Here is a 72,089-nt window from a genome sequence, read left to right as displayed (position 1 = left end):
TGAATTGCAGCAATAGGATCAATGCCTCCTTTATAATTTGGTGGTGCATGTTTTCGGAAGGCATTAAGCATTCTTTCTCTTTGCTCTCTATTAGTGGCTGGCTGTGCCACACCACCCCTGTGACTAGATTCTTCATTCACATCATTATTTCCTTCACCCTCCACAACAATGGGATTTTGAGGAGGAGGAATAGGCTGTTGTGGTTGTGGCTCAGGCTGTGGCTGTGGTTGTGGCTGTTGCAAAGGCTGTGGCTGTGGACCTTGCCCACCCGCCCTCACCTCAACCAAGAGTAATCTCATCATTTCAATATTCGCCATTCTGCTTGCTGCCATCATTTCTTGATTGGCCAACCTATTAGCCTCTAACAGATCTTGATTTGCTTTCATCATCACTTCTAGCTCTCGCTGCCTAGCTGCAGCCATATTTTGTTGCATCTCAGTAAAGGCCATTATCATTGGATCTGGCTGTGAAGTATTTCCCCGCTGGTTTAGTCGGGGTCTTGCCAAATCTGCTAATATTGGATCGGTCGGGTCAATAGGAGGATCAGAAGTCCTTCTTGGGCGAACCATAATTCTGCATATTTCACACAAAGGAATAAGTTAGCTACGCTCACACTCGGTGATCAGACATACATATCATAGTATTCCAAGAAGAACTCAAGAATATGACAACCCGAACAGTTCATGCAATATTTCACAGGCTCTTCTAGAGAAACTGCTCTGATACCATAAATGTAACATCCCTGTCTCGAGCCGGTTCAATTAACATACATATGATAAAACAGAAAACAGCGGAAGACTTAACTTCTGAAAATACGAGCTAACTTTTTCTTTTTCTTTTTAAATTCTCATTCGTCGTAAACGAAAATCGGGCAGAGTTTCCTCTATAAATCGGACAACTGGGGATTTTCCAATCCCACACAGAAGCATTTCCTGATAAACAGTTTATACAAATATAATCAAATGCCCATCCATGGGCGCATGCATAACTTGGCTCAGTGCCACTACATCTAACCGCATGCAATCCAACACGTAAACATATCTGAATACTACCTCATCACATAACGTGCCTGAATACCCAAATGTACATGCATCAAAGCGACAGACGGGTACAAAACATATACAGGCCATATACAAAATAAAGGATCAATATCATGATCCATCAAATGCGGAAATACTAAAATACATCAAACACTCCAAAAAGGTAGTAGCCTACAGCCACTCAAAATCCGATCTGTCAACTGCCTCAGCCACGTGTCGTGTCCCTGCCTAGTGAGGACTCACCGGGAATCTGGGCACCTGAAAATGTGTCCCCAAAGAGGGGTGAGATTACAAATCTCAATAAGCTCTAGGTTTATAGAGAATTCTCCATACCCCTGGCTCACTCCTGCATGAAAGTCAGATACAAAGTATACGAATACAACATATAACAGATATCATAACAGAACAGAGCATATATCCATATCATATCAGAGATGTGCGCCGTCATTCCCAAGGGAGGACCCCAAGCGGAAATCAACGCACGTGTTCCCGAGGGAGGACCCCAAAGCGGAACCAGACATATCAGAGGCGTACACCATCAGTCCCGAGGGAGGACCCCAAAGCGGACGTCCGGGTACTATACAATCAATGGCCAGAGATTGTTACAGAAATCATATTACAGAAGTCATATCAGAGCAAAACATATCATGTTATCAAATAACTCTATATGAATGCATCTATACAAAGCATCTAAATCACAGTCATACAGTCCAACCATAGTTCACTAACCATGGTGGAGCACTCAAGCAGGAAAAGACTCCTTAAACCTAGAGCTTACCTCTTGAAGCTTTACCAATACGCTTACTTGTGGACCAAGTTACTTTTATCGCTTCAAGAGATTTCCGATCCTTCTCAATCCCTAGGCACACCTAGAGAATAATTTACAATGCATCAATAAGATGATACTATGCCATGATTATTTCATAAGCATACATTTTATCGCTTATTTTCCTTTCTTTATACTTTTGCCAATGTTATGCCAATACACAAGTCTAGACCACCTTATACTCGTTAGCATTCTTTAATTTTAATCAAGTATTCACTTGAGAATTTTCAATATCATTCATGCCATTTTACTTCAAACGCCGCGGACATACCCTTAGGAAATCAAAGTATTTTTCAACCATTTTTCAAGTCATTTCACTTCTTAACTCATCAATTTTATACAATGAATTACAACACATTTTATTTACAATAAAATGTAACAAAATATACTCCTATACCACCCTCTAGGTCGAACACTACAAGGACATAGACAAAGGTTCTTTTTCTTCACTTACACGTAACTTACACATACAAATACATGTTTTCATAAGGTTCCAACTTAATTTTTGGAGCATAAAGTCCCTCCAAAGCCCCACAAGGCCTAAACCTAAGGGCGTATTTCATATAATTTTTCCCACTTTGGCATTCTCACTAATTTATCAAATTTCCACTTAATTCCTACACCTTAAACCTTCCTAATACTTAAGATAAAATTTTTGCACAACAACCTACTCTTCACCTATGATGGCCGAACATGTAGAGGAAATCATAGGATTTTTTTCTAATTTTTTTACATACATACAAATGCTTATTTTCATTTTATACATCAAAATATCAATTATTCCTCATCAATACATATTTTAACACATCATGTTTTCCCACCCAAGGCATATACACAATTTTATAACTTAAATAATCAAAACAACATCATGGAAATAGAGGTTTGTTACCTCAAATCAACTACCCAAAGCCTAGAAGACCTACACCAAGAGAATCTCCATCAAAAACTTCATTTTGCCCTCTTGATGAATAGTACACGAATTTGGGGAAGGAAATATCTCCTCACACAACCAATGATAGCTCAAATAAATGGGTGGGATGGACTCATTGGGTGGTTTCCCATCGATTTCAAGTAGTGGGACTTGTGATTTGGTTAACTTTTGAGTGAGAATCAAAGAAATGAAGAACCAAACCCCACCCCCCCCTTTTCACCAAGTGCAGCTCGGCTTCTTTGAGGAAGAGAGGAGAGAGAGCTGATTTTGAATAGTGCTCATTTGAGTCACTTAAGCTTTTAAGCACATGTGGCCCTTTTACCCGGTTGTTTTTCTATCGCGTATTTTTACTTAATTGACCCGGAACTTAACTTAAAGCTACAGATATATTTTTATTTTTCTAAAGTCATTTAAATTAATTTTTATTTCCTAAGTAACAATATTCATAATTCACAGTATGATTTTTGCACCGTTTTTAACGAAATGCACTGTGAACCACTAAGTGTACTTTATTTAATTCTGAAACTTAACACTTATAAACTTATCATTTTCTTGGGCCTATATTGACTTGCTTGGCATATATTGGACTTTCTTATTCTTACTTCATCAATTATTTGTTTCTGGACTCTACCGGTTGCTTAAACAGCAGTACAAAATACCCGGTAGAAACACTATTCACGAGATTTCCACGGAAAGTGCCAGACTATACAATTTTTCATTCTGAACTCATTTTTGTCGTCAGAATTATCAAATTATGTCTCTAAAATTATTTTGCTCTTTTAAGCTCTACCGGTTAATTCACAAAACTGTAAATTATCCGACAGAACGCACTGTTCATAACATAGTCATGATTACAGTCAAAATACTCGGAATCACTCACTGAATCTAATTATGGCATTTAAATCCTTAAATTAAATCTCTAATTAAGATTTACCATTTAGGGTCATTATATTCACCCCACCTTTTAAGGATTTTGCCCACAAAATCAAATACAAAATATTACACATACCTGACGTCAAACTCAGGATACCGCTGGAGAATTTCATTCTCCCGCTCCCAAGTGGCGTCCTCATGATTCAATCCTTCCCATTGTACCTTGATCATGGGAATAGTCCTGTTTCTCAACACCTTTTCATCACGTGCTAGAACCTTAAACGGTCCCACAACAAACTTCAAGTCTTTTCTTACTTCGATATTGTCCGGCTGTACAATGTGGGATTCATCCGGCACGTATTTTCGAAGTTGACTGATGTGAAAAACACTATGCAAATTTGACAGATGTGGAGGTAAGGCAAGCTGATAAGCCACAGGTCCGACCCTTTTCATAATCTGGTAGGGCCCAATGAACCTAGGACTCAACTTCCTCACTCCTAGAGCACGCCCAACACCCGTAGTCGGAGACAAACGGATAAATACATGATCCCCTTCTGAAAATTCAAGGGGTCGATGCTTTGCATCATAATAACTCTTTTGGATCAATATCCTACTTTTTTTCTTATTTGATGGATCAATATGATATGATTAACTTATCCTATTGTCTCATTTTATCTTATCCTATACATGATTTCTCATCCTATGGGGAGAGCTGGTTTAGGATTCAACAGGATAGGATATCAATCTTAGATACCTAATATATCCTCACGCTACCCAATATATTTGTATTTATTGTATTATATTTTGCTTTTTCTTTCTTCTTTCTCTTTCTACATAATCTTATCAGATTGCTAATCAGGGACTCATCGAAACACAGGACATGATATAGGCTTATCAGCCTCATATCATATCCTACTCTTATCAATCTCATAACATATCATACCCTTATCTTATTCTGTCCACCAAACGAACCCTCGTTCATTTTTGTCACAACTTTTTAAATGAATATATTTTACAATAACCGCCCAAGCGTATTTGTAAGTGTCCTAGTGGATGCTGCTGAATTGTTGATGATGTTAGACTCTTGCTTTCAAGTTCTTTCAACAAAAACAAGGCAAAAAGAACAGATAAGAAAAAGCGGTCACTACTCATTAGGAAACAATTGTTGGGTCAAAATTATCTTGTGCTCTTTTTCACGGGTTCGGAACCACTTTTTCCTACATTAGGCCTCTATAATAGGAGTTACATTCTCTCTCTGGTGTATTTTTCCGGATGGTGTAAAATATTTTATGTTTCTTCAAATCTTGGTATTAAGAATTTTGCAACGTGATACAATCTCAGTTTTTTGGTAGAAAACGAAAAGCTTAAAAGGGGAAAGTTATTTCATTTCAAATTCAATATATATCAGTATCCAAAAAAAAAAAAATTCAATATATATCACAAATTTCAATAGGACTTACAATAATACTAGATAACTTATTAATAAAGGATAACTAACAAGAATCATAACCTTAATGGATGATTTACCAATAAAGGACCGTTAGCAGGAATCATTTATAACGATAGTGATCATTATAACTTGTATTGCATAGTTGTGGATTCCCTGCGCAATGGGCAATTCGGAATTAATTTATCGTTCTCTGGTTAAAGGATTGTTGTAAAGTGGATACCAATTTGGGTATATTCACTGATTTTCAGGATATGGCTGGCAGTGGCATTCAGAATGCTAAATAGAATATCTATGAGCTGTGGGCTAGTGATGTATCATAACAGAGAATTTTCTCACTAGCTTTTTTAGTGGTTAAACTCATCTTAGGCCCCACTAGACATTGAAAAATGTTTGTGGCCTAATTAATTGCAGTTCAATCATGCAACAACTTCAAAGATTATTTCATTTAGAAATGGTTTGTTAAGGAGTTTCATTTTTTATTAGATCACTTATCTCTTTGCTAGTTTGTCTATTCAAATGTTTTTAATTCTAATTAAAAAGAATGATTAGTGCGAAAGTAAAATGCGATTTCAAACATATCTTACTTTCAATATTAAGTTCAAATCTTAAGGTGGCTATTTTGAAGTTACCTAAACACTCCTGGCTTAGAATTGATGAGCAACTTGCATAAAAAAAATGCTTATAAGTTTCATTTGAACCAAAAGAGAAAGATAATTTTACAAAAATGAACAATTCCTTTTTTAGGTGCATGGAAAATGAGCATTTCAGACGTTTGACAAAGATTGTTGTTTTGATTTTTCTTTTCATTAATTACAAATATAAACACATGCAATCACGTTGGTCCATTGATTGTTGCATGTTTTAAGACGACTATGTAGAATTTGAGTTTTTTTAGAATATATTTACATTTATTTGTGTAAAAAATATTATTGGCAAAATAAAAAGTGACTGGTCATTAATCAAATTCGGATAATAGCAGCCAAAAAAATAAATAAAATCTGATAACTATAGGAGGAACATGGCAATTTAGAATATATTCTAATGAATGTGTTACAGATATATAAAATTATTAATGTAGCCTCATCCACTGGTTTAAAGTATTGGATTAAATTAGTTCTTTATTTGATATTAGAAAGTGTATTCGATTCTCATCTCTCCCTATTTTTTCTTATAAAATTTCTTAACACAGGTAGATGGACATGTGCATTGTCCACTCTTTAAGCTTAATCTGCTCTCGTGTGAAGGTGTTAGAAATATATAAAATCATTAATGTAGTCTCACCCACCGGTCTAAGTTTTTGGATTGAATTTGGATTGAATTGGATCTAAATTCGCAATTACAACTATGATTTAAGTTAATTTGGATATGGGAATCTCTACTCAAATTCCATTACTAAAGAAGCAATGTCTACGAACGATTAACCTCTATTTCCTACTAATGAACATGCCAATTGAAATCAATAGAGCATACCTTTTTCCTCTAATATACATCTCTTGCAACTAGAAACCTTAAAAACCTTCCAATCTACAATTTTCAGAGACTGAACTTGGTCTCTCCCTAGAGGAAGAAGAATGTAAAAACTCAATGCAATCTTCTACAGCTTTAGCACGATGTGAATCAGTAGGGTCTGATAATGAACGTGACCTGACCAAAGAGGATGAAGAAACCTTCCTGGATGATCTCCTTCTCTTGGAAACAACTCTTAGAGCACTTGCAACCTTTGCTCCCAGTTTCTGTAGAAATCTCACAGGTGAAAATCTAGGACCTTTGGGCAATTTGAAAGTGCAATTTCCAATTATCCTCTTCCTGTTTCCTAATACTCTTCCACCACCACCACTGCTGCCTTGCTTGAGAAACATGGTTGGTTTATCATCAAAATCAGGACTAAAACATACCCTTTTAGTTTTTCTTGACATTTGAGCAACAAATTAATACTTCCTATTGCAAAAAAGCTAACAATTTCAATTTTTTTGTATCTTAAGAGAGCGAGACAGAGAAAAACAGAGGAGAGACAGTGAGGGAGTATAAGAGGGGACAATAGGATACTAATGATACGTTGCCAAAGGTTTATATATATCTATATAAAAGATAATTTAATGAAACAATGTAGCAAGTAAAAATGCAAACAAGGTATAGTAGGGTCAAAGTTAAAGCCCAAAGAGAGTGATGTTTCAAGAACATTTAAAGGCATAGATAGGGATGTTTCGAACTCACAGCTTAAACTTGACCTTGAGAACAAGATCTCTTCTACTTGAGGTTCAGTATTTGAAAATAATTTTATATGTCATACGTGCATGAGACATGCACACATGACTTATGGGCCTATTTTGGAATCAACATTTGTTATGGGAGGCCTACCATTATTAAGCTAATTGTGGGCATTGTTGTTTGGGTAAACTATGAACTTACGAACAAGAGAAAAAAATTTAGTGAGAATTTTCACAGAGATCAAGAAGAGAAAAAGGGGGTTTTGGTCAAAAGACAAAGTAGTGGAGAAATGAAGAACTAAAGGGGGAGACAAGAATGAAACTGTTAAGGAGGTTTTAAAAAAAAAGGTGGAAACAGTTATGGAGAAGAGGGAACAAATGGACACTCTTCTAATCTGCGTTGCTTTTGATGTTATTTTGTGGGGCCTACTTACCCGTTTTGCTTCCTCTTTGGTTATGTTTTTGAAATCTGAAATTAAAAAACATGGCCCCAATATGTTGTGCAATGAGAGAAAGTGAGAGGGAGAGGGAATCTTGTTGGACTATGGGGTTGGCGTGAATAATAGGGAATTGGTTATTCATCTTTTTCTTGCTCCTTTTTCTATTCGACTTGGTTTTGAAGGAAGGTTCACGGGAAAAAAAATGTGCCTCCATTATAGCCTCTGTAGTTTTATTTCCTAGGTCATACTTTTTTACCTATTTTTTATATTGTTAATTCGTTTATCGCTTACACAATTAATCTGATTCCAACCCGATAAAATTATTTGACGTACGTCAAAGTTTTCTTTATTAAATTTTAATATAATTGTGTTTCTAGGACTCGGTTACTCTTTGACGTCTTTGATGCACTTGTTTTCTGTCAGATCATTTAATTGCATGTCATATGAATGAAGAGAAACTCATAATGTAACAAAATGAAGTACAAATTTGTAGAACTAAAATTTTATCTATGCCAAAAAATGATGATGTTTTGAATATGTACAACTTTGGTGGAAGAATAACAAGTTCAGAGTCTATTTTTCTCACCAAATTTTAGAGATTGTTTTAATAAATTTAAGATTAAACATTCTTGCTTTTCAGATAGTATTTTCATTCCGAGTTTGCATTTGATCCTTATCTATTTCTATTGACCAATTACCAATCTTGTTTTGCTATATTTTAGTTTAGGGTTTGCATCTATCATGTCACATGACACACAAAAATTTCTTACACGCACAACATTTTGTGGGGTTCGCACTTTTTAAAGCAAAAAATAAATAAAATAAATAAAGATACGCAAAATAAATCTCTATAACATTACACAATTATTTTTCTTATAACATAACTCTTATAAAAAAAATTTAGTTTTAACACAAGAAAAGATAGATTGGGCTCTTTCATTAGAAAATTTATTGCTTTGGACTTGTTTTTAAGCAGCTCGCTTTGTGCTTATTGTTACATCACATGCATTGTGCAATTTTATATTATTGCTATTAACGTTTACTCAAGTTGTACACTTAAGGAATGAAGCACTTGCTTTTTATCTGTCCAAATAATAAATTATTTAACCAAATAATTGATCATTTGTTGAGACATTGAGCTCTAAAAAAAGAAAATAAAGAGAAAAGGAAAGAAAGAGAAGGAAGATTATTAAGAATCGAAGATTGAGAGTAGATTTAACGAATTTAAAACTATAAAAGGAAAAGTTGTGAAGGTTGAGATTATCCATCTAGCTTGCGAGCAATCATATTATTTTTTTTATATTGCAAAACTTCTTGGAGGAAATAAACTTTGGGTGTGTTTAATTGTGTTGTGGTTTTTTTGTCCCTAAAATTATTTTGTAGAATAGTTAATGAAACATTTATTTTTTATTTTTTTTTAAAGTTAAAAATCAAAACATAAAATAAAAAAAACTCAAACATATTATTTAAATTTGATTTTGAAAACAAAAAAAAATTACAATTTTTAAAACTTTTTTTTATAAAATAAACCTTATTAAACAAGATTTTTATAATTTTGTTCTGGAAATCAAAAAAAAAAATTGAAATAGATTTCAAACAGACCCGTTTTCATCTGGAATTGTAACGCATTTGTAATTCTTTACATATTATTTGTGCCAACTGCCAAGTTTTGCTTGATTAAACAAAATTTATATACATTAATGTGTTCAATATTTTTCTGCAATATTTCTGCATACACATGCAAATGAGCGGATCCAATAAGAAAAAAAGCAACAAAAAAAAATAGAATTTATCCATTTATATATATGTGTAAGAGATAAAATTATCTTCTACTTAAAAAAATTAATCTCATTAATTTATTGGTAGATAAGGACAATTAGTGTAGAGTCCCATTTTTTGAGGAAGATTTTCTATTTTGATTTAAGAAATTATTATTATCACGAATCCCTTTCATGGAAAGTTTAAGGAGTATTGTTACATGTGTTATTCTATGTTGTTTTTTATTTATATTTTATAAGAAGAATGACGGTGCAATGTGTCATACGACACCTCATTTTTAACGTTTTCGTAAGAAATCTTTATTAATAATAGTAAGGAAAAGTGTGTATCATTTTAAAGGATGTAAAGTTGTGTTATTTTAAGTGAGAGAAAATGATAGATAAAGGAGGAGAGATAGTGAACAGAAAAAAATAAAAATATGGATCCCACTTTTGTGAGAATGAAAGGATATAAATTATATAATTTAAAATGACAAACATTTTCCCCATAATAATATAACTCTTTTGATTTTTATTCAACTTGGCCTTACTAAAACTAGTTTCATAATTAATTATTGTTTGTTTTGATGGAAAATAATACTTACCGCTTAAATAATAAAAGTCAGTTTTAAGATTTTTTAATCCTAAGATCTAATAATTTCACAACGTTTTTATCATATCATTGAATTCCTTTTGTAATAAAATTTTGACAGAATGGGGATTTGGGTCCATTAATTTTATTTTTCTTTAAATTCAGCCTTTGAACTCTTTTTTTATTTGTCAATTTGATTTCAGAAATGGCTTTAATATTTATGCAGTAAATAAAGATAAGTTATGTATATTTATTTCTAAAATGATTGACAAATTAAAAAATTATAATGATAAAATTATTATAACCTTGAAATAAATTATAATTACAAAAGCATCTTGATTTCTGTCGCAAAATGACGTCATTTTGAGTTCAATGTAGATAAAATTGAGATTTTACAAAAAAAAAAAAAATTGGCTTTAATGTTTTTATAGTAAATGTAGATAAATTATCTACATTCGCTCTCAAAAAGACGTCATTATAGGTTGAAAAATTAAAAAATTATAATGAGAAAGATTATTATAACCCTAAAATAAATTATAATTACAAAAATATCTAGATTTTCGCTCTAAAATAATGTCATTTTGGACTAAATGTAGATAGTTTATCTATATTAACAGCAAAAAAAAGTTAATTTTTTTTTTTGGTAGTTAGATTTTACAATTATATCTATTCAGATCATTACATGGTGTATTAGGCCCATCTACTAAACCGGCCCAAAATTCATCTCATTATCATGTTTTATTGATTTGCATATGCAAACTCGGCATGTATATCATACGCTTGTTATCTGGAGATATGGGTTTGATTTTAGAGAATCACAATTGTTGGAGATGACGGAGAAGTTTAAACCTAAACTTAAATTAATCGGGTTTAGTAAGGTTTGGCACACAAGTTGATATCTATCCAAAAAATAAAAATAAAAAAGTAAGACTTCCCCAACACTTGACCTAATATTTAAAAAGAGTAACATGACTAAATTTAAAGAAATCAAATTAAATTAAAGTACCTAAATACCTTTTTCACTTAAAATTTTTATTACTTATTTCATGGTTCATAACAAAGCAACCCTTATTTTTCCTTTCGGGTCAGAAAATTTGTCACTTTGATAGGCAAATCAATCCATTTTATATATTCGCTGACAAAGAAATGGGCTTTAATGGGCTTCTTTTGTTTCTTTTCTTTTTTCGATGTATCAGTTTCATATTTTTACATATTGATAACGATGAATCAAATTCGTGGCTTTCTTCTCTAGTTCTTTCAACTTGATGTATGTGAATGTCTTCTAAAAGTCCACATATTTTTTAGGGTCATTTTCAAATGATATTAGGAAGAGTGAGATATTTGTCTTCAAATGGATATGCTCATATAAAGTTACGATATATGCTTACTTTTTAATATTGTAGAAAATTCAAGTTTGCATAACTGCAACTTGCTGATGTCCACCAATATTAATTTGCTCTGTTACGTAGGTAGCCAATCAAACACAAAGCTCAAGTGGTTTTGTTTACGAAAGACGAGTTGAATAAAAACATATTGACTTCATTGCATGCGTAGGTTTTGTCCTATCTTATTTTGTAAGGCCAGGGATGCGAAAGTACCTGACAACCAGAACTTCATTTTGTGATGTTCCCAACATATTTTAACGATTTAACTTGTACCCTTCTACAAGATTTATGCTATGACAAATGTTTAAGGCCAGGCATATTTTTATATTATATATATATATATATATATATATATATATATATATATATATATATATATGAGTTTTACATAATAATCAGTTTCTACAAAATAATAAAATAATAATATAAAAAAATTATATACATCTAATGAATATTATGAAGACATCATATCTTAATCAAACAAGTTTATTTATTTATTATTAAAAGAATTATTATGTCGTGTGAAGAATGAGAAAATAGACTATATGATATTGACACAGAACGGTCTAATAAAAATTTGATTCCAGGGTATATTAAAATAAACTGCACTTCTTATTTTTTTTATAGCTATTTTATTATTGTTGGATCAGAATTAAATTAATTATTAATAATAATAAAATGACATCAACTAATTTTAACCTAAAAATAATAAAATAATTATAACCTATCTTATAAAAAAAATATTTGATTTAACATTTTCATCTATTATACACATTAGAGTGTTGATATTTACATATAATTTGATCCCATGAACTTAAATATCTTCACCTGTCACCATCCGAATTAATTTGTCTATTCCCTCTCCAATTTTCTTATTTCGAAAAACTAAAAAATATGTAAACATTACTAATCAAATCATCTCATAAACAATTAAATTTTTATTTAAATGTATATAAGTATTTTTAAAAATTGGTGCATTTATTTCTTTCATTAATGACTACCTTGGATTTTGTGAGCCATACAAAGATATTATATATATGTATAAGTATTCCCACAAGTGCACAACCATTAGTTTATTTATATAAAACTAATCATTCATCTACCCTATGTATAAGAATTAACAAGTATAGACATTATAGAGCTTTGGGTTTGATAAGTATTGAATTGCTGTTCATGTGGGCCACATATTCCAATTAAACTATTAATGATTTATATGGTAACCGGGTTGTGGATGGAATATCCAATGGAATATTTTCCTCAGATATTTTTCTCTCCATGATCTCTTACTTCTATTCCATTAGTTAATCAACTTTGTAGAATCTTTTATGGGCCAACTTTTTGTGTTTTATCTAGATATAGAAATATTACAATTATATTTCAATAAATAATATTCTTGTTCTTTCTAACAAGGAGACAACGAAAGATAAGATTTAAATGAAAATAAGTAAAAGAAGGTGGGTCAAGTTGATGCTAAATTATCACATACAAGTGTGCTCTTACTAACATCATCGTTCAGTCTCACCAATTATTGTAGGTGGGATAAGTTACATTACATAGCCCCATTGACACGTGCCTTATAAAATATAACTGGAAACTGTTGAACCAAATGTACAATTTGAATTGTTGAAAACAGTGACAGGTCCTCTAAAGCAAAATAAAGGAAGAAACAAAAAAATAAGATAAAGAAGCAATAGCCCCACCATATGGCCTCAAAGGAGCAATTGTCATGTGCCAAAAGTAAATACTGCTATTACTGAAGAAGGATGACAAATGGGTGTGTGAGAAAGGTTTTTTTTGTGTGGCTCATAGTGTTCTTGGAGTGGTGGGGACAGGTATGAATGTGACCATTCCTAGTGAAACCAGTTTGTAGTCTACTGGTAAAATGCTGAACAACCCAAATGAAGGACGAGTAGTAATTAATTTGATGTACTCACTTACCAACTTTCTTCTACAGAACTTATTATTGTCTCAACATGAATACAGAAATAAAATAGATTAAAAATGTATTTTTTTTTCTCCAAAGGAAAGATTATTAGAATTATATATATAATTGATCACATTACAAAATTAGTTGTCATCAGTTTGAGATTTTTTGTTTAAGTGCTTTTTTTAAAATTAAAATTATATAATTTATATATATTTTTCGAATGATAGAATAATATGATTATTTTTGTGGTTACAACCAATTGTGTTTTTTTTATTTTAATGGAGACAAGCTAAGTAATTCTCTATATGGGATATATTGTATAAACTCATTTTATTTAAGTGATCATTCTTAGACTTAAATACTCGTAATATTGATTAATTTGAATAATATATTGTAGCTCTTAACACATATATAGGCGTATGATGGGGAGCCACTAGGTCAATATAAATAGTTAGATTCCCTTTGTATTCATAAAACATTGCACAAACAGAAGGTGCAGAGAAAAGCCCTGGCCTTTCAAGTTTTGCAGTATTTATTTATTTTTATTTAATTTTTTGGTAAATCGTTTTGCAGTATTTTTAGATCAAGTGAGGCAATTACTTAAAGTTCAGAATTATATCTTTAATTCTTGCCCAAAAAAAAAGAATTATATCTTTAACAAATAATTTTAAAACTAATGTTCTAATTTCATGTAATCGGATTTGTTTTAATATTACTTATATAAAAAGATATAGTGGTGTTGTAATATCTTCCCTAGATGTGAAAAGTAAACCTTGTTAGGTGTTGAAATATTCACCTTATTAGCTTATTGAATCAATTAATTTTCATATATTTTGCATGTAATAAGATAAAATTATTGTTGAACCGATGAAGGCCCGCTTGTTCCCGATTTATTGGTTGACCATGATTAATATGTGGTGGAATCAATGATAACTAAATATATATTTCTTAATATGATAAATATATTAAGTCATAAATTACATTAAATCACAAAACATCAAGTTAGGTTAAATTTCAAATTAGTATAAAAGAATCATATTATATGAAGTAGGAGTGCTAAACGAGTCAGGGGTCTTACAGGGGCCTTTGGTTCGGCTCGTGAAGGCCTGAGTTTACATGTCTAAAATTGATTGTTGGACCCAGGCTTGAACTTGTATAAAAGCTCGTTTAATAAAAAGGCCTCAGGCTCCAATTCAAAAGCTCGGTCTTAGAGCCTCTCAGGCTTGCCTAATATATTATTTTTTATTTTTTATACTACTTGTGATAGCCCTCTCTCTTCTCAATTCATTTCATTTCATTTTATTAATTAAACATACTTTTTGAATGATTTTATTTTATATTATGCTATTTGGATATACATTAAATTTATGAATATTTATGGAATTACTAGTGCTGTTGATTGTATATTTTGTTTGGATAAATTTTTGTTATCTTATTTTTTAAAACAAGTAAAATCAGGCTTTTGTTTTTTGTAAATGAACAAGGCCACAAACTGATATTATATTCGTAACAAGTAACAGGCTAAGGCCAGTCTGACACATTTGAACACAGGCTCGGCCCGTTAAGACCAAAGCTCGGCTCGGCTCGGCTCGTTAACACCCCTAATATGAAGGTAGGTTATACTTATTAATAGTAATCCATATATGGGTATACAAAAAAAAAAAAAAGTAATCCATATATGGACCTTTATTCATCTAAAAAAATATTTTTGTTCACATAAAAGTTATTAAAAATAATTAAAAAAAGGGTTGATACTAGTTTTTCACCTTCGATTTTCAACGATTTTAGATCGACTCGACTGGTTCTCCATTAGTTGATTAATCATTTGATTTTTTGGATATCCAAATCGGCAACCTGATTGGTTCTTCTGTTATTTTATCGAACATAATTTGCTATGTCTCTTGATTGTGTATATGTGATCACACACAAAATATGAGGTTTGAAAACATATATGCATACTATCTTTCAAAAATAATTTTTCAAGGTTTGAGTTCGAGACTTTTGATTTAGGGTATTAAATTCGTAATTAATTAATGATTGTTGGAATACTAATTTATATATTACAAAAACTAGTAATCCCAAAAAAAAAAAAATTACAAAAACTATTAGCAAAGATAAAATTATTCCTTTATAATTATTAGGGACGGGTTTAATCCCAGAATAATTAAAACACTTAGACAATATTATGTTTTAGTTATCACCATTGGGGTTAGTCATATAGATTTTAATCATTATTAGTGGTAGATTTGTATGACTGAATCACATTACTGGTGGTAATAAAAAAAGTTTAAAGAAAAAAAAAATTACTTATTAATATGAAGTAAAAAAGATTGCTCTTGTTATCAAAAAAAAAAAAAAAAAAATTGCTCTTTTAATTACCCATTGTTTTTTCCATTTTACCCTCAGTTTAATGCTAGGAGAGAGTGGGTCCCTAACCTGCCCCGTGATCAGTGACCTATTCACTTTTGTTTTTTTGTTTTTTTTTATACCTACAAAGAAATGAGAAAAATGATAAGAAATCAAGATATCTTATAAAGGGTACATACTCCGAAAAATAGTACAAAATTCAGATGGAATTTGATTATTACATAGGATAAAGTGCTGGAAACCACTTATTTATGAATCATTCAAAATGATAATTTATTCTTAAAAAATTGGCAAAATAATTATTATTATTTTAGTATTTTCAACATTTTTGTTTAAATTTAGTCTTTTTAGAGACAAATTCTATAATTTTGTTCCTTAGAATTTGAATTATTTTTTTTCATTCCTCAATGTATTTTAGCTTAACAATGTTAATTATACAATTTGATTTGTCATGTTAAAATATGACATAAGATATCAACCTCAACTAGTCAAAATGATGTATTCGTAATGCATTTTAAAATGGTATACACTGGAATATTTATGCACACAGAAACGACAGACGATGTGTCAATTTTGGAGTTTTAGACTAAAATAATAGTGAAGAAATGTTTATCAAAATAAATTATAAGAAAATAATTTTAAAATATGAGAACGTATCACATTTGAAGACGACAATAGATTATTTTAAGTAAAACACATTATTTGCTTTAATCTCTTGAAGAGGAAGATTCGTAGCAAATTGAAGCAAGAAGCTAATTAAATTATTTCTAATTTGACATTCATTTTTTTATATTTCAAAATGAAACCAAATATACTAATTTCCAAATATGCGACAATGAACATATTGAGTGCTCGATCAATGCTTTTGAACTTCAATATTTGATGATATGTATTAGCTGAGTTGTTTGTTGACATAGACTATGCTGATAATTTTATTATAACTTGTACAATCATATAATATGAATATTCAACTGTCAATTGATAATGAAAATAATAAATACATTGATAAATTTACAATTGTACTAGTACAAAATCACTTTAATGTACATATTAGCCTATCAAATGATAACGATTTAAATATAGATCCAAGCATGTACTGCAATAAAGATGCCGATGAAGATAAAATTTTCGATGGCAATTTGTCTGGCATTACAACGCTCGTGGTTGCTTCTGGGAGGGAATAAAACTTAAAATATAACAAAACCGTTGTTTGAAGCTGTTGGATCTGCGCCCTCTAATGGGCCTGACTCAAATAGATGGGTGCCATCAAGGAAGTACGGACACTTGTAAAAACAGGAAGAGTCGGGTCCGACACGTGGCGACACGCTCCGACACGGTGTCGGACACGCGGTTGACTTTTTCCGACACGTTGACCATTCCGACACGCGAATTTGACCGTGTCCGACACAGTCAAATGACATTTTCGTAAATTTTTTTAATTTTTTTTAAAAAGTTAAAATATATTAATAAAACTTCCACCTGATCATATCAATTTTATCTTTTTGTCTTTTTTCCCTTAAGTAGATAAGAGATCATCTCAGCATCATTGTTGTCAATTCCTATCACGCTCTTGTTGTATCTTCTTCTCTCTGATCTCTCTAATATGATTTGATCTCTCTATCTGATATTATATATCTCTCTCATCCCAGTTCTTATTTTTTTTATTAAAGCTTCCATCTTTATAACGTGTTGATGGGTATTATTAATTTAGTTTCATTTTTTTGTTAAATTATTAAATTATTAAATGAAATATACACTATATAAATTAAAAATATTATTTAAGGGAAAATCAATTGTCATGTTACTGTAAACATGTTTTTTTTCCTGCTCTACCATCGAAAGCAGCGTTTTCTGTTTTCTTTATTTTTTTATTTTTCTCTTGCGTGGGACCCATATCTCACTCTATCAGCAGAAAAAAAAAGTAATTGATCCTGTTACTTGATACAAATAAAACCCATTATTTAATATTAAAACGTGTCCCAACGTGTCAAAATCCATAATTTTTTAGGATTGACGTGTCGGAGTGTCGTGTCGTGTCGTGTCATGTGTCGCGTGTCGTATCAGTGCTACATAGGGTGCCATAATCTATTATTTAATGAGATATTTAGTTGCTCAGCCACCATAGTTTAGAGAGAGAAAATAGAGGCAAATGCGAAGAAAAAGAAATGTGCAAATTAGATATGAAGATCTTATGAGAAAGAAATTCAGCGTCGTTACTGAAGAAGAATAATAGCGTGTAGAGTAGGATTCTTATTCCCTTTATAGAGAGAAACACTTGTTTGAGATATTTATCTAATTCATTCTTTTAGATGGTGAAGTTTTCTAGTTATTGAACTAGAATGAATCTTTTGTTTAATCTCATTATCATTGTGCAAGATTATCGAACTTGATCCCGTGGTTTTACTCTTCACATCGAAGAGATTTTTCACGTTAAAAGTTTTAGTGTTCTTTGTTCTTCATATCTCTGTGTTAATTTTGATTTACTATTTGTCCGCCTATGCTTTCGCAGGCCATGCTGGTAATAACCAGGCTATGAAATGTCAGGCTCCGAGACATAACAATGGTATCAGAGCTCTTATATTGAGGGCTATGTGATGTCAGAGATAAGGGGCGTCGTAGCGCATGATAGTGATATGTACAAACTTACTGCAAAGAACTATTCATACTGAAAACCTATTGCAAGGATTTATATGAACTCATTCTAAGCGCGGACAAGGCAAAAGTGAAGAGTGATAAAGAGTGGGATCTTCTGAATCGGAAAACGGTCACAATAATCCACAAGAATATTGACAAGAGCTTGTTCGAGCACGTGTCAACCTACACAAACGCTCATTAGTTGTGGACGAAACTGGAATCCTTATTTCAAAAGAAGACGCCACAAAACAAAGCACACCTGATGTGCTGACTTATGAAGCTAGACTACAAGGATGGACACGACATGATTGAGCATCTGAATACATACAAAAGGATCGTCAATCAATTGATGAAGATTGATGACGAATTGCAAGCACTTTTTCTACTCAGCTTGTTTCCTGAGAGCTGGGATACTTTGGTGGTCATCCTCAGTAACTTGAACTTAGAAGGAAAGATGAACTTGGACTAGGTCAAACAGCCTGTTGAATGAAGAGGTTAGGAGGAAACAATAGGGTATGAAGTGAATGTCGTTGAAAACCATGGAAAAACAACACACTGAGGTAAAAGTAAAAGTTGAGGTCGAGCAAAGTTAAGGCTGGACCTCACATGCTTATGCTCTGGAAGACCGAATCACTGGAAGTCTAAATGCCGGACTCTGAAGAAAGACTAGAGGATGGGAAATGTCAAGCCAGACACAATAAACTCGAGGAAGAAAAAAGCGCAGAGCACCACGGTTGTAGCAACCAATGCTGAGGTTGACGTCTTCCTGATTGCAGAAGACAACTATCTGAATGTAGCTTATAACGATTGTTCATGGGTTTTGGATTCAAGAACATCCTTTCATGTCACACCCCACAAGGAGTTATTCTCATCATATCAAGCTGGTGACTTTGATATCTTGAAGATGGGTAACCAAGTTACTAGCTAGATAGTGAAAGTTGGAGAAGTCACGATGATGACCGACATAGGCTGTAGATTGATTCTGAAGGAAGTCAGACATATTCCTGATATATAGCTCAATTTCATCTCTGTAGGTAAGCTCGGTGAAGCCGGGATGGTATTTTGGTGGAGGAAGATGGAAACTTTCCAAAGATAGCTTAGTGGTAGCCCAAGATAAGATAGAAAGATCTCTCTATGCTATGCAAGGGAAGGTCGGAAATACAGAGATCAATGCTATCCAAGACGAATCAAGTCTGGAGTTGTGGCACAGAAGACTCGGACACATGAGTGATAAGGGTCTGTAAATCCTCACCAAGAAGGAATCGTTGCCGAATTTGAGAGGTCAACTCTTGGAAATATGCACACATTATTTAGCCGACAAATAATGTTGAGTTTCATTTAAGAGTTTAGACCAACCTAGAAGGAATAGGTATGCTCTTGATCTTATTCATACTGACGTGTATTTTATGTCAGAGAAATCTCTAGGTGATGAGTATTACTTCGTCACATTTATCGGTGATCATACCAGAAGAATGTGGGTGTCCTTACTAAATACAAAAGAACATATACTCCAAGCATTCAAGGAGTTCCATGTAAGGGTTGAAAAGGAGACCGACAAAAAATTGAAGGTTATCCGAGTTGACAATGGTGGAGAATATCGAGCTCCATTTGAGATGTACTACAGGGTGGCAGGTATAAAATTGAAGAAGATACCTCCAAAGACACCTTAGCTAAATGGTGCAACTGAAAAGATGAGTCAGACCATCAAAGAGAAAGTTTGAAGTATGTTGTCGCCAAATTCCCAAAGGCATTTTGGGGAAAAATAGTCAAAACAGTAGTCGACCTGATCAACCTATCACCATTAAGTCATTTGGAAAGAGATATCCCAGAAGAAGTCTAGACGGGTAGAAAGGAAAAGTATGAGCCTCTGAAGGTATTCAGATGCCCGTCATTTATGCATATTCCCGAGGAAGAATGAGCAAAACTGGATGCAAAGATCAAGGAGTGTATCTATCTCGGCTCACCAAAGGATGAGTCTGGTTATTGTCTTTGGGACCCCATCAATAGAAAGGTTACGAGAAGCCAAGATGCAGTGTTCTTGGAGAATCAGAACACCCTTTCTTCCCTATTTGAGCTGAAGCAGGGGAAGAATCCCCTCAACAAAATGATGAAGAAGGCCGACAACAAGAAGAACCACCAACTGAAGGTGAGACAGAACCATGATAGATGAATGTCCAAGGTGAAACAAAGTTGGGTTCCGAGGTGCAACTATAAACTCGACAATCTATTTGAGTTAGACGAACTTCCACCAAAAATTCTGCAAAGAGTACATAATTGTTGCAGAAGAGGGAGAGCCTCAAAGTTATGAAGAGGCAATGACCAACGTTGAAAAGGAAGAGTGGGAGAAAGCCATGTAAAATGAGATGAAATCCTTGTATCAAAATTACATCTTTGATCTGGTCGAGTTACCAAAGGGAAAGCATGATTTGAAGATCAAATGGGTATAAAAACTCAAGGTAGAGGAGAACAACCTGAAGCTAAGGTATAAAGCCTGAATTATGGTGTGAAGAGGTGCAATTAGAACAAATGTATAGATTTTCAGGAAATATTCTCACCAGAGGTGAAGATTACATAAACCCAAACTATTCTAGGTATAATGACCACTCAAGACTTAGAGCTTTAACAACTTGATATGAAGATAACATTTCTACATGGAGAATTGGAAGGAGAAATACAAATGGAGTAGCCTAAAGATTTTTAAGTTTTGGTAATGAACATCTGGCATATCGACTTATGAAAAGCATGTACAGCTTGAAGCAAGCACCCTGGCAGTTGTACTGAAAGTTCGGGTCCTTCATGACTCAGCATGACTTCAAGAAGACTGAAGCAAACCATTGTGTGTTTATCAAGAGGTATAACAATGTCGAATTCATCATCCTCTTGCTCTATATAGATGACATGCTGAGAATGGGGAAAGATATGATGAAGATTAATGCCCTCAAGAAAGCCTTGAGCAAGTCATTCGTATTGAAAGATCTCGGCCCGACAAGACAAATACTTGGGATTAAGATAGTTCGATATCACTTAAAGTAGTTGTTGCGGCTATCTCAAGAGAAGTACGTAGAGAAAATTCTGAAGAGGTTCAATATGGACTAACACAAGATGATAAGCACTCCTCTGGTTGGACACTTCAAGCTAAGTCAAAAGCAAGGTCCAACCAATGATGAAGAAAGAGGTGAGATGTCAAAGGTCTCATATCAGTTAGTTGTAGCAGACTTATGTATATCATGATATGCACAAGGCCACACCTTACTCGTGCAGTCGGGGTTGTAAGTCGGTTACTATCGAACTCAGGTAAGGAACATTGAGACACTGTCAGATGGATACTCAAATACATCAACGCATGATAAACAGGTGATTGTTCTTTGGGAGAGGAAAACCCGAGTTAAAAGCCTACTTGGATGCCAACTCGGATGGAGATAACGACTCAAGGAAGTCGACCACAGGTTACCTGAATACATGTGCATAGGGAGCTATTTATTAGCAGTCCAAACTCCAAAAGTGTGTCTCTCCATCCACTACCGAGGTCGAGTACATTGATGCAACTAAAGCCTACAAGGAGCTAGTGTGAATGAAGATGTTCCTACAAAAGCTCAGCCACAATCAAGAGAAGTATGTACTAAAGTGTGATAACTAAGTTTCTATACACCTAGCGAAGAACTCAACATTCCATGCACGGTCAAAGCTCAAAGATGTGCGGTACCATTGGATCTATGATGTGATAGAAAAGAAGTACTTGCAGCTCAACAAAGTCCATACCGACCTGAAATGGTCAGACATGATGATTAAGACGTTTGCAACATGAAAGTTTGAAGATTACTATGAAGGTTCTGAGTTGACTAACCCGACCCCATATCTCGGATGAGGGGGAGCTTAGATATCCTCCTTTATGGGAATGTAGAGGGAAATTTGTTAGGTCAGTGGCCTATGATGGACCCAACCTGAGTAGATAGGTGCCCTAATTTCTTATTTATAAGATATGTTTAGTTGCTCAGCCATTATAGCTCAGAGATAAAGAAAATAAAGGCAAACGCGAAGAAAAAGAAACGCGCAAGAGAAAGCGCAAGCCAGAGACGAAGATCATTTAAGGAAGAAATTCAGTGCCATTGCTGAAAAAAAAAATAGCCTATAGAGTATGATTCATATCCACTTTACAAAGTGAAACACTTGTTTAAGACATTTGTCTAGTCCAACCTTCTAGAGGGTGAAGTCCTCTAGTTATTGAACTAGAGTGAATATTTTGTGTAATCTCATTACTCATAGTAGAATATTTCTAGACTTGGTTCCATGGTTTTCACTCTACACATCAAAGAGGTTTTCCAGTTAAAAGTTTTGATGTTCTCTGTTCTTCATATCTTTGTTTTAATTTAAATTTATTGTTTGTCCACTGACGCTTTTGCAAGGTTGTGAAGTGTCGGGCTCCAAGACACAACATAAGTTGTGGGATGTCTCTAGAGTTGCTATCGTCTAATGAAATTCATTCTTAGTAAGTAAATCAATGAGTGAAGAGGCAAGTTTGGCATAATGGCGGATAAATTATCCTTAGAGCCTATTTGACACCTCATTTTTGAAACTTAAAAGCTACTTTTAATCTAAAGTTAAAAAAAGAGCTTAAAAAATAAAGCTAAAAGTTGTTTGGTGATTATATAAAGTTGCTTTGATGGTTTTAAAGAAGGAAAAATAAAATAATTTATTATTTAAGTGAATTATTAGGGTAAAGAATAAAATTTATAAATACAAATTTATAACAAGGATACAATTGTAAAATAAATATAAGGAGTCAAAAAAGCTGACATGCATTTTAAAAAAGCTCATCTTGGAAACTTTTATCTTTTTTCTTCATTATAAAAAAAAAAGCTTTTTTATAATAAGAGTTTTTATAAAAACATGTTTGACTAAGCTTCTGCTTTAAAGGGGAAGAGAAGCTAAAAATAAGACATGTCAAATAAACACTTAGTAACTGGAAAGACCAAAAAAAGCCCGCACTTGTGTTGCTGAAGTTGGTTGAGGCCAATCTAAAATTGTCTTTACCTTATCTGAATCTGGGCTGACTCATTTAACAAATACAATATGCCTTAAAATTTGGACCAAGCTTGTGGCAAATGAGCTCTTAATTTTTTTTCTAAATAGACAGTGAGTACGTAGCTTAGACAAAACTTGGTCCAGTTGATTGATGTGATCTACAATGTTAACAATAAAAACCAAAGTATCATGAAAGAAAGTAACCCACAAATATTCACAAGAACGAAGCAAAAATGTTGTTCATTATGTCTTGGAATGACGACAATGCATTACAAAGGCCAAAAGGCATAAATAGGAACTCAAAGTGACAATGGTGTGTTAAGAATGCAGTCTTTCTATATATTAAAACGGTGCATCTTACTTTGGTGGTAATTGCAGCGAAGGTCCATTTTGGAGAAAATCCAGGCATAGTGTAATTCATCCCAGAGTTCATCCAAGGTAGGAAGAAGGAATTGGTCTTTGATAGTAAAGGAGTTTAAAGCTCGATAGTCAACACAAAAGATTCATGTGTCATCCTTTTTATTAACCTATAGGATCGAGAAGCTAAAGGGTGAGTGGCCAAGCATATAATCCCAATATCCAACATTTCTTGGAGTTAGAATGATGGTTTGGTTTGAACTGGCGAAACACATAAGGCGGGATGTAATAAAATTTAAGGTCATCAATTTGTGTAAGGTTGATAAGGAGATAACGAACAACATAGTTGGGGATTCTCCTTGTAAGCTTACTGTTATTACATATGGTTAAGTAAAAGACATCACTAGTGGGTTGTAATCTGTCAAAATAGGTCACAAGGTAGACAACCACCAGACGCCTAGCATTATAATTGCACCTTTTAGGTCGAAGACAAATAAACCAAGATTGAAGGTGAGTGTATGCAAAACTAAAGGCACCCATAACAAACAACCTTACAAGATAGTCCATCATAATTGCTAGCCTGCACATTAAATGGGTTAATGATAGGTAAAACAAGGCCAACACAACTAGCCAATCACTCTCTGACAAAATTATAGGTACTCTTTCTGTCAATCGAGACATGGATGAAATTTCCAAAGATCGTGCAAGCCAGGAAAAAAGGACCTGTTAAGAATTTCCCAAATAGAGCATTCAAGTTAATTTATGGTTAATAATCATCAATCGATGTTGGTATGAGGTCAGGTGGTTCAAGTTGGATGACATATTGGTCAGGCAAGGTGGAATCCTCATATGTTCTATCAAGATGTGACTGTACATATAGTACTCATCACAGTTGTAGGATAATCACTTTTCGTGTCTGGCTTGCATTTTCTCTAATGTGAGCCATTTAATTGGAATGGATAGAGTAGACAATAGTTGTTTATGAGGGTGTACAATCGCGTTTGGAGCGTTGATCACTGGGTTAAATGTAGGTATGGGCGTCCACAAGTGTTGAGGTTTAAGATTGTTTTGATTAGCAAATTGGTCTTCATAAACTTTGCCAAAGAGAAGGAATTGTGAATGTTTTGGGGGGTCATTAGGTCATGACTGCTCGTCTGATGTTTGGCTTCAAAATGAAGATAAATAATGAGTGTCGTAATGTGGCTGAAAGGATGAGTACGCAACTGCCTATGACTTAGAAGGAATATTGGAAAGCATGAACCGTACATATTTTTTGTAGAGTGACCAAGGCTATGCCAGGGTCATCAAATTTCGACAGTCCAAATGTTGATGTAGGGCTGTAACAAATGCTCACCAATTGGAAAGAAATCTGTCGTGGGAGAGTCTTTAGAACAAGCAAGATGCTCATTTATTTGAATTGAATTGTGCAATTAGGAAGCATTCACTTTTGGTATTTGGTATTAATCAAAATATCGATTGGCATTGGACACCCAATCAGTGGGATCACCGTTTGACAATTATGGAAATGAAAATTTTAACTATAGGATATATGAAGGGTTCGTCCACATGTCGTACAAGTAATAAAGTGTATAAATAAGAGTATCCTTCCCACGAGGATAAGATTTCAACCACTAGTTCTTTATTCACACGTAAGTTGGACAATTGATAAAGAGAATTGTACAAAAACTAACTTAAATAACAAAGCAAGAAAGCAAAAATTGAGTTACTTGACAATCAAGAAAACGCAGTTAGAAATTTGATTTCCCTCAAATTCCCCTTTATGTCATGAATTAAAACCCTTAATTAAACGTCATTTTCATATCGCTAATCAATTCCCCTAAGTTAATTAAGAATCAATCCCTTGACATATTAATTCTTTACTGTCTTTAATAATCCTAGTTCTCTGGTTTTTCTTCAAAGAAAATAAACATTAAATCCAAGAATCATAAAGATTGCATTTTTTTTTTTTTTTTTGTAATAAAGATTGCATTATTTCTATGTCTATGCCTAAAATTATAAGAATTAATGATAAATTTATCACATGCGGTTCATGTACCAACATCTCTATAGACACTCATCCTAGATCAATCTACAAGATCAAACTTATAGAAGGAATGAAGAAAAGATAAATTCATTCAATATAAAAAGAAAACTTGACATCTATTATTATTCATAACATAAAGATTTGATTGAGTTCCATCTAACCGTAACTACAAAGGAGACTAGCCTAACATAATAGAAACAAGAAATGAAGAAATCTTCTCAAAACTCCATTGGTGTGATAGCGCAGTGAATCTTTAAGGGTTTCGGTGTAATCTTGCCTCTGACTCATCTCTGATTGTCAAAAGCATGAAAAACACACTTGTTGAATGAAAACTATGCCTTTGGTGTCAAGTAATGTCAAAGACTGACTGCCTAAGACTAATGAAGAATTTCTTAAATATATATAGGAATCCTTGTTTTACGTGAAAACCACATACTGGGCCTTAATTTGGTCGCAATCGGGTGTTAAAATGCGCTAGAGCGCATTAAAACAACCTCTAGAAGAAAGAACTTCATGTATTAGAGCATTAAAACACATTATTTTAACAGGAAAAATATGGTTTTGTATTTTGGGCATAAATTGAGCTATACTCGTTTGATTGATGGATCTTGGTCTCGTTAAAAAAGATAAAACAAATAGCTAAAACTTCTATGAAGAACACAAGATCCATGTCCATTATCTTTGAAACAAAAAATTGGTCGGAAGACAACTTCTGAGATATTTTCACTAAATCATTGCTCCTCATTTATCGCTTTAAGTTCTTCTAACTTAGCCATTGCTCCAATGATCAAATTGAACTCAATTGTCCTACAAAACAAACAAGTATCATTCACACAAGTCAATAATTCAAAGTTAATGTTTTTTAACCAAATAAATCTAAGTTTTCATGGTTTTAAGTAGATATAAGATTAATTTTATTCCTTTAAAACATGATAAACTATGAGTTTATCAGTTTGATATAAAGGTTCCTGACTATGTGGGTTCGCTTCCCAATACACCATTGTTGTTTGAACTATTGGTTGAGGATGATTGGTGAAGTTCCAAGATCCTAACCATGTCCTATTGTAGCAGAACAAATTGTTAGTTTTGGGATTCATGAAATTGGGTGTGGGATTCTTGTGTTCCCATATACTATTCTTCACGAACCAATTCTACTGCTTGGATTTGTTGTTCCAAGTTTTCCATCTACTGGTTAAGGTCACAAAATGAGTGTTTTCATCCATGAGTGATGAGATTGATGGAAGCACCAATGAATGAGGGAATTAAATTTATAAAAGAACGGATTGGGGAAAAGAGACAGAAGTGGGCTTCTATAGAATTCGGGCTCTTTAAGTCAGATAATCATTGAGGTGTGGGGCTTCTTCCTTTCAAATTTCACAACACTTCTCTAATACCATCACCATCACCTTTTAATTAACATTCATAACAAACAAGTTAGTGCCAACATATTTTTTTTGACATATAGTAAAGTTAATATCTGCACCTCATGATTTTATATATGTTAAGGTGAAACATATATTACATTTTGAATTTCATATCTACCTTATAGGTTTATTAACTAGAATCACATGCCAAGAGATGGATTTTTCTAGGATAAATGTCAGGACATTGACCAATGTTAGAAGATTTTAATTTTTTTTCCTATTATGTGTATGTGGCAAAATTAATTACCCATTTTGTGTTGGGAGATGCGCTATCAGTGCTTCCTTTTCAATTAAAATATATACGAGCGTACGTGAACCAATCACGTTAGAGACACTTTTGGGTTGGGTGCCTTTAAAGAAACTAAAGGTAGTAACATATCTCATGGGATTGAACCACATAGTGCAATCTTGCCTCCCTAATCTCACATCATTGTCCTGGTTCATCATTATCGTCAACAACAAAATCAATGATTTTTTAACACGTCAAACTAGACAACAATCTTGGCAAGCTTATTCAAGTTCTTCACTTCGTCGAAGCCGAGGTTGATCATATTATAGATGTTTAGGGATTTCATGATGTAGTAAAGGATTTTTGAGAGGATCTTGTTGAGGGGTGGCTTGAAGATTTGGGAAGGGTTGTGATCCATCATAATAACGACATTGAATTCAACTTCACAACATATGAACTAGTTGATGAGCTTTTGGAGCCAAGTGATAGAAAGCAGAGCATCGCCAGAAAGGGTCTTGCATCGTCGATGATAATAAATCAAATAATTAGTCAAAATGTTCTTAAAAAATCTTCAGGTCTTTTAACTTTTGATTGTGGTTCTCATCTTTTGGCTTGACTTGATTTCTTCGAGTGCTTATTCAACCCATAAAAGAGCTCAAAGTATTCTATGTTGTTGCTAGTTTTTTATTTTTGGATATGTAAGGGTTAAGGGTGAAAAATGATTTGGATATGATAAAAGATTCACAAAGAAAAAAAAAACACAAGGAAACTCGAAGAGAAAGAAAGAAACAAAGAAGAGTAAAGAGAAAAGACACATTAATCCAAGATTTATGAGGCACGATTGTGCCACGGCACCCAATCACATAAGACACATTATTGCTTTAAGAGCATCTTTTATAAAGCACACATTCTTATAATGTTTCTCATGTGATTAATCCATATGGCACATTCGTTTTTTCTTTTCTTTTATCAAAAGGGAGGCGGTGATGGCGGTAACGCCTCTCGCAACACCAAATAAGTAATTAATTTCTCTATACACATACTGGATGGAATTGTTTCAAAATCACTATATATGAACCAATATACCGTTGGATGTGTATACTTTGGGATAAACTACATGTTAATTTACATTTTAGGTTAACACTATAATTTAATAATATTATATCTTTGTATATCACAAATAATAATAAATAAGACAAACAGTATATATTAAATATTGCAAATAATATATTTCAACATAATACACACTCACACACACACACATATATATAGGGGTTAATATTTCTCTAGCCACTTGAAATAAGCTTATCTCAAGATATCTCTTATAACTATGTACTATAAGTAGTACATAGTTATAATATTAAAGCTGTTTTTTTTCTCTATTCTTAGTCACTTTTCAGAACTTGTCTATTGACGTGGAAAGAGAGAGAAAAAACAACTATAACATTGTAACTATATACTACCTGTAGTACATAATTAAAAGGAGTAGCTTGAGATAAGCTTATATCAAGTGGCTGGAGAGAGATATTTTTTCTATATATATAACTATGTACTACGAGTAGCACATATTTATAATATGTTTTTTTTTCTCTCTTCACGTCAACAGACAAGTTCTGAAAAATGACTGAGGAAAGAGAAAAAAAAGTAATTTTAACGTTAGTACATAGTTAAAAGAGGTAGCTTAAGATAAGTTTATATCAAGTGATTGAAGAAATGTTAACTCTATATATATATGGCTTTAATATTTTTACAGTAAATGTAGACAAGTTATTTATATTTACTTCCAAAACGACGTCGTTTTGGGTTGAAAGATTAAAAAATTAAAATGAGAAAGACTATTATAATCTTGAAATAAATTATAATTACAAAAATACCTTGATTTTTGTCCCAAAATGACAACTTTTTTTTAGCTCAATATAGATAACTTATCTACATTGACGGCAGAAAAAATGAACTTTATATATATATATATATATATATATATATATATATATATAAATGACAAGATATTCTTACGCCGGTATAAGAATAAGAAGTTTTATACCAAATTTTGATTATTGATTTGTTTACATTTAACGACTCAAATATTTAATAAATCCGAACTGTTACATAAAAATAAGATCAACGATTAAGATTTAAAGTGTAACTTTACATCCTATTGTACTTCTTATTAATCTTATATATATATATATATATATATATATATATATATATATATATATATATATATATATATTCAGAAGAACAATTAAAAAAAGTCACATAATATATATATATATATATATATATATATATATATATACTTAAAATGAGCACAAAAATATCTCAATTGAAAATAAAATGAAAAACAAAACATATCATATATTTCTTATGTCAAAAAATTTCCACAAAGGCTAATAATAGTGTAAGAAAGAGGGTGACCAGACCTGATAGCATATGCTTGCGGTTCCTTTTTGATGCCTCGCTGTCCCGCCATCAAAAAAGAGAATATCCATTGTTCTGGTCCTTCGCATGTGTCTTAGATTCTTTCATTCACACACTCTCGCTCTTGCTTGCGTGCACAAACCACTACAGACACAATACCACATTATTAATCTACCTTATTGAAAGGCTGTAACTTTATATTATACTTCTCACATATTTGCTATCATCATGTACACTACTTCCCTCTCTATAAATCCCTCTCTCTCTCCTCCTTTTCTCTCACCTGCTACCACCAGCACCCCTTCTTCTTCATCATCACATTCTTCATACCCTCTTCATAATTCTGTTAGATTTCATCGTTTCCAACCACTTGGATCCAAACCCATTAACCCCTTTTGCAGAAAAGCACGGTTGTGCTCTTTGCAAAGGTCGAAGAGTGTGAAAAGTAGAGAAAGTTTTGTTCTTGGAGCTACCAACATGACTATATCAGAAGATAGTTTGCTAGAGGTGAGGGAGGAGGAAGAGGGTCCTCCTGATTCTGCTTTGCTTGACCCTGAAATCAATTCAAGGCCTCGTCGAATTGCTCTCTTCGTTGAGCCTTCTCCTTTTGCGTGAGTCCCTTTTGTTGTTAGCTTTTTAATTTGGTCTTCAATCTGCAAAGTTTGTAGTTTCCAATCCTCATTTATTGTGGAATGATTGAAACCACCAAACATATTTATATCTACTATATATTTTATTATTTTTGTTCAAAGTTGAAACATGGGACTGCATTGATTTTCAATTTTTACAGCAGTTGACTTGCCTTATTGTTCTGATCCAGAGTTGAATTTGTGTTGTTTGATGAATTGACTGTGATGGGCTGTGCTGATGTTCTATAGATCAGATGGATTTGAATTTGATCTTCATGAATTCTTTTCTTTTGTTTTTTCGTTTTGTGTAGTCCTTGCTTTATATTGTAATTGAGCTAATTTTATCTTCATGTGCTTTGGAATATCATATCTATCAGCTTAATATCTTAGTCTTGCCATCAGAAAAGTGAATCTGACCTATATTCTGCTGCTTTACAGAGACTCAAAATTGTGAATATTTGGGAGTAAAATCAAAGGTTAAATACAGCTTATGAATGTGTGACCAGGCATTAATTCAAGGAAACGTTGATGACAAATTAAACTCCAATGTTTTCTAGTTTCTGTCTGCATTACACTTGGCATTATTCATGTTAATCCTTCATAAGAAGAGGGTGGTGTCAGCTGTAGAAGAAAAAAACTTGTATCTTAATTTTAAACACAATACTTATTTGTGCTATATCTATTTTGCAGATATGTCTCAGGATACAAAAATCGTTTTCAGAATTTTATAAGGAACCTACGCGAAATGGGAGATGAGGTAACTTATTGTACTTCTTGTTTTTCCCCCCTATACATATGCATGTTTATTTTCCTCTATATTTAGTGCTTTTATATGGTATCCCCAACAATTCAGAGGACAGCTGGAACAGATAGCTTCTTCATTATAAATACATTGTTTAATCATTTATCATGTATTTCTTTTATGTTAAAATTGTAAACTAACTGGTTAGCTTTATTTGTTCATGTCATAGGTGATGGTTGTGACCACACATGAAGGAGTACCCAAGGAATTTTATGGAGCCAAACTAATTGGATCCCGGAGGTTGCTAACGTTACCTGTTTAGATTCCTAGCTTATTTTTCTTTTCATCCTTGCTGTTCTCTACTTTTCTTCTTCTGAAGTTGTTTTCAAATCTTAAACTTGCTAACTTTAAGTTATAAGGTGCTTCATTTTGTTTTCCCTTAATCACGGTCATATTTGTAACCTATCATCTAGCTTATCTCATATATCACTAGTATGAGTGTATTTGGATAAGTTTTAAAAGCAAAGCGCCTTTATGATATAGCATTTTTTAGAGCTTTTTTTTTTTCTTTTCAAAAGCTACTTTTTCTAACTTATGAGAAAAGTACTTATTAAGAAAGCGCATTTTTCTTAATAAAAGCACAAACTAACATATCCTATTTGTTCACTTATTTTTCAATTTCACTAGTAAGTACTTATGGTATTCACTAGTTGGATGCTAATATGTTCTTTAAAGTTATGGTTGCTACCAAAGCCATTGCTTCATACTAATGATTTTCATTTAAACAATAAAAAAAAATGAAAAATGCAGCTTCCCTTGTCCCTGGTATCAGAAGGTACCCCTCTCCTTGGCACTTAGTCCAAGAATAATTTCAGCGGTTGCCCAGTTTAAGCCTGACATAATACATGCATCATCGCCAGGCATAATGGTTGGTCTGCAATTCCTTTATCTCTTCATTTATTAACTACTGTATTTAGAGAACATTATAGTTGTAAAGACTTATTTATCTCATATCTGAGATTGGCTGAATTTCAGGTTTTTGGTGCTCTTATCATTGCAAAGCTTCTGTGTGTTCCTATAGTCATGTCCTATCATACCCATGTACCAGTGTAAGTTACATATTTACTCGGATTTCAGATTTTCTCAATATATTTCACATTTGCAAAGCTATGATATCTGGACTTATTTGAGACTAAATCCACTAATTCTTATGGCTGATCATATTTTTTGTTCAGATACATTCCAAGATATACCTTTAGCTGGCTGGTGCAACCAATGTGGTTGGTCATAAGTATGTATGCTCTCTTGCTGCATTTATCCAACTTAGAATCATATTTTGTGAGAATAACTTGAATTTTCTGTTTTATTCAGAATTTTTGCATAGAGCAGCTGATCTGACTCTGGTGCCATCAGCTGCCATTGCTAGGGATCTCGAAGCAGCTAGAGTAACAGCAGGTGAACATAAACACCCCTAATCAAGTGGTCTTTCAGCTTTGCTCAATTTTTAACAGCAGCTGAGCATAAGCATTTCTTTATATCCCTTTGTCAATGTAGCAATTTTTTGTATAACTCATTTCTCCTTTGATGTCCAGCTAACAAGATCCGTCTTTGGAACAAGGGTGTGGATTCTGAAAGTTTCCATCCCCGACATAACTCCCATGAAATGCGACTAAGACTGAGGTGTGGACCTTTTGTCATTTTCATGTGCTCTTAGTTTGATATAATGGGGTTTCATCTTTTATTATTCTCTGTGTCATACAGCAATGGTGAACCTGAGAAGCCCTTGATTGTTCATGTTGGACGGCTTGGAGTTGAGAAAAGTTTAGATTTTCTCAAAAGGTAGAGAACATCTTGAAATTTTCCAAACATGAACTTACAATTGTATACAAAAATTTTCACTCCATCTTAGTAAACTGGAAGTGTTGAAAACTTCTTTTGTTAGTTATTTATGTACTGAAGCTGAAAGATGGTTAAAACATTTTCAAATTATATTTTCTAGCAATTCACTTTTGAAATGCCCCTAGCTTTCTGTTACTTCTTCACACCATAGCATATAATAATATATCTAGCATGCATACTTGAATATCTGTATCCTTCCTTGACATTTGAAACACATTATTTGGCAGCGTCATGGATAGGCTTCCTGAAGCACGAATTGCTTTTATTGGAGATGGACCCTACAGGTGACTTACTCTGATGTGTCTTTACTTTCCATGTCAAGCACTTTGCTGTGGCTTTTAAGTAATAGCTTTCCCTTAATTGATGTTGTATCCTCTTTCATCTCTCCTTTCTAATCACATAATGGCTGCTTACATCGTGTAAAGGGTTTTATTTCACCTTTTTGTTCCTTTTTTTCTTAAGGGTTTGGGAAAATTTTTACCATTTTCTTATGTCACACCCCACTATCCTTTATTGTGGTGAAGCCCAACTCAGCTGTCCCACATATCATAATCTTATCCAAGTAGTCAAATAGTACTCGTCTGTCTTTAGATAACGCTTAGGGTGAGCCTTTGAACAGTGATAAGGTTGCTTCTTGTGGGTCACTGGTTTGAATATGGTAAACTGTCTTTTTGCAAAAATATAAGAATGAGGGTGTGTATAATCAGCGCTCACCCCTACCCTCACAAGGCGGGGGAGCCTTCTGTATCAGGATTTGCCCTTTTTTGTCTTTAGATAATGCTACGTTAACTATAAAATCTTTTGGCACCTTTTATTAACATGGGTTCTTAACTTCACAGGGAGGAGCTGGAGAAAATGTTTGAAGGTATGCCTGCAGTATTCACAGGAATGTTAGGAGGGGAAGAACTATCTCAAGCATATGCAAGTGGAGATGTCTTTGTTATGCCTTCAGAGTCAGAGACACTTGGTCTTGTTGTTTTGGAGGCAATGTCTTCAGGGATTCCTGTGGTGGGAGCACGAGCTGGTGGAATCCCAGATATAATCCCTGAAGATCAAGATGGCAAAATTGGTTATCTCTATACCCCGGGTGATCTTGAAGACTTCTTGAGCAAATTAAAGCCTCTTTTGTTTGACATAGAGTTGAGAGAAACCATGGGAAAAGCTGCACGTTTGGAGATGGAGAAGTATGATTGGAGGGCAGCCACGAAGAAGATTCGCAACGAAAATTACAATGCTGCCATTTGGTTCTGGCGCAAGAAAAGGGCTCAACTGTTAAGACCATTTCAATGGCTAGCTAAACGCATTTTCCCATCACCAGAAGTCAACGTATAAAGGGTGATGCAAATGCACTTTCCAAGGTTTGGATGGTTCCTTTTGCATGATTGCTTTGGCTTCAAGAAAAACCTTTTATGGGAGAAACTTGTTGATTGAGTGTACTGCATTCATTTGCTGTATATAATGGAACAAAAAATATGGTAGCTTTCACCGTATTTTGTGCCATTATAAAAGTGGACTAAACTTGAATGTCAATTCATATTGTGATATGTAAAAGGAGAGTATCAAGATACATTGGGCAACTAGTGATTTTAAAACACAAATATGCAAGAATATCATAACAGAAAAATAATGCAAATACATGGCCCTTGTGAGAATCCAAGACTCGGGTTAAAATCACATGAAATACAAATTTCTGTCCAAAAGTATAGTTTTATTTTTGTGGAGCCTGACTATATGATAGGGATTTTTATTTTTTATTTTTTTTGGAAAAAAGAGATTAGTCTGTCTTGATATAAAATATTCAACTATTCGATATAAAAAAGTCTGACCATGCTTTAAATAAGAAAAAATCAATGGTGAATTTTTATATGGACAAAAAGCTAAAAACTTTTAGACGACATAAACAATCAAATGTGAATAAAATAATCAAAGCCAATATTCCTAATCAATAATGATATTCGTATCCACTAATCTTGCCATTGCACAAGAGCTTTAGTTACGTTGATGCTAACTCCGAATTTCGTTTTTCAACATAACGGCATTCCTATCCTTATTGTGCCAGCAAGGAAAGGAGAATCCCAACCTATTATAAGCGAAAAGCATAATGTCCCTACCACAAAATAATGATTGCCCACAAAGCCACTCGAGTGAGTATCTCGCTATTTTCATTGAGGTTATATATTTTAATCTTAGTGCCATTACATCATTATTGAAAAAAGAATAACAATAATTATAACCGACGAACTTTTTTCTTTCTTTCTCAATTGTATGTCCCTAAAAATTCTCTTCTACGAACACTTATTTCTCAATGAAATGTTTATTTATATATACAATCAAGTTTCAAATTCTTAGAACAAAATATCATTTATTTTAGAAGTAATTTCAATCAATCGAAATACTTGCTGAGACTTATATTTATGCAAGCAATTTTGAAATCTTGTTTTAATAATTATAAAAGATAAGAGGGGTTTTACCAAAAAGAAAGAAAAGAAGGCTTAATGCATAATTTTTCATCTCAAAAAAAATAATTATTATTTTATAAGTTAGCTTTAGGTCACAAACGAATGTTGAGCTGCCTCCAGCTATTTAACATAATTTGTATATATATATATATATATATATGAGAGATATTCTTACTACCAAAATTTTTCACTACCAAATTACTATCTATCTAACCATCATTAGATTAACATTTTCTCTCTTTTCAAATTTTTTTTAACTTTCTCTCTTTGATCCAATAGTGATGTGATGGGTAGTAAGTTAGTAGTGAGAATTTTTGGTAGTTAGAATATCCTCACTCATATATATATATATATATATATATATATATATATATATATATATATATATGACAGGTTATATTTACAGACTTTTTTGTTTACAAACTACACTATCTTCTCCCGGGAGAACACTAGTCACACTATCTTCTCCCGGAAGAACACAGTACAGTTTGTAAAAATTTGTAAAAAAGGTTCGTAAACGGATCATTCCCCTGTATATATATATAATATCAGAATCATTTTTATACCGCTATAAGGTGGGATTTCTATGTTGTGGCTTTGATTCTACTATATGAAGCACAAATTCAACAAATCTGATTGCAGAGGGTTATGAACAATTCATTAAAGCAACGGATATTAATGAAAATTTTATTCTGAACGAGGAACCTAGTAGTTGTAATAATGGGATGAGTCTTCTGTAGTTTACCTTGTGTTCGAGACCAGACTAGACTTCGGATCTTGCCTATATGGCCCATTGGGCTGAGGCTTTCTGATGAATCTTGTGGTCCACCAGTTTCTTTTTCGGCCCTACTCATAGCAGTTTACTTTCCAGAAGTTTATGGTATTATATTCGAATCTATCTATAAAAAGAATAAAAAGGCCCAATATAGCAATCAATCCCTAAATATAAGGGAACTAAACCTTCTTAAGATGCAGTCACTTCTCATTATAAATAAGTAGTAAGGAATTTAATTTATTAATTTTAATTAAAGATCTTGAGTTTGAATCTTGATAATGGAGAAAATGGTCCTAAAAAAGTTATATTCATTACGGTTTTGATAGAGTTTAAATCGAATTAGTCGAATTTCTGATCAACCAGTGAAATTTATCTCTTAAAAGAAAAGGTTTAATTCTTCAAAAATATATCAATATAAGTGCCTTCTTAATATAAAAACATGAAGTATTGAAATGTCTTTAAGTGATAAATATATATATATTTTTTTTAACCAACGATCTCGAATTTAAATCCTAGCAAAATGGACTTTACGAATTCTTTATCTCCCAATCCAAAAGAAGTTGGAGCAATTAGTGTCTCGTAACTCGTAAGTCATAACCTTTTTGTCCATTTGCTCAAGGATAGGAACTCTTAAACCTTGATCCATTGGCTACCTTGGGGAGAATAATAGTTTAATAAAAGTCCTAATATCTATATTTCCTAAACTTTATTAATTTCTCACACTCATCAAGATGCACACTGATTGTATTTGCACACGATTACATTGCAGGGATAACTGAGCTAATTGATGGTTCAATTTGCTAATAACTCAAATTAATTTTTTTGACTTGTGTGTTGGCTTGAGATTATTATTTGATTTAATTTTGTTTAAGCATAAATTCGAGCTCAACTCATTGGTTTTTGAGTATTTGTGGAGCTTCATACATCAAATTTTATTGCCTTTGAAGTAAATTTTGATTTCTTTTCTGATTAGTAATAATTTTTTTCATATTTATATGGGGCAGGTTATATTTATAAATTTTTTTGTTTACAAACTCTTACAAATTACACTATGTAGGACTGGTCCTACATTAATCACACAGTGTACGACCGGTCCTACATTAGTGTAATTGTAAAAAAAATTTGTAAACGGATCTTATCCCTATTTATATAATTCAAGGTTACTATGATGAAAATTAGAAGTCAAATCTTGATGATCGAAAGTTAACTTCTGGATCTTGTTTCTTCTATGGCCCAATCTAATATATTAGTGGTCCAAAAAGTAAATATTGGTTGGAAAATCCAGCATAGAATCTAGGGTCTGTTTGAAATTTGTTTCGAAAAATAATTTTTGATTTTCAAAACAAAAAATAAAAAAATCTTTGATAAAGTCTGATTTGTAAAAATAACAATAAAAAATTATAAGGGTTTTTTTTTGTTTTTTAAATTAAATTTAGAGAACATATCTGAGTTATTATGATTTTGTGTTTTGACTTTTAACTTTTAAAAGTAAAAAAAAATAGAAAATACATATTTTATTAACTATTCTACAAAATAATTTAAAAATAAAAAAATCAGAAAACAATCAAACAAACTCTAAATCCTTAGCCTCGACGATATTGAACATTTGGGGATCAAAACCTTGCTTCTGTTCAAGAGCTCAAAGTTGTTCCTATTATTTATGGGTTCACTTTTTCTACATTTAATATAGATAACTTATTTACATTGAGTCCAAAACGACGTCGTTTTGAGGCGAAAATCAAGGTATTTTTGTAATTATAATTTTTTTCATGGTTATAATAGTCTTTTTCATCATAATTTTTTAATTTTTCAACCCAAAACGACGTCATTTTGAGAGTGAATGTAGATAACTTATCTACATTCACTTTAGAAATGTTAAAGCCATTATTTAATTACTATAACAACTTAAGCATAGTCTCGTTGTCAACAACTCAATGCTACACTCAAGGACCAAATATCTGGAAATGGATCTTAATTCTAGAAATTATCTATTAATATTATAATTATATCTTAAAATGGTTTAGAGTATCTCATAAGATCTTTTAGGGTTGATTTTTATAACACTTCACATATTTGTAAATGCATTATTAATGATTGAATTATGGATTAGAGAATTTAATTAGTGAAAATCCTAGAATTCTGGTAAAAATACACTCGAAGGGCAAAATGTTAATTTGACAAATATAGTAACCCTAAAATTATGAAATGATATAATTATACATTATTTGATGAAAAAATATTGGATTGGAATTCATAACGAAATTTGGAGTGGATAGGTAATTTTCGAGAAAATTGATGAATAATAATTTTTTAGGATGAAATACCGCAATTTTACCGGAAAACTCAAATGAGATTATTGTCTTAGGATTGAATTGTGTAAAAATATCTAAGTCTTGGATTCTAAGAGAAGTTTCAAGAAGAATAATTATGTAAATTGAATTTTAGAATTTTGAAAGTTTACCTAAAAGTCAAAATTGGTGGCTAGACTTATTTGGTCTTGAAATTAACTTGGTTTGGCTTGTCTTCTTCCTCCTTATACCTCCTTGGCTGAAACCTCCATTGGTGATAAGTAGGGATGTGCATGGGTCGAACTGAATCAGATTTTTTTTATAAAATCGAACCGAATTGGTTTAAATGGTTCGGTTCGAAAGTGGTTCGGTTCGGTTCAAAAGTGGTTCGGTTCAGAAGTGATACGGTTCGGTTCGGAACAGGTTCGGGTCGACCCTTTTTTGAAAAGAAAAAAAATTAAAAATTTTAAAAATAAAGTTATAAAAATCAATTTGGTTCGGTTTGAAAACGGCTCGATTCGGTTTGAAAACAGTTCAGTTCGGTTCAAAATGGATCAGTTCTTAAACTGGTTATAAAAATCGGTTCGGTTCATGAACTGGTTCTTTAAAAATCGGTTCGGTTCATGAACTGGTTTTTAAAAATCGGTTATTTTAATGACAGTTCGGTTCGGTTTATGGTTCGGTTCAATTTTTTGGTTATTTTGCACACCGCTAGTGATAAGCTTGGTTGCAACTTTTTATTTTGTCATCAAATCAAGAAAGTTCCAACATGAAAAATACTTAGAATCATTTGGTGATCAAAACCCCTAAAAGCAATCCTTAAAAAAGTGAGTGAGTGAAGAGAAAACTCACCTTGAAGGTGGCGATTTTTATGGTGTCTTGAAGCTTGGAGAAGTGTTTTAATTCACTGGAATTTGGAAGCTTTAAATTCATTCTTTAGGCTATTGTGAAGACTTTTGTGGTGAGAAAACCTTACTTTCATTTTGTTTTGTGATGATTTAATACTTAGGTTTTCATGAAAGTTATAAGCTTGAATAATGATGTTCAAGTGATTTTGGACTTGGTTGTAGTTAAAAAGAATGATAAGAATTAAAAGTAATCGGTGGAAATGTGTTCAAAATATTATTTTGACACCTTTGTAATTTTCAAAATTTTGAAGACATAATGTGATGTGTATGTTGATGCGTATGGTTGGAGAGGTTTTATGGCTATGTCCCTTTGAAATTTATTGTTTGTATGGATTAATAAACGGTAGAAATCCAATAAAAATTTAAGTGATTTTGGTGAGGACACTTAGACAAATTTTCAAGGTGAAATATTGATGATTTGTGAAGGAAGTTACTGATGGATAGTGTAATTAAATTGGTGATTGTTTGAATCATAAATAATGAGGTTAGATAAGAATTTTAAGCATTGGAATTGTTGAAAATTCCCTTGGCCCTTGGCATGCACATATTTGGCCATGTGTAGGATTTTTAGGAAAAATGTTGTAAATTATGTTGTGCCTTGATGGAGGGTGTGTAAATTATAGGTGATTTGGTTAATAAGGTATTAAAGTGATGAAATTGGTTAGAAAGAATTGAGGACACAATGAGGAATTTGATTGCCTTAAAAACGTGGGCTATATGTGTTTGTGGGGGGTTATTATTTTGTAATTGCTTGTGTTTATCAAGCATGTGTATTGATCATTGTAGGTTGCCTTTCTTGGATCCGATTGTAGAGGATTGGGCTTGGAACTTGTTACAGGTAAACTTCTGTGTATCTTGGGATTAGTCCTTTTGTGTGCTCCACCATGTCTTTTGGGGAATGGTTGGAATTTGTGACCTGTGATGATGTTTAATAAAGTATGTTCATACATATAATATGTTGTGTGAAATATGCATGCTGTTTGTGAGGCTTGATTGCCTGTGAAGTCTGATTGCTTTTGGGGCCTGATTGCCTGTGAGGCCTGATTGTCTGTTCTTTGATCAGTAGAAAATTGGGGTGACTTCCGCCGGATAGGACTCTTTGTGGGGGTTTCGGTTGACATTGTGCCTTAGAGTAGTTAACACTCTAGGAATGTCTTGGGAGTTATATGAAGGATCCTTGAACAATATCCCTGATCGATGTTCTCGGATTTGTGCCTAGTTGGTTGTTGATTGTTTGATTAATTGATTGATAGTTTGATTGTATGATGTACTATATGGATATTATCTCTGTTTGAATATTTGAGTGAGCCATTAGGTAGAGTGACCCTCCAGGACATGTGGTTTATTGAGATTGTCAAATCTCAGCCCACGTTATGGGTGCCATTTTCAGGTACCACTAATGCTGCTGAATAAGCATTGGACAAGAAGTTCACTTAGTGTAGACACAAACATGTGGAGTATTTTGACACGTACATAGAAGTGCATGAGGATTTATTTGACATTTTGAGATATTATGTTGATGCACATTGTAGTTGCCTATTTTGTATCATTGACTTAGTGCATGAACATTGGTCTTGTATGTGATGTTGTGGACATGCTAAGGGTTGTTCATGCTTTTGTGTCTAAGTCATTTGATTATTATGTTGATCATGTAATAGTTGTATTTACTTAGTTGTTGTAAATTGTATCATTTGAAGATCTTGTATATGTAAATATTGATGTATTGTATGTGATGCAAGGGATTTAAGCCTATTTTAGATATTGATGATGTATAATATAATGGATGATAAATGGGACATCATGTATAAAAGAGTAATGAGAGGAATTGTTAATGTGAGAAGGAATTGAAAATTGAGTAAATAGATATAATATGAATTGATGAATATTGTGGGTTGTAAGTGCACAAGGTATATTGATCCTTTTGATTCCACCCTTTTGGTCAATTAGTTACCCTTTTTGAGTATTGGAACACTTTTGTATAAAGTGGGAAAAAGTTGTTAAAACAAAGGAAACTATGATGAATTTTCTAGAAAAATAGTGTGATTTTATCCTAACTTTGAGAGACCATAACTCTCTCCATAGTGGTCCAATTATGGTGTACCATACCTTATTTTGAAGCTTAGGATGTCCCCTATATTTTCATAAAATTTGGTGTCATTTGGAGTTGTAAAAACTGTCCAGTCTTTATTTGGTTACAGACAGTTTCTGTTCGCGCTGTAATTTACAGCATTGGTGTGCGATTTTAAAAAATTCATATCTCTCTCACTCTCTCATTTCTTACCCAAATTAGACTTATGACATATCAAATTAAAGCTTGAGGTGTCTACTAGAACATAGTAAATTTTGGGAGAAAACTACGAAGTAGAACGACTACAGTTCGAAAAGCAATGAAGGGTGTTAGTGGACCCATTAGTGCAGTGTTGACAGTTTTAAGAAATTAAATTACGGTGAGCGTATCTGGAGCTATAGAACTCCAATTGACGCATGTGATACATTGTTGGAAAACTAGAAGAGTCTAGTTTAACTATCAAAAGATGAGAATTTATGGATATGTAGTCCATCTATAGTTTTGATAAAACTAAGTGTACATTAAGTTGATAAAACGTTAAATTGTGTATTTTAGCTTCGTTGGTTTATGGGAACCACATAACAACTTTAAATAGACGTTGTACGATGTTAAGCAATAGTATTTATGATTCCGCAATAGTTTGAGTTACAATCACATTTTTAGAAAAAAGTTGAATACGGTCATTTTATAAACGTAAGAATTTTGCAAAGAGTATTAAAGAGAAAAATGTTTATTGTACTTTTAAATAAATTATTGTGATTGTGATTGTAATTGCATTTAATATCATAATATATGACAACATTACCAGATGCATACAGGGTGTTACAATTTTTATATTTTCTTCGACAAGATCAACGTCAACAATACATTTCTCCTAAACTAAGTCGGTGGCAGATGAACCCAAATGAAAGATATGAAAATATTGAGGAAGAAATATAAAAATAAAACGTAATATATATATAATATTATCCATTAAAAAATAGCAATAAATAATCAAAAGGAAAAATAAAAATTCATAAGAGGAAAAATAAAAGAATAAAAAAAGAAAATACAAGAATAAATAAATAGGAGAATAAATATTGAGAGATAAAAATAAAGAAGGAAAGAAAGAAAAAAGAAAGAAGAGGTAAAGAAAAGAATAAAGGGAGATAAAGAGAAAAAGGAGAGGATGTAGGAACAACAATGTTTCTCTTTTTGTGCCATGTAATAAGAAAGCAATTTTTTTTTTTTTTTATTCCCCAAAACAGAAATAAATCAGTTCATTTCTGGGAACAAAAATATAAACCTGTTTTGTCAAACATTATTATTGACTATTTATGTTCCTTGAAATGATTTTTTTTAAAAAAAATTGATTATGAGAAAGTTATCATGCATAGTTACATATCCTTAGACAAATTATGTATAAATCATTTTTAGACAAAAGAAAAAGATAACTACTAATTTTGTCACTAAAATACACACTAAATTCTTCATTAATTGTATGCTTCCTTCTAATCGTAGAGTCAAAAGTATTAAGTGTATAGATTAACTAAATTCAAACAAATTAAAAATATAGTATAATTGAATGGGAAAGAATTAGAAGTTAATATCACAAGCAAGCAAAGCCTTTTCTAATTTTTCTAACACTAAACATTATTTTTTATAAAGAAAAAAATCTTAAAAAAGGTTATATGAAAAACCGAAGAAAAAAACCTTTAAATATATTACTTGAAAAAAAAAGGTGAGTAAGACAAATTTTGAATTTTTTTCTTTTCGACAGTATACTGCTGAATTTTTAAATAGACACTAGGAATGAATAAAATAAACACATGGAAATACTGATAATAAATCCAATTTAACATGCCTACCTTGCAATTATAGAAGAAAAATCCATTGAACCACAGGAAAAATCTGCAGTGAATTCACGAGTGACATTGGAAATGGAATGGTGATATAAAAGCCAAACTATAGAAAACAAAGTCATATGACAAAGGGTGCGAAAATTGCATACACATGCTTGTAATGTAGTTTGTTTTTTAATAATAAGTGCTTGTAATGTAGTTAATGACTTAATGTAGTAGGGTAGGATGTAGTAGGGACGGCTGTACAGTCCAAAACATGCATTTTGTTAAATGAATCTGCTTTCCTAGTCCTCTGTTACGGACGGGCAGTTATTATTAATATAGACAATTGGATTCATTTGTCTGTTTTGTGTCACACTCATTGGGTCGATTTCCCTGCCAGGGGCATTGAATCACCCTTCAAGTCTCTATCATACCAACAATTTCCCTCCTACCATCCTAAATTATAGCAAAAAAAAAAAAAACCAACAATGATAATAGTCATAAACTCGTGACATATTCTTTGTATACTCTTCCGTAAACGGAATATGGCGATTCTGGCTAATTGGGTCCATGTCTCCATTACTTGCAATTAGCCACCTCTTGGGTATATAACATTCACTGTTTTTATTAGGAATGAAGGATTAAGCTTGGAGATAATGGGGGCATGGTAAATTTTTTTGTTTGTGTATTTCAAGAAAGATATGTCTAATGGGCTTCATTATGTGATATATATGTCTCATGGGCTTCATTGTCCCTGTTTCTAGAAAGTTACATTTCTTCTCTCTTACATTGCTACTTGCACTTCCAATATAAGAAAAAGAAATATAAAAAACAACAATGATTTTCTAATAGTTTATGATTTCATGAATAAAGTGGATGTCAATTCGTAAAATATACCTAATCACTGGTTTTTTTGTTGTTGTAGTTTCATGAAGATATACAACATTGATAGGAATTGAACACCTCACGTGTTGGAAATTATCACAACAAATAATTAATATATCGCGGGGACTTGTTCAAATAAAACACAGCCTTTCAAATTCTTTGGCCACTTGGTGGACCGTGGCGGTTTAGTTTCACATACTATTCGTTAATATATTTGATCCTACACACACACACTTATCTCACATTCTTTATCCACAACTTTATCCTAATATACGTAACTCCAATCAATAATATCGTTATCTTCGTTCAATTCTTAAATGAAAAATAATATATATATATAAAGAAGAAACAAGACAGAGACACTTCCTCACAGAAGACTATTTTAGCTTGAACATATTTTTCGTTTCAATTTTCATTCTCTTTATCAATATTATTAATTATCACTTTCTCCTCCAGTTACCGGTCACCTGGAAAGTGAAACTGAAAAACTGCCCCTCAAATCAGGTAGAGAAAATCATTATAATGGTAGGGCCAACAACCAAACACGGCTTTGACACTGGACCCCACCACGGGAACGTTGACCAAAACAAAACGACGCCCTGACTCATTGTATTATTTGTCGTGTGGTGACCAACCATCCATTTCCATTTTCCCGTCGTTTTATCACGGACTTAATAATTTCACCGCGAGTACCCACTTTGCACACTTTTAACTATCAGTAAAATCACTCACACGGCCAGCGTTACGTACTGCATAAACTCCATGTCGTTTTCGAGTCCCGCCATCGTTTCAGGTGCCAAAACGACCTCAAGATCAACGCTGCCGTTTCCTTCTCTTCCAGGAAACGCAGAGATCTTGCCGTCAAACTTGTTCGCTTTTCCGCTCCGAATCGCCAAGGGTCGGCCCCACCCGAAATCGTTGTCGTACATGGGAAAACGCGGGGAGCTACCCATGGTGATCATTGCGCCGTCGAAGTTCCCAAGCGGAAACAGCCTCGGAGCCTTCTCCCAATCCTCTACGCCGCGGCGCACCGTAGCGTCGTCGTGTGCGACGACGTTTTGGTGAAGCAATTCGGCGCAGAAGCGTAGATCGCGAGAGAGTATGTCACCAACCGAAGCAACGGTTGGGATGCTCTGAATCGCATTGCCGAAGTAAAACGAGTCCATCTTTGGTTCCAACCTGTGGCGGCAATTCACAGCCATGCGGAACGTCGACGTTTTGGTGGAATTCAATTTCCTGGCACGTGTAACAGAACGCCATAGCTGAGCAGATAACGATTGAAACGACGAGATCTCGTTCCTCCTGTTACCGTTAACAACGGGCGTTATCTTGCCGTTGACGTTACCGTTGACGGTTTTCCAACCGTCATTCACCTGTTTTCCCATTACCTCCGCGGAATCCGGGAATTCGTTACAGTTGGCTTTCTGTTTCAGTCTCTGAATGGCCTCGCGCGAGAAGTGGAAGACGCGCTCCCGGAGAGGCTCGTCGGCGTCGAAGGTGACGGTCGGGCCGCCGGCTGGGACGGAGAGAACGGCGGCGGAGTTGAAGACTGTGTCGCGGGTGAAGTCCGGTGACCTGAGGATTTTCTTGGCTGCGCCGCCGCCGCCACCCTTGGTTATGGCGGCGAAGGTGTTGAAGAAGTGCCACAAGGAGGTGCCGTCGGTGACGGCGTGGTTGACGGTGCAGCCGACGAAGACGCCGTCGGCGAGCTCGGTGACCTGGATGGCGGCGAGGGGTTGGTGGTGGCCGGAGTAGGAAATAGTCATGTCGTAGGCGAAGAACTCCTTGAAGGAAGGGTGAACATCAACGAGGGAGGGTGAAACGACGGCGTTTAAGGTAAGGTGTTTGGCTTTGGCGTGAATGAAATCGGCGCCGGCGTCGTTGCAGAGGATGTGGACGTAACCGTCGGCGTCGGTGTAGAGGCGGCCGGCGAGGGCGGGGAAGTGGGAGAGTGCGGCGGAGAGGGATTGCTTGAGAGAAAGAATCAGGTTGTCGAAGGAGTAGGGTGGGGCACTGAGTAACACACCCTTTTGGATGTAGTGACAAGACAACATTGGAAGATCAGAAACAGAGAGCTTAAGGGTTTTCATGGTTGATTTCTGGTCTGGGTAGATTGTGCATTTGGAGATTAAGGTTGTTGAAGATGAAGGCATTTTTGTTAGATATGGTTATATGCTTCAGCTTCTTGCTCTGTGTTTGGGTTCTTTGTGATGAGAATGCTTGGTTACTAGTGGGGTTTTATAGGTGGAGGTGAAAGTGCTCTGTTTTTTTTTTTTTTTTTATTTGTTGTTTTTTTTTTTTTTAGTGTGCAATGAATAATTGAATTTTTTCTTTTCTTTCGAAAGTTAAGTAAGAATAGTTTAAAAAAAAAAAAAAAGATATTGAGGAGAATGCGACGACGTGGCTGAAGAGGGTGCTCAAGAACTACACGTGCCATGAAAAGACTTGGGGATCATTATACATTGGAAAAAAGCAAGTTATTTTCGTAGTTTGAGCTTTCATTTGTTTTTTAATTTGTCAGCATCGTTTTTAAGAAATTTTAATTATGTTATATTTTGTGTATGTATATATTTTTTTTAATAAAATTGTTTTTTTATTAAAAATAAACTAAAGGGACAATCACAATACTACCAAAAAAAAAAGGGACAATCACAATTCCTCCCGCTCCCTCTTTCCCTTCTGCCGTACATAATTTGGCTAATTCGCACGGAATTTAATTTCACCATGGTTTTTAAACATGGGTCTCTTAAAGAGAATAATATTTTATTTTATTTTTAAAATTGAACAAAATTCTTGCAAAATACTAGTTTAATACATACATACAGAATGAACATATTTGAAGTTATATTTAGAATTTGTTTGGACAGTTTATTATCAAATTGAAAATTATTTTTAAATTATAGTTAAAAATTATTTGATAATTATATATAAATTTAACTAAAAAGTTACTTTAAGGTTAAAGCTAAAAATAAACTATTTGCTAAAATAATTTGCATAAGCTCTGTTTTTATTTAAATTATTATAAAGGGTATTAAATATTTCTATTATTTAGGTAAGCATGAATATGGTAAGAAATAAAAGATAAAAATATTAAAAATAAATATTTTAAAGAAATATTAGATCCAAAAATGAACAAAACATTCTTATTAGAAGAGAGTTTAATGAAAAATATTTGTTCTTAAAAAACTGAAAAACTATTATCAATAAGCACTAGCATGATTGAAAAAATGTATACACAAACCAATACAAGAGATAACAAAAATAAAATAACAAATATAACCCCTTATTAGAATTTGGTGTCAGGTAGTTATATGGGAGATGGGGAAAGAATCTAAAAAGAAAAATGATGAATTCTCAATTAAATATGTCAAGATATTGCAGTCAAATAAAATAACAAAACCGGTAATCACAATGTCTACACAGTAATGTAAATTTATGAATATACCAAGTTACCAACTGAATATAGTTTTAAAATTTTACCTTAATTATCTCAATTTTTTTTACCGTAATAAGTGTCAAAGGATGGATCAAATGGCACTAACACACATGACTCTGCCATTTATTTATACTTGCCAAAGACCCTATCATGAACTTAATTAATTCCTAACTACCATTTCTACTCTTACATTTTGTTATACTCATCATTTTCTCCCACAAATGTCTCATCTTCATATATAACAACACTCTTGTACTTGTAATACTTCTCCATCAAACATCAATCATCATTTTGCGGTAATTTATAGTGCTTAAACAAGAAGCCTTTTCTTATCGTCCTTTTTTTTTTTTTCTATAAATCTATTCATTAATGATCTTATTTTATTTTATTTTTCATTATTATTCATCACAATTGTAAAAAAAAGCGAGACAACAAAATGAAATAAATAGTGGATCGAAGACTATTATTTGGCGCATATGAATTTTTTTAATCCTTCCATCATAATTTTTTTATATACAAATTATAACCGAAAATTTAGACAAGAGATAAACCAAAAATGACGTAGCGTACAAAATTTCCCTGGGGACAAACACTCTCCTTTGTGACATTCTCAGTATTTAGGATAAAAATATTCCTTTTTTGATAAGAATTTTATAAAAATGTGTTTGGTTATTATTATTATTTTTTTAAGGAGAAGAAAGGTTAAAAAAAAAATGTCTATATTTTAATGCAACTTTTCACAAGTAATTGATTTCTTAAAGTTATAAAAGAAGGAACAGCCTTAATATGAACAAATTTATACGTGACAGCATAAATATTTATATTTAAATAATTTTTAAAATATATTTTTAAAATTTAATAATGAATATATTATCAAATATAAATCAAGGGGTTTGCATTTGTCATTTAACACGACACAACAAATTTTCCTATACACACGACATTTTGTGGGACCCACTCTTTTTGAAGAAAAAATAATAATTACCGCACGCAAAATGAATCTCTATAACATTACACAATCACTTTCCCTACAACATAACTCTAACTCTTATAAAACCCATAAACCAAACATATTATCCGAAAGAAAAGGAAACCAAATTGGAGTTTGAGTTAAATGAATTGAATAGACAACTCTTAAATATCATTTTATATCATAATAATCACATTCTGCGTCATCACCCAAAAGCAAAAATACGCGAAGGCCTCTCAAGTGATATCCTTTTAAATTAAAGTCATTTGCCACTAGACCCGTAATTTAGTCACGTGTTACCAGAGCATTGACAATTCACAAGAGACTAAAATTTGACTAAAAAATTGGACTGAAAATCATCCATTGAGGTATGAATAATTAACAAGTGGAAACAACCTAGCCGATAATAATAAAAATTGTCAAAATTACCTTATCTCAGTATTTGTTTGATCTATTTTGTTGACACCTGTGCATTACAGTATTGTCATGTGACAAGAGCGTATATATCTAATTACCGAAGGGTGTTTTAGTTTGTTTTGTTTTTCCGTAGAAATATCTAATAGATTATTCAGTTATGTATATGAACTACGATGGAGCAGTTTTGGATGATGTTATGGACGGCAAAGTTAATTTGGAAGGTTGTAAAATTGTTTGTATATGTTTACAAGATCACAAGAGTATCTATACTTATCAAGTAAACATCTTAATTAGTCTTTTCTCATTTTGTGTCTACTTTTCTCTTCGCCTTAGGTAAAGTAGATTCGAATAGTGGTGTAATACATGTGTTTAAGGGTGTATTGGATTAAGATTTTTTTTGAGATAATTTTTTTTACAGATTTTAAAAGACATATTAGAATTGGAGGGACTTTAAAGACTTTTTTAAAAGAATTTTTTTTACAATCAAGATTTCATAAGATTGGATTTTAATAGAATTTATAAGATTTGAAAGGACAATATAGATTTATAAGATTTTAAAACCGTATGAATTTTTAACAAACATTCAAAATTACAAGATTCAATAAAAAAAATAACAAAGAAATGCAATGAAATTAATAAAAAAAAGTAAAACCTAATATAATTTTCTCAATCAGTAAAACATAATATAATTTTTAACAAACATTCAAAATTACGAAGCAACAACTCTTCACATATCTAAAGTTATACTAGTCCTCCACGCATTAACATTTTCTCGTCCATGCTCTTGGGTTTGACCAATGGATTGAAAATTATATTCTTCATTTGGTATCAAAACAATGCATATATGATTATAAAACAAATTTTTTTAATTATTAAAATAATTCTAAATTTGCATATAGAACCTAAAGTTCATGATTAAAATTTGGAGTGATATGTTGGTTTGTTTGGAAAGATCGAAATAGTATAGTTTTCAATGAGAAGGGATCTTCCCCTCAGGAGATTTTCTCTCAAGTTTCAATTTTTGTAAATAATACTATAGCTGCTAATGGAATTCTGTCAGAGGATGGCCTAGCAATGGACAGAATTGAGGAGATTTTGGTTAATTGGAGGCCTCCCCCAGCCGTTTGGGTTAAGATTAACTTTGATTGTTCATATTCAGGAAGTGGTTCTAGAGCTTCTTGTGGTGGAGTTTGTAGAGATGGGGCTGGCAATTGGATCATGGGTTACTCTCAGAAACTAAACCCGGAATCAGTCTTGATGGTTGACCTTTGGGGACTCACAATTGGACTGGAATGGGCTTGGGATCTGAAATATAACCGGATCATCATTGAAGGGGATTCTTTGATGGGAATTTAGCTGGTAAGAGAGGGATGTATTAGTTCTCATCCATGTTTTGTCTTGGTTTCCAGGGTCAGGAAGATGCTGTTGAAGGATTGGTTAGTAGAGATTGGCCATGTGTATAGAGAAGGGAATCAGGTAGCAAACTGGATGGCTGCATCTGGTAATGCCAAGGGCTGGGATACCCAGTGGTATGAGCGAGTACCTTCAGGGTGTGAGGAGTTAGTTGCTGAGGATACTAAGGGTACTATGGTGTCCAGATTTGTCAGTCTGTAGTTTTTTCTTTCTTTCCTATATATACAAAAAAAAAATGAAATAATTTATAAATTTAGTACATTAAGATAATTGTTATAGACTCATATATGAGGCCCATTCATTTACAAGCCTAACAAGGGATAATCCAAGATATTAATCAGATACAATTAAGAAAGGATATCCATCAAAGATATCAATCCTAATACGATAGCAAGACATATGGGCTTGGGCCGTCATCAGAAGCACTGAAGGTCCAGAATCCATTACCCTTAGGTAAACTATATAAATAAGAGGTAAAACCTACAGGTACTCTCTCCTTCTCTTACTGTTATGATGTCACTGTGACGCTGTCACTGTGCGCACACACACCCTCTGGCAAAACCATTTATAGTTCTTCTGTGCATAGTAATGTCATCTGCTTGACTCATCTCTCTTACTATTATAATGTTATTGTGACGCTGTCACTGTGCGCACACACACCCTTTTGCAAAGCTGTTTATAGCTCTTCTGTGCATAGTAATGTGATCTGCTTGACTCAACAATGTCTAATCCATAGATACCTTGAGAGAGTACCTAGATCCAAAAGCAACATAATAGCCCATTGGACTAGACATATTTGTCTCAAGTACATAATAATAATACATTAAGATTTTGATTGACATTTGATGTCGGATAAGCGAAAAGACGTATAAATCTAACACCTTAAAGTTTATTAATCCGTAAAAGCAATAAAATTATAAAGGGAAATATTACTATCCTTTTATATAAGATAATTTCTCTTATGCTCTCTCACTTCGATTTTTGCACCTTATTTTTTTCTTTTTTCTTATAATTGTGTAACCAATCTATTTTCTCTCTACAATATAAGATAATTATCTTATATGAAAGAAGATTAATAAAGCACAATTATAAATAGTATGGGAAATAGAATATATATGTATATAAAAGGCATCGGAAATAGGAAAGTACCAAAAGTCCCACAACATAAAGTTATAAGACATGTGATGTTTTATGCAACTTCCTGCGAAACCCGTTCGTTGTTAACATTCATGCTAATTAATGAAGTTCGCCGAAGTATCTTGCCTCTTTTAGCTTGGTTACTGCAAATTTCCCAATTCACTTTGACTCATAAGCATAAATATACAACATTTGTGTACTTTTTATTTTTTTTACTTTTTTGGTACAACAACATTTGTGTATTTTAAACGTGAAATAAATGTTCATGCCGAGAATAGAACTTCAACAACAATAATAATAAAAAAAGCCTCACTTTCGTCTCATTCGGAAAATCATCAAGCAAGCAAACTATTCAATTTTTCAACTTGCATGGTGCAAAGGTCTCTTTCAGTTTAATTATTAATTTGGGACATATGAAACCATGAAAATTGAACATGTGAAAAACTTGTACAAACATAAATTAAACAAACCTAACAGTCTTTTCGGGGTCTTCCAAGAAATTCCTTATGGATTTAATTTACCAAATGAAATCTATAACAATTGAATTCGACCCTTTGATATAAAAATCGCATGTCAAATTTCAGAGTGCTTCAAAGCATATGCTTAATTTGGTTATATATTTTTTAAAAAAAAACCATTGATTCCATCACTGTTTACAAACCCATAAAATAGGCTATTTAACTTATATGTCTCCAGTATATTATGTTTTATAGTCAAAATAAGCAAGGATTCAATCTAAATTGATTTAAAGGACATATAATTATGATAAAGATTGTTAATCCATTATAGGCTCACTCTCATTGAAAATCTCGTGTTTTGTAAGAAAATTTACACTTAAATAAGAGCAAACCACAAGAGTAAAAGAAGGAGAGTTTTTCTTGGCCGCGCTTCTAGCGCCAGAATGCGAGAAAGCCTCTGTTTCACGGTGCTAGAAGTGCTAAGTTCACGCTACCAGCGCCAATAACTTCAAAAAGCCTCTATTTCTTGGCACCACTAACACATGAGTGCTAGTAGTGCCAGAACTTTGAATATACTGCGCCACTAGCGCGGGACTAGCGCCAAAAAATAAAAAAGCTTATGTTTTCTAGCGCTAGCAACGCCATAACCGTGCCACTAAAGCCATAATCACGCCACTAGCGCCAGACGCACGTGACTTGTTAAGTGAAGTTTCAAATTATATCTAAAAAGGGTATCGTGTGGAAGATTTGGGTGATTTTGAATCATATAAAAGGAAGACAAAACCTTATTGGAGGCATTCTTGGCTGGAATGATTTTGAGAACCGAGAAACTTGGAGAATTTCGGAGATTTTCAAGTTTTCGGAGAGAGAAGATTGAAGGAGATTGAAGAAGCGTTGAATTTTCTTCTTCTTTTATCTTTATGAATTCTTCTACTTTCTGTTATTTTCTTCTTTTGTTTAAGCCAGCTATGTCTGTCTAATTTTCTTTTGTAGTTAGGGATATGGATCCCTATGTAGTACCGATACGACACGTGACACGACACGACACGACACTCCGACACGTCAATCCTAAAAAATTATGAATTTCGACACGTTGGGACACGTTTTAATATTAAATAATATTTTTAATTTATATAGTGTATATTTCATTTAATATTTAATAATTTAACAAAAAATTGAAACTAAATTAATAATACCCATCAACACGTTATAATGATAGAAGCTTTAATAAAAAAAATAATAACTGGGATGAGAGAGAAATATATGATGCGTAATATCGGCAAGTGCACCGATCGTACCAAGTAATAAAGAGTGAGTAGAGTATCGTCTCCACGAGGATTGAGGCACCTAAGTTGTTATAATTATTCCTCTCTTGTTGGATTAATCAAAATAGGTTGAGAATGATTGTAGTTCATGAAACAAACTAAAATAATTAAAGTAAAAATGTAAATGATTCCAAAAGTGTTTTCAGAATGCAAGAACAAAAGATTAAGGATTGGGAAAATATTTGAGAAAATATTGCGGTAAGAGAAACAAACACCTTTCCGATCCCCACCTTGCAACTTGGATTACGTTTACATTTACCTATTCAATTGATCGAACAATTCATCATCTTTTATATGAGTAGTTAAGCCCTAATCCCTTAGTGACTTTAACCTTGTTAACTCTATTAGAATCCTAATCCCTTAGAAATCCCTTTTCGAGTTAACCCTTAGAATCAATGAACCTTTAACGTTCGCTGTTCATGTAGCCTATCCCTAGTGCGTACATGAACAGTTATCTTATTCTTTGTCAGGAATTAGAATTCCAACATCCCTGTCGTAAACCCTAACCCTCGCAACCCTACTAGATTGATCAGTTACAATAGAATTATAGAATGAAGAACAAGAAAAGATAAATGCAATTAAAATAGATAAACATAAATTTCAACCAAGGTACAAGGGGTTCACATCAAGGGTTGTGACCCTTACCACAATGATGAAACTAGCCAGACATGTTCATGTCTGACAAAATAACAATAAAATAAAGTAGCATTTAAAACCTAGAAGAGAAAGGGAAGATGAAGATCTTCCGTCTTGATCGATCGAATCCTTGAATCTCCGAGAAGCTCCAAGGAATCTCTGCTCTCTTTGTTGTTTTTCTCCTCTTGATTCTCCCAAAAGTTCCTTCTTCTTATGTTTTTGATCCTTTTATTAGGTTTTGGGAAAACCTATTTCCCTTTGCACTCCAATTGGGCCTTATTTTAGCTGATTCGCACTTAAAAATATATCGCCCGCGCACGGGGCGCCAAGCCTGGCGCCCCAAACTTGGGAGAAACAGAAGCTGAATCTGTAAACGGCGCCCCGGGCGCCACTCTGGAGTGCCGTGCGCCAGTCCCGCGCTTCGTGCGCCAGTCCCGCGCTTCGTGCGCCAACTCCCGCGCTCCGGGCGCCAGGTTGGAGCGTCGTGCGCCACATCCCGCGCTTCGTGCGCGACCGAAACAGAAGCAAATCGTCGATTTGGCGCCCCGTGCGCCAAGTACCGCGCCCTGTGCGCCAGTTTGGCGCTCCGTGCGCCAACCTCCGCGCGTCGTGCGCCAGCGGGAAATTTGGTTTCTCCGTTTTTGCTCCTTTTTGCGGTGTTTCCTGCTATTTAAACATATAACTTGAGTGAGAACATGATTGAGAAGGAATAATCAATATTTCTTGCATTTAATGACTATTTTCACTCATTTATGATTAATTCCTTGCTTCTTTCAAGTTAGAAAACATCATATTCTAGACGCACATCAATATAATATCAGATAGAGAGATCAAATCATATTAGAGAGAGATCAGAGAGAATGAGATACAACAAGAGCGTGATAGGAATTGACAACAATGATGCTGAGATGATCTCTTATCTACTTAAGGAGAAAAAAGACAAAAAAATAAATTGATATGATCAGGTGGAAGCTTTATTAATATATTTTAATTTTTTTTTTAAAAAAAATTTAAAAAAAAAAATTAAAAAAAATTACGAAAATGTCATTTGACCGTGTCGGACACGGTCAAATTCGCGTGTCGGAATGGTCAACGTGTAGGAAAAAAGTTGACCGCGTGTCCGACACCGTGTCGGAGCGTGTCGCCGTGTCGGAGCGTGTCGGACACGACTCTCCCTGTTTTTACAAGTGTACGTGCTTCCTTGATGGATCCGATGCGAATCCTTATTTTTGGGTTAATTCTTTTATTAATAAATTATCTTGAATTTCATGTTAAAATTCTTTTATGAATTGATCACGCATATAGGAATAAAAAGGGTTAAGATTTACAATAGGCATATTGGAATATTTGTCTCGACAGGGGTAAACATCAATTCTTATATGATCTAGACATAGATTTGTAGGAATTGCAAACTTTATAATTTATCGCGCTTAAAGCTTAATCTGAAAGGAATTTATAAGACATTTGGATTCTAATTGGGTTAAAGGGTTAAAGAACTAAGAAATTAGGATTTAATCAATTAAATTTTGGATGATGAATTGTTTGAATTAATTGAGATAAATATTAATAAATTGAATTAATTCACTTAAGGAGGATCGGAGATGAAGTAAAATCCTAGCTACAATTTCGTCATTGATATTAAAAATCCAGTTTTTACTTATCTCAGTCCTTATCTAAAGTTTATTTTAATTGTCATTGTCTTTTATTTAATCTTCGTAATTGGAAATCACTCTTTAAATCACTATGATTTGCCAAACTTAAGGGGAATAATGAGAATAATAATTAATATACTTAATCCTCGTAGGAACGATAATTTTACTCACTCTTTATTACTTGTACGAGTAGTATGCTTTCCGCAACATTAACCAAACCTAGAAAATTGAGCATATGAAAACTTGTGCAAAAACACAAATTTAATCCATTTAACCAACTCCTGATCGACAACGTACATTGGTTGGGGTAGATGATTGAAGCAATTTCTCAATTTCCAAAAGAATAAATAATGGAAAAGGACTGTACAGATCTGTGAGATCCGAGCCTCATTGCTTGGCCTGAACTAACCAATCTTATAGTTTGCACCCTCTCCTAGATTTCAAATGATCTATACGATCCATCGCTCTCTTGATTCAGTAACATATTTTTAAGGATATGTTTGGAATGGAATATTTTAGAAGGATCAAAGAAGTAAAATGTTCATTTCAAGTAAATATTGTTTAAATTTCAAAAAAATTCATGTATTTTAGACTTTAAGTGCCATGGTTGTATTTTAACTTTTGCCATCATTATAGTTGTACATAATAATTAATATAATCATAAGACTAAAAATCTATTTTACTTGTTAAATGGGATTTCTCTGTTTAACTGCTTTGGTAACTTTATTTTTTTATACCTATTTTACAATTTTAATTTGTTTATATTTATAACGTATAAGTAAACTAACTCTCCTACTTCTAGGCTTGGCAAAAATAAGCCAACCCATCGTAACCCGATTAAAATGAGCTAGGTTGAGTTAGTGAAAATGAGTTAGTAACTTGAGTAAGCCCGACTCGTTTCAGCTCAAAAAAATCGAGTCAACTCACGGGTCAAACGGGTTGGCTCGCGGGTTATGATTTCTTTTTTAATATAAAAGTATAAAAATTAATGAAGGTAAAGTGGAATGCTAAAACCTAAAATCTCAATTCTAAATACCCAAACAAAAATACCCTGCAGCTGCCAATAAGTCCAAAATTGTGCATTAAGGACCTTTTTATAGTATGTGTGACAGTGTGAATGTGGTGCCAACTGCCAATAAGTCCAAGCCCAAATGCAAAAGGAATTTTCTATGGTTTATCTGTATAATGTCTTTGTATTGAATGAATTAATAATTTAGTGAAAAAATTCAGAATGTAACATCATGAAATTTTATTTTATTTTTTATTTTTTCGAGTCAACCCGCAAGCTAACCCTAACCCGACTCGGGTCGGGTTAGGTTGAGTTTTCTGGCTCGTTTATTTTTCGAGTCAACCCTAACCCAACTCGTTTTTTTCGGGTTGAAAGCGGGTTGGGTCGGGTTAGCCCGTTTTGCAACCCTACCTACTTCTATGAATTAAAAATTGCACAATTTTTCTCCTTTCAAATTTTTTATTTTAAAATTTTAAAATGTTTTAAATTTATTCTTAAATTCATCAAACTGAATATCTAATATTTATAATCATTTATGAAAAAATAAATAAAAAAGTGTAGAATCTGTTAATTCTATCACATCTAAATTTTGAGTCATAAATGACGCACGAATTATTATTAAATCAATCTGGCTACCCAAACTAGCACAACAATGTATTTAAAATTAATAGTTCTAATCATAATATAAAAAAGGTTTTTAAATTTACAACATGTTTGTAAAAATAATGGATCATCTATATTCTATACAACATAACTGATAACTACTTAAACATTTTTGTATACAAATTAAGTGTCGAACTCATAATTAGGAAGCAATAAGATTTGTTCAATCAAATCAAATAAGTGAACTTGGAGGCGTCTTCTTGTCTTTATCTAAAAATATATAATCACAATTAACCATCACAATATAGGTTAATTGTAATGCAATCCAATGAACAACAGTCAACAAATAACGAAAACTATAACAAACGAAACTTGGACAAATATAAAAATATATTTATGAAACTTTAAAATAATATATATATATATATATATATATATATATATATATATATATATATATAAAAGCCTAGCTATTTAATCTTCCTACCTTTACTATATTTTTATTACCATTAGATTAAATTTATTTTTTTCAACTAATTACACATTTTGTTTCTATCTATTTCAACCGTTGAATTAAATACAATCTAATGATGATAAAAAGGTGGGCAATATAACTATTCATATATATATATATATATATGAGGAATGTTATACTCACAACTTTTTTTTTACAACCTCTTACAACCATATCTTAACACCGTTGATTTCCGTCAATCAACGGTTATGATTTTCGCAAATTAAACTCATTAATTAATTATTAATTCACAATAAATGATAACCGTTGATTGGCGGAAATCAACGGTGTAAAAAAAAGTTGTAAGTATAACCTTACTATATATATATATATATATATATATATATATATATATATATATATATATATATATATATATATATATATATATATATATGAGGTAGGATCATTTGCCACTAGTGTCAATTTTCAAATTTGACACCTCATCTGATAGCCATTACATCAAAAAATATCAATGGTATCATATGCTTACAAATCAGAGTCGTTGATATTTTTTGATCTAATGGCTATCAGATGAGGTGTCAAATTTGAAATTTGATACTGGTGTCAAAGGATCCTTCCTCATATATATATATGAGGCAAGATATTCTTATATCGGTGTAAGCGTTAGAAGTCTTATACTCAACCTTAATCATTGTTCCACGTGTATCCAATAGCTCATATTACTAAAAAATTAGAACCATTAGATATAAGTGGGATCAACGATCAAGCTTAAGAGTGTAACTTACACTGGTGTAAAATGATCATGACCCATATTATATATATATATATATATATATATATATATATATATATATATATATTATATATATATATATATATATATCAACAACTACGACTTTATCAAAATAATAAGCATATGAAATCAAACTATAAATATAGGAAATAAGCTTCCAATTTCCAAATCAATTTGTATGAATATAAAATAATATACATAACTAAGTAGGGTATGTAACACCCCGTAGTACTCCGATTGTTAACATACATGATATTTAGCATACACAGCGGAAGACTTTATCTTAAAAATATAATAAAACGTCTTATAAAAATACGAGTAAATTTTTTCTAAATTTTTTTCTAAAACATTTTCAAAGCGTTCATCTGATATATTGCACTAGCGTGTCATTAACATCTAAGTCTACTAATTAAAACCATCGGCCATCACTAGTGGCCGTTGACCATCCAGATATGACCTCAAGTGTCATTCCTAACGGAGTCTCACGGACAGCATAACGACTGTATTTCAGATAATTGGGAACATGGTTCCACACATACAATAACCTGATAGATACAATAATCAAACAGAAAGCTTGCAAGTCCCGCACGGACTGCAATCCCCTCAATGCGTCAATACATAAATAATGGCTCCATGCCCAAATAACTGAATACATACATCAAGTCTATACTAATTTCCAAAACGTCTAAGCATCAGTAACTAATCCATGGATCTAATACTACAGTCATGAGCCTAAATAAATACATAATATAATCTCCACATAAGATAATTAAGCATGTTAATAATTATACATGCCATCATAAAGTCGAATCATAATAAAATAAATCAGCATCGTCATCCACTACTCCAAGGCGGGGGCCTTGCCCTTAGAAGCATCACCACTACTCTGGGTACATGAAATGATGTTCCCAAAAGGGGTGAGATAACACATCTCATTAAGCTCAAGGTTCATAGAGGATCCTCTAATCCTCTGAGCCCACTTCTTGTATGACAAGTCAGATACAAAGCATATAATACAGGCATACAACATAAACATAGCATCATCATATCATCCTTGTGTAACCCCAGGGTCAAAGCCATAGACGGTTACACATGTGTGACTCCAGGGTCAAGCCATATACAGACAACACAACCTCAGTATGAAAAAGCTCCCAGAGTCAAGTCATAGGTAGCCTACATACCATGATCACTGGCCAGGATTCTCATAACATATATCATTAGTGCATCATCTTAACATCAAGAATCATATAACATCTATATGAATGTGAATGAATGCACATATGCATTATACCACATATGCATTATCTCAGTGAGCTTATCAGAAGTCCAACTCCAACAGTAAAACACGTATGCTCCAATAAACCCTCAAGTGCCAAGTTCTCTAGGAAAACCTAGAGCAAGAATCATTTACATCATTAGTACTCAATCACTTAATGATTCCACATTTCATTCTTACATGCCAATAATATGCTCATTACAAGTCTAGACCATTTATTACTTAATTACCTGTTTTTAGTGTATTATGAAGTGTTCACTTATTACACAATCAACCACGTAGTTTAAGCACCTTGCATAATCTTAGAATCACACTCTAGGATCACTAAGGTAACTTAGATTATTTTCAATTCATCCAAGCCATATATATAATTATTATAAGTTTCTAAGGGATTCCCATAAGCCCACTTAGCCTAAATATCACTTTTACGATTTTCCTATAACTGTACATGTTTATGTTTTCTAGTCACTGTGCGTAACCCAGTTATTATAATATTCTCATATTTTGGTATGTTAATTTATACTCAATTACCTTCCCAACAAGGTATCACATGTCTCATTTGGAGTTTTTTAGCTCCGGTTATTACCGTTTGAAGTTGGACAAGCAAAGTTGCATGCCAACTCCAAACAGAGCCCTAAACATCCCTCACCATTTCTGCAATTCTGGAAAATCTACTATACTAATATCTCTAAACTTTTTATACAGAAAACTAGACATCTTCAGCTTTAATTTGACATATTATGAGCCTAATTTAAGTACGAAATCAGGGAGAAACAATTCGTGAAAGATGCAGCCATGTACAGCCCCTGCACATGGCAGTCTCCACTTAATCATACCTACAGAATGCTACACATCTTCAAATGGTACCAAATTTTGACACCACATAGCTAACATCTCAAGCTTCAAGTGATATATGAAAAATCCCTATTGGGCCTCTATGGAGGGAGATATGCTCTCTCAAAGGTAGCCTAAAAATTGGTCATTTAACCCCAAGTATGTTTAATTATCAAATCCTAATTATCTTTTGTTAGCAACTCTAAGTCACTTTAATTTTTGGATTTTTCTATTATTAGGTCACATTATGAAATCCCACTTAGTCATATTATGTCATAGTACCTCAAGTTCACTAATTGCATGATTAGTGTTCCTAAACCCTAATTAGGTCAAGTTTTAGGGTTTAATATTTAATTAGTGTATTATGCATAGTCCACCTCACTTAACCACTAGCTTAGTGTCCTAATTAGGTATTATTATTAATTTTAAAATAGTGACCCCACTTTAAACCCACATGGCCGAATTGCTTAGTGTGCAAATTAGGATTTTTAAGCTTATTTCTTTGTCCTTTCTTTAGTTAATTAGTCCATACACTTAATTAATCCATTGATCCATGATTTCCTTATTTTTCACATAACTAATCCACCTTATACCAAAGGGGGCAGATTTGATTATTTATGTTTATTAGAGTTTTTAGCCATCGTTAATCAAGATTAGTAGGTTTCACTTAGAGATAACCCACTTAATTAATCTTTCTTAGTTCCTCTTAGGATTTTTCCACACTTAACAACCTCTTAACATTTTTTAGTCATCAGACCCTAGTTCTCCATGAAATGGCCGAACCTTCATGTGTCTCTTTTAGGGTTCAAGTTCATCCTTTTCCATGAAATCCACACAAAGATCCAAAGGTTGCACCTTTACACATCAAACCAACCATTTCTTGGTTCAAAACTCACACACACTCAAGAACAATCATCAAAACCCTTACTTTAAAATTTTTTCAACATTATTCTCCCTACCCACATACAAAATTGAGATGCACAAGAAGAGAGGAAGGATTTTGGGTCATTTTTTCCCAAAGTAGTGCTTACTTCTTCAAGCTCACACCTTTAGCTCCAAGCTTCACTTTTTACCAACAAGGATGCTTCTTTAAACAAGAACACACCTTCAAAAATATGCTCAACATTTAGAGCTCAAGAACACAAGAGAGAAAGATGAGGTTTTTCAAGAAAAGTTTAGAAACTTACACTAGAACTCAAGAGAACCAAGCACACAAGTGTTGTTCTTTAAGAGAACTTAAGAACACAATTCCATGGCTCTTGGAGCTTCAAAAACTGTGGCTGTTCTTGGGTGAGAGGGACACGAAAATTTGCTTCACACCATGAAAATGGTATGGTTGTGAAGAGGAGAGTGAGGGGAGCAAGTTTGGTGAAAGAGATTTGGTGATTTAGAAAGATTTTGGAGGAGAAATTCTAAAGAGAAGTGAGAGAAAAGTTTGAATTTTGGATTTTAGAGAAAGAGAGAGGAATGAGGCGGCAGGTTGCTGAATGGGGATGGAAGGGATGCTGCCCTAATTAGGGGTGCAATGTCACTTTAGTGGCACTTTGTCCTCTAGTGAGACCCGATGTAATTTTTTATCTGAACTGTTGTCAAATATTTACCTGGGAACCCCCAAGACTCTAACTTTAAATACTTAACATTAATTTTGTCTATTTATCATGTTCATAACTTAAAAATTTGATTAGTCGATCACAAATTCACTAACAGTTGTTTAATTGCACTGTAGTCTTTACCGGTATTCTTAACTGTACCCGGATTTCATAATCTAGACCGGGTTCTTCTCTCAATGTGAGGTTTTCTAGCTCTCCATCAGGTTCGGGTCTCGGTATTATTTCTTCTCTCATATCGAACTCAACCACATTGACGGGCTTCCTGGAATGGTGTTGGGTTGTGTTCTTGCCTTGTTTATCCCCTGCATGAATTCGGGTGGACCTGTATGTCCATTCTCATTATCTTTGACGGTATCGAAATAGCATCCTCTAGACTCTTTTTGATCTCCACAAACAGTAATTATTTCACCCTTACTGCTTAACATTTTTATCTTTTGATGCTTCGTGGATACCAACATGTCACACTAGTGTATAGTTGGCCTTCCGAGAATTATGTTATATTCTGATGGGAAGTCGGCCACTATAAATCTCACCCGTTTTGATTTGAACGCTTCTTTGGTTCCCAAGGTCAACCGGAGATCTATATAGCCTTTAGGAGGTGTATGCTCTCCATTAAAAGCTATCGAGGTTGTTTTGCAAGGTTTGAGGTCCTCCTCATCCAGGTTCATCTTTTTGAAAGCGTCTCATAGTATGATGTCGACACTACTCCCTGCATCAACAAAGATCTTAACTCGGCAGTTTACCAGGGTTCCAGCGATGACTAATCCGTCAACTTGCCCCGGCAACACGCCATGCATGTCCTCCTTTATAAAATACAGCAAATGAGGATCTGGTTTGCTTGGGTCTTCCTTGAATTTAGGACGGTCCCGAATTGAAAGGACCTCCTTCAAGTACTTCCTTCTTGCGCTTATAGTGTCACCCCCTCCTCCAAGGGCTCCACTGATTACGTTGTAATCAAATTCTGCTTCCGGGAACTCGTTGAAGTTAGGATCATCTTTGCGGTCCCTTTCATCCTTGTTCTTCTTTTCAGGAACTGGACTTTTACTTCTCTTTCTGTTTCCCGACTTTCTTTTTTTGTTTTTGGACCCTTGGGTTTTGATCACGCATTGACGCAATCGTCCATCTCTCACAAATTTCTCCACCGCATCTCGGAGATCCCAGCATTGATCAGTTGTGTGGCCCGACCCATCATGGAAGGCACAGTATTTGGAATTGTCCAAACCTTCTCTGTCAAATATAGGCTGGGGTCTGTCCACCTTCTTCATTTCCGTAATTGATACTTCCCTCCAGATTTGAGAGCGCGACGCATTCAACGGTGTATACTTGTCATATCTTCCAACCCGATCCCTCATGTCCGGGACTCTGGCGCGTGGGTCTTTTTTCTTATTGTCCACCCGTTCTTTCCCCTTTGGGGTCGGGCTCCTCCTTCTCGGGCTAACTCTTTTGCCCTCTTTAGATTGCGCATTTGCAATCTACATTTGCTCCAGTTAGAGATATTTTTTCGAACGAGTTCTGAATTCCTCCAACATCCTCACCAGGTCCTTGTAGACCGACTTGGCTAGCCTGGAAGCACAATCCAAACCAGCCACAATGAGGTGTACGTGAACATTCTCTTGCAACCCGGGAACCTGCAATGCAACATCTTTGAACCGATTAAGATATTTCTGGAGGGTTTCTCTGGGTTGCTGTCGTATCTTTCTGAGAGCGAACTCGGATTTGGGATGCTTTTTGCTGGTTGCAAAGTTTAAGAGGAATTTCTGTCTGAATTCCTCGAATGATCCTATGGAATTAGCAGGAAGAGTTGAAAACCACGCCTGTGCTTCCCCAGTAAGGGTTATGGCGAATATCCGAGATATGAGGGGTTCGTCAATTCCTCGGATATACGTGTCCGTGTCAAAAGCGTCTATATGGACTTGTGGATCTTGACTCCCATCGTACTTTGGCAGACGTGTCGAGTCGAAGTCCTCCGGGAAGGGAGCGTTCAGTATTTCACCAGTAAAAGGGCTGTTGTTGTACTGCCCCTTACTGTACTTCCTTCTGTATCCGCCGGATTCCACACGTCCTCGGACGATCTGAGCATTCTGGTCATGATGAGTCATATTCCAGTCTTCCTGGCCATTGGCCTGTGCCAGATGGTTTCGAGCATTTTGGCCCTCGGCAGCCCGGTTCCTTGAGTCCGGGTTTGCTGCGTTCGCCGGGTTGGGCCTTTCTTGATTTTCCACTTCAGGAACCCGGTTTGGCAGGATTAGGTTTCGAGTTCCTTCTCGGCCATTGGCAGGCTGGCCTTCAGTTTCTGTTGCCCCCAGTCCAGTCAGCTGTGTTAAGCGATGTTCCAGGTCTCGCATTCTCCTATTGCTTTCCTCCCGTATCGCCCGAAAGTCCTGCTGTCGTTGCAGGTTATTATGAGTTTCCAATTCTACAATCCGCTCCATGATCGCAGCAAATGCGTTGTTAGCCAACCGAGTATCCGGATCGGCTGATTGGGCAATACGCGCAGCAAGATCTCCTGGGTGCTAGGAAGGGTTGTTCCTTATTGGAGCCATAATCGCATCAGCCCCCTATCTCGACGCGCTGGAGTAGACGCGGTGTCTGAGACGTCATCCTTAACCTGGACATGGTCATAGTCCACGTTGTTTCCGATCTGGTTCTGAGGCTGATTTACCTTTTCCAGGATCGGATCCAACGGTTGATTCTAGTTCCGGGGTGGCTGCTGGCTACTACTCCTTGTCTGGATTGCCATCCTTTGTCAGGTTAGTGGGGACTTCCAATTCAATGAAGATGGGTCCCCACAAACGGCGCCAATGTTCTGTCCTTGAGACACAGATGTCCAACCCAATAGGCTGGTGCCTTAATCTTGGATCTAGTGCCCTCTCCAAGGTATCTATGAATGAGATACCCTTGAGTCAAGCAGATCACTGTGTACATAATACTATAACGGTGTTAGCCAATGGGGTGTGTGTGTGTGCACAGTGACAACATAACAGTAAGAGAGAGCGAACCGTACCTTTAGGGTTTACCTTGTATTTATAGAGGTTACCTGTGGGTAGTGTGGATGGGCCTTTGGTGCCTCTGGTGAGGGCCCAAACATGTTTGCTATGTTGTCGTATTAGGATTAGTATTCTTGATGGATATCTATCCTTTGTTAATATCAATCAGTATCTTAGATTGCCTCTTGTTGGGCTTACCACTTAATGGGCCCATTTTATGGGTCCATAACAATTTTATTTTATTTTTTTGAATTTCATAATTAAATTTAAAATAAAAATATAAAATGTATATTACGGACTTACAGAATGCATGGGAATGATACTTAGTATAACGGAATTTGTGACTTATATCATTTTAATAATCTAAAACAGTGCTTGAGGTAGTGTTTGGTAGAGAATTTATTTTGGGATTGATTGGAAAGTGTAAGTGGATATTGGAAAATATCACGTTTGGTTCAGGTTTTTGAAAAAAATACTAGGCAAATAGGATAGATGAAAAAATGACTTTTGTGTTCTATTACAGAATACCACTTGAGATGTGGTATTTTGAGACAACCGGGGAAGTGAAAACACAGGTGCGAAGTTTCTCCCGAACATAGATTTTGCAAATTTAAATAAATTTCTCTGGTAATATTTCGGTCAACCAAACAACTTTTTTTACATTTTTCTACCAAACTCACTTTTCAACCATTTTTCTAGTAATTACATTTTCCTAGTATTCAAAAAAAATTTCTTCAACCAAACGCCCCCTGAATGATTAGTCTCGTATACTTGTAGAAAACAACTATGTCTCATTTGTCAGGAAAAAAAACCAAAGATTTAAAAGATTAAAAAAAAATCATTATGTACTATACTAATAAAGTACAGATCATCAATAACGAGCATCAACATGTAATGTAGTTCACAATCAATTAAAAAATATGAAGTATTAAATCGTTAGGTATAGTAGCTTATAAAATTATTTAATATCGTTAGTAATAATATTGACAATATATAATTATATTATTCAATAAAAAATTTTGAAAATCAAAATAATATTATATCTACAAATTGGAATATATGCTGGTACTGTAACCCCCGAATGCTATAGAAAGTACATGCATCTGCACTATAGTCTATTGCACACCCGTTGACAATATCCTTTTAAAACATGAGAGGGCCATGCTTTTAACATTAGATTTTGCACTCACCAATTACTTACGTCATACTCATTAAGCATTTGTTATTAATTTATAGCCGCATTATGTAGGTCTCGACAACAAAGCTTGGTGAATCTATTCGTTGTCCCCAGGCACTGGAAGAATCTATTCACTCTTAACAAATCATCATATAGTCCTTTTCGGTCAAAAAAAGACAAGAATTGTTTCATATAATTTATTTAAAGATAAATTATTCGATAAATTATTCTACCTATTTTTTTTCTATCTACCTTTGCCAATTGTTTTTCAATATTATTAAATCAAACTTTTAACTATTTTTATTACTTCTCTCTTGTATTGAGATTCTGTTTTAACTATATTGAAAAATAATTAACAAAGATAACAAAAAAAATAGATAAAATAACATATCCTTTATTTAATCTAATCTCAGTTATCTTTATCACTCTTTGCTTATAGTTATCATCAACAAGAATTATTTTGATTTAAAAAGTTGTATAATTATTATTTGGAGGTGCTATATGGTGCCTATAATTTCATTTTTAAATATATATTTGAACCCCGCATGACACGTATAGCAAGTTCCACTAATGTAGCCAAAAGCCAAATACGACAACAATTATTTACTAAAGAAAAATACAACAGCAATTAAAATAACTTCGTCCGGCTCTAATTAGTTCAGTTAATACATTCAAAAGTTTAAAATTATCTGTATGAAAGAGGAAATTCTTTGATGTTTTATTTAGCATGATCATGTTATGTGTAATAATTCTATTTATTCATGGGAACATTAATAGTAATGAGAGATGGGAGAAAAAAAAACATGTAGATGGACAACGATAAAATTATCAGTATCGATTTATTCATGAATAATTAGGTTCCTCTCACATAATGTGATCATGTTAAATATCATAGGGAGGATATATTTGTCCATAAATTATAAATATAATGCATGTATATTTTTAAAATAAATTTAAATTTAATATCTGCAAGTAATTTTTCATTTATAGTTATAGTAATTATTTCGGTAAATATTCAACAAAAATTATGACCGATATATTTTGGCTTTGAAATATACCACATTTCTTCCTTATATATTTTTTCTTTTCAAAATGTTTTCATAAGTTCATTGATTAATCGATTAATCTGATTGAGACAGATAAATTCAACTCTCCATATCAAATTTATAACATGATTTTTTTTATATTTTTGTGTACCATATTCATTCCAATAAATATGGTGAATGTTTTGTAGCAACTATAAGTGGTATTTAGGAGTGGATAATTGTCAAATCCCCACTACATTTGCCGCTATTATAGATGTGCAATAGCAGTGATTTTGATCAACATGAGCAAAGTTGCCACTAAATTTGGTGACGGTTAACTGTGATTTTTCTCACTTTTACCAATCAATAAATACGAAAAAACTGAAAAAATATGAATGACAGTTTAAAAAATTTCTATATTTGAAAAATATTTCAAAATTTAAAAATAAATCTTTTCAATAATAAGATTGTTTATACGTAATCTAATATTTTAAAATAGCAGTGTTTGCACCATCGTTATATGATCTCATATTTAAAAATTTAAAATAAAAGTATTATATCTCATAGATGTTAAAAATTAAAAAAAAAAATTGAATGCTAAAATATTAAATTGTTGCTTTTAAAAAAAAAAGATTTACATTTCAATTTTAATGATTACAATATTTTTTATTAGCATATAAGTTTTATTTTCTTTGCCTTGCTGTCAAGTTTGTTATGCTGTTATTTTCCTATTGTTATTTTTTTTTTGTTAGGCCTTAGCACATTCCGTTAGATCATGTGCAAGTTCCTTTTTTACGTTAGTTATTTTCCTTTCAGGCTGATATATATATCCAGCCTTATTGTACTTTTCGATCAATCAATCAAAGATGAATATTCTGTTTCCTTCATAATTAATATGGTATCAGATGATTCTTTGTAGCCTTTGCCCATTTCCATGGCTCGTGGCAACAACAACCGCCCACCCACATCTGACCTTTCTGGTACCTTTGCTTCTGGCAACTCCACCTCCATGGACGATTCCAGCAGTCCATAATTTCTACACAACAGTGACCATCCTGGTTTGATTTTGGTTCCTCATCTTCTTTCGGGTTCCAACTTCAACTCATGGCATCGCGCCATGATCCTTGCTTTGACTGCTAAAAATAAATTAGTCTTTGTGGATGGTTCTATTCCTCGACCCCCTTCCTCTGATCTACTGTTCTCTGTTTGGAATCGTTGCAATTCCATGGTCATCTCTTGGATTCTAAATTCTGTTTCAAAGGACATTGCTGACAGTCTTTATATATTTCAAACGCTTATGACGTTTGGTCTGATTTGAAAACTAGATATTCCCAAGCCAATGGACCTCGAATTTTTCAACTCAAATAACAGATTTCTTCTCTTTGTCAAGGTTCCATTGACGTTAATGGTTACTACACCAGGCTCAAATCCCTATGGGATGAGCTACATGACTACGCTCCACTTCCTTCTTGCACATGCGGTGCCCTTCGTCACATCACAGCTAATAGGGAACAAGATCATGTTCTCCAATTTCTCATTGGGCTCAATGATTCTTTTTCCCCTTCACGAGCTCAGGTTTTGCTGCTTGACCCACTACCATCACTTGCCAAGGTTTTCTCTCTGATACTTGAGGAAGAACGTCAACGCCAATTATCGGTCTCCTTGCCTGCCCCTGCCATTCTGGATTCTCTTATCTTAAACTCTATCACCACCCTCACATCCCCTCCGTCGGTGGCAGCCACCACGCAACGTCGTTGACGTCCCATTTGCACCTACTGTAACCTATCTGGCCATACCCGTGAAAAATGCTTTAAGCTTCACAGGTATCCCCTTGGCTATAAGCCTAAAATATCAAAGCCCAATATTATGCCTACCCAAGCCCAGGCCCATTCTATTCTTGGGGTCCCTCCTAACCCACTCATTTCCCCTAATTCCCACAGCCGGTTTTCCCCTAACCCTAATTTTACCTCTGTCAATGCTCTGCTAGCCTTCACACCGTCTCGCTCACACCATCGATAAATTATGACGATGACCATGCATTACAACTAGCATTGAAAGCTTTGGCTTGAAAGTTGACTTTGCTCTTTTGAGCCATCCCTTGCTTTTTGCATGTTGCTTTGTTCTTCTATCACCATTTGGGACTTATTGCAATGTTTCCAAGTTTTGCTTGCATGTTGAACTTTTATTTGCTTTGTTATCATCAAAGCTGAAGTCCTTTCACCTTTATAGCCTTTAGGGTTCAACATTTTATTCATTCTCTCTTTTACTTCTTTTATTTACCTTTTTATGCTCTTTAATGCTTGGTTGTTTACCTTTATTCTATTACAAGATTTGGTCTTGCTAACTCAAGTTTGATTAGTTTCTCCTTTCCTTGTGCTATATGCAAATCTTGCCTAAATTTTTCAGAGAATATAGAAAGATAACAAATATATAAAACAAAATGTAAAAGAATTTACAAAAACATGTTGGTTTCGATTAAGGGGATTCAATGCATGTACTTGGTAATAAGAGATATGACTGACACTTATTTAAAGGGAATGCAACTCACAAGATAATAAATATGGTTAGAGAAAATCTAAGGGAGAATCTTCACCACAATAAATATTGTATTAGGAACATTAGCAATCTTAAAGTTGACTTGGCATAGGAGGCTGATATGCCTCCAGCATATATATGATTTTAAGCCAAAAAAGAAAGAATCTTGATAAATCTTGGATAAAAAGGCTATAATTGATATTAGATTGATAAATCTCAATCAGATATCTTGTCACTGATTTTATTATATTTTTGTAGGAAAATCTTCAACTTATCTCAGCATTGTATCAGAAAGATTGAACCAAGATATATAATGAAGATTTGATCAAGATATATATGATGAAGATTTGATCAAAATTTCTAAGCAAGGCATAAACTCTATAAATAGAGACTCAGACCTCAGAGACAAATAATCTTTGGCTGGAGAGAATTCTTGGAGACTCACACTGGAGATCAGGATTATTCTTATTCTTTTCTTTTTCTTTTATGAATTCTTTTTATTTTAATTTGTTTAAGTCAGACATGAACATGTCTGGCTAATTTGTTTATGTAGTTGGGATCACGGACCCAATGTGAATCCTTTATATTTCCTATATTGTTTTTATAATTTAATTAGTTTGTTTGTTATATTCTACCTGGTTTAATTTTTCATATCCTATTTAGAACTGATCACTCTAAATTATAGGGCTTCGAGGGTTAGAATTCACAATAGTTATATTGGGGTTTTAATCTGGACAACAGTAGAATAACAATTTGTGTATGATCTAGACATAGGCTTACATATATTGCAGACTCATAATTCATTTGCTTAATGCTTAATTCAAGAGAGATTACTAAGACATTAGAATTCTGATTGGGTTAAAGGGTTGAAATCACTAAGACATTAGGGTTCAACTATTTTATAGGGAAATAATGAATTGTCTGAACAAACGAATTAATTAATTATAAAATACAATATAGGAATATAAGGGAGGATCGGAGGTGAAGTGCATCCTGGCTACAGTCTTTTTTACAATTTCCAATCAATTTCATATTTTCTTGATATTCTTGGCATTCTTGATTTTCTTGCATGTTTTTTTAAATATTATTGTTTTTAAATTTCTGTTTTAAAATTCCAACCATCAATTACTTTCACAACCAAAATCAATTTTATTTTCCAACTTAAGGGAAATAATTAAACTAGTACTTGGTGCATTAATTCTCGTGAGAACGATACTTTACGTATCACTTTATTACTTGAAACGAACGGTATACTTGCCGATTTCGCAACAGAGGCCTTACTAGCTAGTGTGCTTTGTCCTTTCAATCTCTTGCTATCAAATACATTGTTAATGCTTCTAACTACTAATAATTTTGAGCCCGAAAGAGAAATTGTTAAAAGGGAAAATATAGCCTAATTGATGCCTCTCGAGATTTTGTACTACATGAATGACCTAGTTGTAATGCATGGTCATCGTCATAATTTATCGCATCCCAAGAGGTTTACCAAGAAAATGTTTACGCCAAGAACAATGAAAAGTTATTCGTATCCCAAAGTGAAAAAAATATAATGCATGATGGAAACATACTAGATGAATGACATGGAAGATATCTACAATAAGAACAATAAAATGAAATAACATTATAGACGATATATATGAGACAGGAATAAATGATATAGCAAGGGGGTTGCAATGAAATGACAATTAAATGAATGAAGATCAACAAAGAGGGAAAAACAAGTATACGCATTTTGTTCGACAAGTTCAAGTCTAGGGATTAGATATTTCTAAGATCAAAAAGTCAAATTCAGATGGTAGCTAGCCACCTTTAGAAGTGCAATTTAAAAGACATATCTAGACCCATAATATATAATATATATTTTGAACTGGGGAATAACAAATATATAAATAATAAACTAAATAAAAAATGAA

General features: G+C 33.5%; 4 protein-coding genes across 4 annotated transcripts; 1 reads left to right on the top strand and 3 right to left on the bottom strand.

Moving 5' to 3' along the window:
• Positions 1–6,628: 6,628 nt before the first annotated feature.
• Positions 6,629–7,036, bottom strand: LOC133306504 (uncharacterized). The gene has a single exon (XM_061506831.1). It carries the CDS (start codon positions 7,034–7,036, stop codon positions 6,629–6,631), a length of 408 nt encoding a protein of 135 aa, XP_061362815.1.
• Positions 7,037–30,103: 23,067 nt separating this feature from the next.
• On the top strand, positions 30,104–34,797 carry LOC133306501 (sulfoquinovosyl transferase SQD2). Its single transcript, XM_061506827.1, has 11 exons — positions 30,104–30,540; positions 31,249–31,315; positions 31,530–31,600; positions 32,111–32,228; positions 32,336–32,409; positions 32,536–32,591; positions 32,672–32,755; positions 32,893–32,980; positions 33,062–33,139; positions 33,427–33,483; positions 34,039–34,797. The coding sequence occupies exons 1-11, from the start codon at positions 30,158–30,160 to the stop codon at positions 34,529–34,531; spliced, it is 1,569 nt and encodes a 522-aa protein (XP_061362811.1). The 5' UTR covers positions 30,104–30,157; the 3' UTR covers positions 34,532–34,797.
• A 9,926-nt stretch (positions 34,798–44,723) lies between these two features.
• Positions 44,724–46,617, bottom strand: LOC133306507 (BAHD acyltransferase DCR). The gene has a single exon (XM_061506834.1). It carries the CDS (start codon positions 46,556–46,558, stop codon positions 45,134–45,136), a length of 1,425 nt encoding a protein of 474 aa, XP_061362818.1. The 5' UTR covers positions 46,559–46,617; the 3' UTR covers positions 44,724–45,133.
• A 16,518-nt stretch (positions 46,618–63,135) lies between these two features.
• LOC133306503 (uncharacterized) lies at positions 63,136–63,804 on the bottom strand. The gene has a single exon (XM_061506830.1). The coding sequence runs from the start codon at positions 63,802–63,804 to the stop codon at positions 63,136–63,138; it is 669 nt and encodes a 222-aa protein (XP_061362814.1).
• Between the last annotated feature and the right edge of the window lie 8,285 nt (positions 63,805–72,089).

The sequence above is a fragment of the Gastrolobium bilobum genome, unplaced genomic scaffold (assembly GCF_033153095.1).
Source record: "Gastrolobium bilobum isolate Gb01-03AN ecotype WA unplaced genomic scaffold, APGP_CSIRO_Gbil_v1 utg9844, whole genome shotgun sequence".
NCBI classification, from domain to species: domain Eukaryota; kingdom Viridiplantae; phylum Streptophyta; class Magnoliopsida; order Fabales; family Fabaceae; genus Gastrolobium; species Gastrolobium bilobum.
The sequence above is the reverse complement of the archived record's forward strand: the minus strand, read 5'-3'. Positions and strand labels throughout refer to the sequence as shown.

Coding starts and splice junctions, on each gene's coding strand:
- LOC133306501 (XM_061506827.1), top strand. CDS start 30,158: ATGTACACTACTTCCCTCTCTATAAATCCCTCTCTCTCTCCTCCTTTT. Junction 32,410..32,535: donor TATCATACCCATGTACCAGT/GTAAGTTACATA, acceptor TTTTTTGTTCAG/ATACATTCCAAGATATACCT. Junction 33,484..34,038: donor ATTGGAGATGGACCCTACAG/GTGACTTACTCT, acceptor TTAACTTCACAG/GGAGGAGCTGGAGAAAATGT.
- LOC133306504 (XM_061506831.1), bottom strand. CDS start 7,036: ATGTCAAGAAAAACTAAAAGGGTATGTTTTAGTCCTGATTTTGATGAT.
- LOC133306503 (XM_061506830.1), bottom strand. CDS start 63,804: ATGAGGGATCGGGTTGGAAGATATGACAAGTATACACCGTTGAATGCG.
- LOC133306507 (XM_061506834.1), bottom strand. CDS start 46,558: ATGCCTTCATCTTCAACAACCTTAATCTCCAAATGCACAATCTACCCA.